This window comes from Benincasa hispida, chromosome 1 (assembly GCF_027475165.1).
Source record: "Benincasa hispida cultivar pf3 chromosome 1, pf3_genome.v1.1, whole genome shotgun sequence".
NCBI lineage: Eukaryota > Viridiplantae > Streptophyta > Magnoliopsida > Cucurbitales > Cucurbitaceae > Benincasa > Benincasa hispida.
In genome coordinates, this window is record NC_143478.1 from 94,695,503 (window position 1) to 94,767,591 (window position 72,089).

A 72,089-nucleotide genomic window follows, 5' to 3' on the forward strand; every position below is an offset into this window, starting at 1 on the left:
GGTAAAATTGGCCAAGTACAAAATAGACATGTGTGGGTGTTAAGTAACTTGAACGCATGGGGCTTTGTGTATGAGCGACCAAGACTTGCAAAGAATGTTCAAGGTTACATTGAACCCAAGGATAAGCTAGGCATTGAAGTGGAGGTTTGGACGCTTAGGATAAACCTCCATGATGTGTGGATGTGAGGCCAAGTCATGGATGTAAGTTGCCATGAGTAAGAATTTGAGTAGCTTTGAGTTGAAGCTTAACAGGTGGAAATCTGGCTAAATGTTGAAGCCTAGAACAACTATGCGTTGAGGCTTGTGAGGCATGGGCACATAGTGAAAGTTGGCTATGCATTGGTCTTGACATTGGAGGGTGTCATGTTGGCTTAGTGGTGGATGCATAAAGGACTATGCGTTCGTATAGGGTGTGCGGCCAAGACACCAAGCAATGAGTCAAACAATGATAAACGCATATTGGTTGAACGTTGGCGTGACAAGGACTGCTTATGCGTTGGGATGATAAAAAGCTGCATGAACAAACAACGAGGAAGGGCCATCGAGTGACGAGGATGGGCCAGGGACGAGCAAGATGCATTCGGTTGCGCGCAGGCGTGGATGTTAGGTGTTGGGGCATTGCGCGAGGACGATCGCAAGTGCTATGATACTGCACGATAGCGCCAGACGATAACACTAGACGATGAGCCTAGGAGCTATACGATGAGCGCAAGGCTATGTGATATATGCTAAGACTACATGATGAAGCTATGCAATGGCCGTTGAAGCTATGCGATAAGCACAGCAAGGCAGTGCAATACTCATGCGGTTGCAGGATTTAAAGGACCATGCGTTGAAGGTGCTTTGCGATAGTCTATGGGGTATGCGCCAATCGTAAGGTCGGGCATTGGAAGGAGAATGTGGTCATGTGGACTAAGCATTGGCCTTGGGGAAGCTAATTGAACGCATGTTCCTAAGGGGGGCATGAAAAACATGTTGTGCGTATGGAGTTGGCTAAAAGTTATGGTCGAGATCGGGTATATGCTGAAGGGCTTAATCATGCATTAATGAGGCTTGGCTATGCGATGGTGATATGCTATGTGCTAAGACTGAATTTTGCGCCAAGGACATTCGAGGGCATGTGGGCGTATATCACAAGTCTAGGGCGAGTAGCATGCGATAAAGATATGCTGTGACCTTGATTAACGCATGCGCCAAGGGTTGTGTGAAGAGACTGATAACTAGTAGAAATGCAAGTTATTATAAGCCTTTTATTTAGAATTATGAGGGCTAACAAGTAGATTATGCGGTGATTATACTAAGAATTCACGTGAAAAGTGAGCTTATGTCGACCAGCATTGAAAATCTCGGATAACATAATATTATGCGTTATTCTGCGTCCAAATGTCTATTTTTGTAGCTATCAAAGGAATCGATTGCATGTGGTGAATCCCACCATCGCGAAGGCGATCGCATACGTTCGTCGCATGGATGTTACGGCCATTAACCGCATGCGTCCATCACATAGAGGTTACGACTACAGAGTAATAACCATAATAGAGGGATGAATGCAAGGGTGGTGGAATGCGATGGTACTTCGAAAATCAAGCATGAACGCATACCTTGGGAGTATCAAACGATGATGTTGACATTTCATCTACCGTGCCGTTAGTAGCAGAGATTCAGAGCAGGTCCATCACGCCGTTAGTAGCAGAAATTCAAAGTAGGACCATTAATGCTATCGGTGATTGAGCTCAATAAATAGTAGAGCCTTAGAGCCCAACTTCAAATCATCTGAGCTTCTGCCTTAGGGCAGATCCTTGTGATCACAGACGAAAGCATGAAAAGACATTCTTTGAGAGTTCTTCATTCCTCCAACGATTACAAGTGATGACCGGAGCTTCGACAGAGATAGATCTCGAGAGAGACTACTCCACCGCCCATCCATGGCACCACCAGCAACCTTGACACACATCTGATGGAAGCAAGACATTGCCTACATCTGGCCTGCCATCTCTCTTCCATCTCTTTATTGTATTACATTTTGGCTTAAGATATTAATACATTTTGTGATCAATGCATCTCTTTATTTCCTTCAATTCCATCTTCATTTACCTCTTCTTTATCATCCTTTACTTTCATTGCAACGACTAAGTAAGATTGCTAGAGTATCGCATACTTAATCATGCGGCATAGACATATGAAGCATGTAGTAAACCACCAAGAGGTGTGCGTTGCGCGAGTATAGCGAGCAAATTCTCTTTTCTTAGTGTGAGGCTGTAGCATCGCTTGTCTATGAGCGGTCGCAATACTTGTTTATGTGCTTATCAACGGTGACTAACTGCCTGAGAGGGTAAGTAGTGGAACTCACTGAGCAAAGTAAGCAGTGTTCCTAGAGATAGGAATAATCTTATATCAACCATGTTTTATGTGATCATCTTGTCTTATGAGTGCATCATTCATCATTTGGACATACTTGAGAGAGTAGTCTAAAAACCAAATCTAGGCTTGAGAGAGTCAGATTGGATCGCATGAGCAAGAGTAGAGGCTTAGGAATAAGTTCTATTTGCTATTACACAACGCATGTGCCCTAAAACAAGGATGTAGTGGTATGCAGTCACCTTGTTTTATGTGAGTTAGCTCGCATAGGCAAGAATAGAAACTTAGACATAAGTCCTATTGACATTATCGCATATGCATCGCATGCGTTCTAGACAATTGTGTATAGCATGATCACATAACTTGTGCTGGCTGGGGTTACCCTTGCGATCAAGCTTATTGATGCGGTGAAGTCATCCCCTCCACCATTTTATCTATTTTTCCATGCATCTTATTACGCGTTAACAGTTGTCGTGTCTCTACCAACTCTCATAGTCATACTTCCATTGCTTAATCTTTCTAGTTAAGAGTAGGAGTAGCGCATAGTCCTTAAACTTCATTATTCTTTTATTCTTCATAAAAAAACACATCACTTCGCAACCTTTAGCTATAAGTCCTTGAGTTCGACCTCAGATCACCCCGAGAAACTTGTGATCTCGTTATACTTGGCGAGAGAGCAAGAAAACTTGTGGCAGGAACGCATAGTCATCGTATAGATTCTTAAACGCATATTGCATATCCCTTAGTCCAACGCATGACCAGTGACGCATGGAGAATGAACGCATATCATAAGATGAACGCATATTTATTTACTCCATTTTTCATGCATCAGAGACATGCGGCCATGAAGGGTATGCGATGATAAGAGAGCTATGGGCTGATAAACTTATCCGAACATGTGGCAATCAAAAGGATGTCTAGAGTCCATGCAATTTGAGGTGGGCAAAGGAGAAGGCATGCAAAATGAATGTGTTGTGTTGGATGAAGATGGAGCAGACACTTCAAGCTGGTGGTGGCAACGAATTGCGTTGGTAGCCTGAGTAGTGAACACCCAGGCATGCAGACAACAGGAGGTGTCGACACCATGAGGAGTTGAAGTGCCTATAAATAGAGCCGAGGACTTCACTTCAATTCAAAAAATAGTTTCCCTTCAATAATCACATAAAAAGAGAGGTTGAGAACAAATCAGAAAGAGCTTTGCATCGATCAGAAGGAAGGTTGTGTTGATCTTTGTGTTGATCAAGGCAAAGGACGTAAGCATTGTGTAGGCTGTACGGACAGACAGTAGTACGAAGTTCAAACGAGGAGTTCTCCCAAATTACTCGTGCAAATCAGGTAATTCTTGAACCAAAATCTTTTAAATTGAATGTAGTTTCTGTATGAGGGCTTCTATGAGAAAATTCTAGGTTAAGTGCTGTCAAAATTGAAGGAAATTAAGAGGTGTTCATAAAAAAAGGGACAGTCGGGCCAAGTGAAGAAAACTTGAGATTTCGAAGTCTCGAGTGGGCATTTCAAGGTAAAAAATTAAAGTAAGAAAATTAAGACATTTCTAAACATGTTTATAGAAGGAAGTGTCTTAAGATATGGTCTGGAATAATGAGAAATCTGAGCTTCAAAATGAATCTGAAATAGGGTTTGATAGGAGGCCAGGGGAAACCAGGTGAACTAGGAAGAAAGAGCAATCCCAACAGATCATTGGGAGTGGTTTCTTATTTTAGTATTTTAGAATATTTTGAATTATATGCTATTGTTATGAATGAATGCTCATTACCACGAGGAGAGTTCTCGTTACAACAAGGAGAGCATGTGGTTGGAATGGTCAAGGGGTCAACAGACCTAACTTTTGAGCCCGAGATTGAATCTTACGGGACGGTTAGGGGACTGAGAAATCTAGTTCCTGAGCTTGTGGGAGGAACCTTGCATGGGATGGTCAAAAGGCTGACGGGCCTAGCTTCTGAGCCCACAAGAGGGGGATCTATATGCACATAGGGTTATGAATGGGTATAAATGTGAAAATGTTGACTATCTACCGTGTGTGTAGGTAGGATTGTGAACAACTTTATTCAGGATAGAGGTTTGCATAATGACCTTGTATTGTGAGATGTTGAGATGTCTATGAGTCGAAAGAGACTTATAAAACTATGATACCACTCATTGGGCTTAAAAGATCACGCTTTACTTTCATCTCTTCCTTGCAGGTAACAGAAAAGTCCAGGTTGCAGCGAGAGGTCAAGGTCTGCCACGAGTTAGATCGTTACTAGATTAAAAATTATAGTTGGGTTAGAACTACTGTTGTAAAAATTATTTAAAATGTGTAAACTGGTTTCCAAAATGAGTTACATTTCTAGTTGTTTTCTTTAAGTTTTCCACTGCGAAATTTATTGTTTTAAAGAAAACTAGCAAGAGTGGGTAATGGATGTCAAAAGAGTGATATGTATTGTCTTCACACCTCCTTTTGGGTGAGAAATAAACTTGGGAGGGGGTTGACATGATGTTTGCATGAAGAAGGAGATCCACATAGAGAAGGAGATTCGTTCGTGTTATATGTTCGAGTGAGTTCTTAAAGAAAGGGTTCTTCCAAAGGTAAGGGTTTCTGAAACCCTAAGTATTCTTTTATTTAAAGCATGCTATAATTTAAGTAAATGCATATCGTGTTGTTGTTTTACTGTAAAACATTATATTCAATAAAAATGGAATTTGGGATGTTCTTTGCTTCCGCTCAAAGGATCTTTTTCGAAAATTTCCTTCAGTAAAGTCATAGCAAAAATAGTAGCTTATTAAAGAAACTACGATAAAACTTAAATCGATGAACACTTTGTGTGAATAACAAAAGTTATGGCCATTTTTTTACGAAGTGATATTTTTGTTTTCCAAATCGTTAAAGAATAGCAAAAACAGTATATAAAGGGTTATTTTCAAATATAGAAAAATAAACTAAAATATTTACAAAATATAGCAAAATTTTAGAACTATCAATGATAGATGCTGATAGACACTTATAGAAGTCAATCAGTGTCTATCAGACTCTATCATTAATAGTTCTAAAATTTTGCTCTATCTTGTAAATATTTTCAACAATTTTACCATTTAAAATAATTTTTCTATATAAAACTAATTTATTAAGAATATGAGAATGTACAACTAATTTATTAATAATGTATGTATAAAATTATGAAAACAATTAAATTATTTGAATAAAATTGAATACATAAAAAGTAATGAAAAATCATTAAAAGGTTTCAATAAAACATATGTATAAAATAAAATTTAATAATATATTGATATTTAAAATATAAATTTAGTTGAAAAATATGGATATTTAATTAAGGTGAGATTAATGCGAAAAGTGGTTAAACAAAATCTAAAATAATAATAAAATATGGAGATTATGTGAACAAAATAGGAGGGTCGTGGTTGTTAAGGAATATCAGTAATTACCCTTTATACATAACTGTTTTTTATTCTACAATTACTTGGTATTTGTAGTTTCATCAATTTGGGGGACTGATAAACCTGACATCAACCACAAAACATTTTTATCTTCAACAATATTTAACTCAGAGGAGCGAAATATAGTTTCATCAATAATTTGCGGAATCCGGTACATTGTCAAACGAAATATAGTTAACTCAGAGGAGCGAAAAAATTTACCTTGGATATATTCCACAAATTATTGGAACTATGAATTTGATGGAATATGCGCCTCAAAATTTTCAAAATCATGATAGTGAGAATTCTTTTCCCATCGACCATAAAAGAGGAGTTTAATCCATTGTAAAGCCATAACATAAAGAGTAGCTAAATCAATGAACACTTTGTATGAGTAACAAAAGTTATGACCAATTTTTTACGAAGTGATATTTCTTTTTTCTAATTCGTTAAAATAATAGCAAAAATAGTATATAAAACCAATTTATTAAGAATATGAGAAATATATAGCTAATTTATTAAGGATGTATATAAAAAATTATGAAAAACAATTCAAAGATTTTGAATAAAATTGAATACGTATAAAGTAATGAAAAAACAATCAAAGATTTGAATAAAATATATGAATAAAATAAAAGTTAATAATATATGGATATTTAAAATATAATTTGATAGAAAATTCTGGTTATTTAATTAAGGTGTGATTAATTCGAAAAGTGGTTAAACATAATCTAAAATATGGAGATTATGTTAACTACATTAGCAAAATTATGAGGGCAATGCAATTACTCTGTATATATAACTTACCTGATTTTTATTCTATAATTACCTAGTTTTTGTAGTTTCATCAACAACAACTACTACGAATCAGACAAGGGTAAATCTGAGATTTAGGAATATGTGGCCATGTGTATATCACGTGAGTTTCCATAAATCTTATTTTCGAGCGGTTTTTCCATTTTCTGTAACGAAACCTTTAATTTTGTCATATGCTCAAATTTTTCTTAGAATTGGGCTTCTAAACCAACTGGCGTCGAGAGGAACCAATCACGAGCCGAATGGTTAGGCTCGGCCTCGTGAGGTTGGACTTTTGGAATGGGCCGGCCCATTCCAGCTTCATTTATCGGTCTTTCACTAGGCTTTGAATGTTGAGTCCTGATCTCCTTCTTTTAGCCTTAGATGAGCTTCTTATTGAATAAATGCGGAATTTCATCTAATAGTTAATTAGCTTTGAGAGGAGTAAAGTCTCAATTTTTTCATGTTTTGTTGGAAAAAGTTTACAAATTAGAAGTCTTGCAATTATGTTTTTGAATCGAAGGATATAAAATGAAAAAAAATAAGTATTGTAAAAGAGGTGTGATAGTTATCACACGTACTCCGATACTTAAGTTAGAAGAAAATCCAAAGTTTAGAACTTCAATAATTCAATAATCGGTGAGGACTTTCTTGTTTCTCCCAAAGTCCTTGAAGCCTTTTTATAGAGTTTGGTCTCCTTATCCATTGATTTTCCTATCTGCTTCGAAGTTCCATTAGAATCTTTTTATCCGTGTGGATCGTCCAGGTCGAGTCGTGCACTATTTGGCTATGATCGGCCTCAATCCAAATCGATGTTGAGAGGCTTCATATGGGCTTTGGGTCATTCTCCTCTCGTCTTTTGGGCTTAGATCTTTTGGTGATTTGTGTGGTATTTGAGCCTAATGTCCTATTAAAGATATTTTTGCCTTTTTAGTTTAAAATTATCTATAATAGACATCAATAATGATTAATAGATTTAAAATTTTAAAGTTTATAACTAAAAATAAAATTAAAATTGATGAACAATATTAAAAAGATATTATATATTTGATCTTAATTCAATGTATGAATGTGAGGCAGATAAATATAAATCAATTTGGATTATTATCCATTTCTATTTCATGAGCATATTATTTCTTCCTTTTGACTTTGGCTCTCGAGAATCTTTGCTTCAATGTCAAACGCTTACAACTTCATAATAATTGCTATTGAATTCCGCCTGCATTATTTTTCATATGTTTAATATAAATATAAGTTTATTAAGGGTAAATAAATATAAAATTACCTAACTGGTAAAACAACTAAAAATATTTTTAAATATATCAAAATATCACTATTTATCATGGATAAACAGTGAAAGACATTGATAGATGCATAAACATTGAATGTCTATCAATGTCTATCAGCATCTATCACTGATATTTTGCTATATTTGTAAATAAGTTGACTCATTTTCCTATATTTGAAACCAGCTCTATAAAATGATAATAGACATTCAATATTGTAATTTTTTTTAGCTAGTTTCAAATTTCAACCTTAAAATGCAAACATATAATATTATAATTATTTATCCATTTTCAAATTTTAATTTGTTTTTTTGTTAACTAGATGGACAGTAACATTTTGCTATATTTGTACATAAGTTGGCTCATTTTTCTATATTTGAAAGCAGTCGTATTAACACATCATCACAATACTCTAATTACAACAACATTATTAAGGATATAGCTTATTACATGCCAAACTCTGACTCTAACTCTACAGAGACTAACTAATTTCCGACCACTTCCAGACTAACACCTGACTAACATTCTTTGTCAAGCAATCCACAATCTTAGAATCCTGAAACTCATCTGCTAACTAGGAAAAAAACAAAAATATTGAAAAGTGTGAGCTGGAGAGCCCAACGTGGGATTTATTTTCAACTATTTTCAATATAAATTATACGTAATAATAACAAACCTTATAATATATTGTAATATTTTTCTAGCTAGTTTCAAATTATAAAATATCAAGCAATAATCTTCATCTTCTCCATGTTATCCCTTTAAAACCAAGCCACCACAAACTGCCAGCACATGGTCTTGGGGACTTGGGACATGATCATGAATTTTGGCAGCATCTTCTTGTTCTCAAGCCATAGAGACCATTTCTTTTAATCCCTTTTAGCCTTTATCCATTCCTGTGGATTCTTCACAATGAATTCATTAGTAGAAAACACAATAGACCAATTATCATCAACTGTGAGTTTGCTAACAGATAATAAATTCTTCTTAATTTGAGGTACCACTAATACATCATTAACTTTTTTGGTAATATTTTTTGTTTCTTGTTTCTTCTAATTTTTTCTTAACATTTTTTCTTATTTTATAATATAAATACACTTTAACTATGTAAAATAAAATATATATAGCATGCATTAGTATGCAAAAAAACAGTTATAAAGTATTTACATTATTAAATACTCATAAGTTCGGATGTAACACCCAAAATTTTTATTCTTAATGTAATTTCAGTATTTTCTATTATTTTAGGACATTTTTGAAATTTTGAAAATTCAATATGTAATTATTGTTATTTAATTAATAAAAAAATGGTATTTCAATTTAATTGTTTGATTAGAGAAAAATTGTGAAAATTTGACCTCTGATAGAAAATTGGACATTTATGTCGCATGAATGTAATTTGGGATTATTGTCAAGAATTAATTGAATTGGACGGGGAATAGTTGAATTTTGTTGAAAATGAAATTGTTGGAGAAAAATAATTTAGTTGTTATTATATTTTATATGTCCTTTTTTCCCTCCCATCCCTCGCATGCCATCCCCCCCCCCCCTCCTCCGTCTTCATCTTCTTCTTAATGCCCTAGCCTCGTCCAACCACCTCTTCTCCAGTCGGCCATCACGCGCGTCCGATCAAGTTGCCACTAATTTGTCGTGTCGTTGCCTCCTCCCAGCCCCCTTCGCGCTACCGCTCGTCAGCCCTCGCCCCCATTCGCATGCTTCAGCCAGCAGCTCGTTCGCAGTGTGAACCCATGAAGCCAGTTGCCTACCTCGCGCCAAATCGCCGTCGAATGGGGTGGTCCAGTCGCGCACCGTCGCTCGGGTCTCAGACTCTATGAGGCCATTCGACGCCCTAGCTAGCCGTCCACATTAAGTCGTCGAAGTTCAGCTGTCGCCGCTCCACTAGCGTCGTTCGAGCCTTCCTCCGACTATTTCCACCGCAGGCTGGTCGTCCGCTAGTCCCACACGCTGTTGTCGTTGGGTCAGTGTCGTCGCCGTCGATTTCGGTATGATTTTTGTAAGGTTGTGGGTTCCATTTCACACTTAACCATTATGTTTGGATGTTCATATTCAAGTTTTGGGGAGAACCTTGAGGTTTCCTGGTGTTTTCGTTGTGAGTGATTTAAGTTTGATCTCATGGGTTTTCGGTAAGTTGTTGAGAAGCTTTTGGGTTAGGATGCATGGTTTTGGAAACTGTGCTTAGCGATTAAAATCTCATATTTGCTTGTTTGTTACTTTGGTTTGATTCAAGGTTTTGTTGGTCAAGGAAGAGGCTAAGCTTGCTAGTTTCTAGGGTATGTGATTCGAGGTAAGTAACCGTACTATTGGAGCTGCCTCGTGCCAGGCAATATTAAGTATGTTGTATTGAGGTTGTTTATTACATTGATTATTACGTATGATTTCTCTAAGTTAGTTGTATGAACTAGATACACATGAAAGAGGATTGAATGCTAGCATGATTTATGTACATGTTACTCTTGAAGATTTTGTTGAATATGAGGTGATGAAATTTATAGGTATGTTATGGAACTATGATGATAAGGTGTATATCTATGTTATGGAACTATGATGACGAGATGTATATATATGTTATGGAACTATGATGACGAGATGTATATGTATGTTATAGGGCTATGATAATGAGATGTATATGTATGTTATGGAACTATTATGATGAGATATATATGTATGTTATAAAACCATATTATGATGTTTGTGATGTTGAGATCATGAAAGTGTCCTCACTGTTAGTTATATGCCCACTAGAGGTTGTGTGTCCTTCGGGATTCACTAAAGGTGGTGTTTTCCTTCGAGATTCACCAGAGGTTGTGTTTCCTTCGAGATTCACTAGAGGATTCACCAGAGGTTGTATGTCCTTCGAGATTCACTATAGGTGGTGTGTTCCTTCGGGATCTACCAGAGGTTGTGTTTCCTTTGGGATTCACTAGAGGTGGTGCTTTCCTTCGGGATTCATCAGAGGTTGTGTTTCTTCGGGATTCACTGGAGGTGGTGTCTCCTTCGAGGTTCACCAGAGGTTGTGGGTCCTACGAGACTAATGAGAGGTAGTGGGTATATTTAACTACAGAAGGATGAAATTCAGTTATTCATGTATGTATGTGTCCCATGAGGACTAGAAGCATGCTTACGTTCCACCCTAGCAGTGGGGTTACTTACTGAGTATTTTATATTAGAGGACATAGATGCTTAGCCTGACCCCAGTAGTGGGTCTACTTACTGAGTATTTTATACTCTCCATTTCTCATGTTTATATTTCAAGTAAGGACAGGGATGCACCGGCGAATGACAAGAGGAATCCATGAACGAGCCACTGGGGACCAGTTTTATACTTCCGCTCATGATATTTAGATTTCTTTCCATGTTCTTCAATTTTTAGTTTTGATTTTTGAAAAATACTGTTAAAATTTGTTTTCAGACATATTTATTATCATTTATGATTTATGGGTACTCTATCAGTTGATTTTAATATTTGAATTTAATGGAGGTCTTTTAATTTATCTTATTTATTTAGCATATATTTCACTATAAAAGGGTGTCGTTTTAAGTTTCATGCATGCATGTATTTAGTAACGGCCTAGCTTGAGTCCTAGGGGGTTGGGTCATTACACCCGATATATAATGAATAACTATAATATAATTGTTTCCATCATTCATATGTTGCTAAAATTTGATTCGTCACTCAAGTCATTTGTCTTAAATAATGTTGACTCAAATCCAGATTAATTATATTATTATGTAAATGTAGTGGTTGTAAAATATTAAAGTGAACTTAAATGAATATCTTAATAAACAACATTTATATATTGTAAAATTCTAATCGATTTTGAATGTACGAAAAATAATAGATTTAAATTTAAAATAATAAATGAACATGCATATTTCAAAATTTAATTCAAAATTCATAAAATATATAAATATATCTATTGAAAATTTAAAATTCAAAACTAAATTAACTTAGAGATATAAAACAATTAAAAAAATAAACAAATAAAAAAAAAGAAATATAGAAAAATTAATATACAAAATATTATAAATATGTTAAATTAGGTGTAATGTAAATGTTCATTATTAGTGTCAATTGACTATGTATCACTTATCTATTATCCATGTATTGTCTATGTGTCTCAAAATTCCACACTATATTTAGTGTTCATGTAATTCACTACCTAGTTGCCAAATTGTCGTAGTATTTGGTGGGTTTTGAAAGGTACATATTGGTGATGAATCCAAACAGATTGGAGAAAGTAGAAAAATCTATTTTTTGTTACTTTATTTATTTTTTGTTTTATATATTATATTATTTTTATTTTAATATTTATTTATTAATATTATATATTATTATTATATTGTATTTTCTCCATATATGTGTTGTCATTGTCTACTGTTATCTTTCTCACATTCAATACAAAAAAGAAAAAAAAATTAGAAATAAAATACTTCTTCACTTGGGCATTGAATGGAGAATGTAGGGCCCAAGGATGGCAAGAGGAATGATTACAAACTAATGAGCCAAACCCAATTTTTATTCCTAATGGAAATGAATTAAAATAAAATAGAAATAAAAGAGGGAGAAACTACCTTTTATAATTTCTTAAATTTAACCTCAGTTTTAGGAATATTTTTTAAATTTTAAAAGCAAAAAATGAAAACGATTATCAAATAAGTTAATTTCTTAAAAATTAGAACAAAAAATAGAAAAATAAGAAACGAGAACGTTATCAAACAAATCCTAATTTAATATTTCTTTTTTCATGTTCAAGAATCCAAGTCAAATACAAAATTTAAAATATAAGTCCCATTTGGTAATCATTTTTGTTTTTTCAAATTAAAAGTCTTTAGACAATGCTTCCACTTCCAAATTTCTTCATTTGTTATTTATTTTTTACAAATAGTTTAAAAAACCAAGTCAAATTTTGATAATTAAAAAAAAGTAGTTTTCAAAAAATTATTTTTGTTTTTGTAATTTGATTGAAAATTTAACTTTTGTACGTAATAAAGACACAAATCATTATAAGAAATGTGGATAAAATAAATTTAATTTTAAAAAAAAATCAAATGATTACCTAACGAGACTTTAACGTCAATGTTAATACGCTTATAAGATATTTATAAACTCTTTGTTTCTTTCTTTATTTATCTTCTTTTTTTTCCCTTTTTCTTGGAATCTTATTGTTCATCCTGATAGGGCCCATTTGGATTTTCGCTAAAAACAAATTGATACGATATCATTTTTATTATTTGAACAAAATGGAGTCAATATTTCGCATCACAAAATGCTGCGTTATGGCAAATAAACATTGCAATTTAAATAGCATATCATCACCGTCATCATATTAAGTATGATTTGATCAAATAGTTGGAAACCCATATAAATAATCGAGAGATATATGGTTTAAATTTTCTTATATTAAAAAAATAACATTAAAAAAATTACAATGAGTACTAAAAAGTCCATTTGAATATTTACAAATCTAACAATAACTTTTTAAGCTTTAAAAATTTCGTCAAATTCTTAAATTTGATTATTTTTTCTAGTTATACCAAATTTATCTGGATTGATGCATCAACAATATATCTAATATACTTTATATTTTGTATATCAATTCTTTATATTTCATATATCAATATTATATTTAATATATTCTATATTTCGCGTCATTTATCTTTGTTAAAATTCAATCCTTTTAATAAATCCTAAAATAGTGTTTACTATAAATTTCTTATTAATTTTTTCAAAAAGAAAAAAATATTAAACTTCCTTTCAAATTTTGGAAATATATTCACATGTATTTTATTCATAAAACTATTATATTATTGAACCAATTTTAATTTAAAAAATAATTTTAAATTACAAATTTTAAGATTTATTTAAATTATAAAGATAAAACTTAGATATTTCTACCTAGACGAAAACGGAATAAACCTGAATTACAGTGATGAAGAAGATATTTTACTTTGCAAATTGTATTTTTTACTCCTCGAAACAAGGTTTTAAATTATTTTTCTACAAGAGAATGATTAGTTGGTTAAACTTATATATAATATTAACGCCAACTAGCATTCTGCCATAACCATTATATATGAAATGGATTATCTAATCTGTTGACTAACTAATCAATTTGTTTACTTCTTAACGAGGAAAACGATTGTTTTCTATATACATGTATATAACAATATGACAATTTTATATAACTTTTCTAAATAGTTAGGGGTATAGAATATATTTTAAGTGTTTAATTTTAAAAAAAAAATCATTTTAGAAGAAATTAGAGTGTTCGGTAACCACACAAAATAGTTTTTCAAGTATATTTTAATAAATTTTTATCAATAAAAATGAATATTTTAAAAAAAATATATATTTTTTCAAGTCAATCTAAACGAGTCCTAGAAGTATTTATTTAAGAATAATACTTGAACGTGGTTGAAGTTACATTCATTTTTTTAGAAAAAGGAATATTTAAAAATATTTTTAAAAAAGATTGTCATGTGAAGATTTGTGACTAGATATTTTGATGGACGGCACAAAAATGGAGACAGCACTAAAGTATTTCTCTTTATTTTAGTTATCCAATGATAGAGGGAAAATTATTATTACATTGGGAGTAATAAAACAGTATAAATATACAGGCTAGAACGAACAGGTGAGTAGTTGGCTTGAGCTAGAGCAAGGCCTTGCTGATGGACACATCAAAAGAAAAATCAAAGGAAATGGGGAAGGTTCAAATGCCATTTTGTAGGAGAAAATGGACCAAGAGAGACAAATATATGGCAGCTCTCTTTTTATCTTTCCACATCCTTTGTATTTTTGCACCCTTCCATTTCAATTGGAATGCATTTTGGGTGGCCTGTGTATTATATGTTATCACAGGTCTTTTTGGAATAAGTATTTCTTATCATAGAAATCTTTCACATAGAAGTTTCACACTTCCAAAATGGCTCGAATACACATTTGCATATTGTGGAGCTCATGCACTTCAGGTTTGAATTCGTTGTACTTGAGCTCATTTTGCTATATTAGAAATAGTTAATTTTTTTTTTTTTTAAAAAAATTAGGAATGTTTATATTTAACATTGAGATTTATGTAAAAAGATAACAGTTAATTCTAGAGCATATTTAAAACATCAATTATATATAGGTTTAAATATTACTTTAGTTTCAGTATTATTTGTTTTGGTTTAGTTTCATTTTTGTAATTTCATAATTTTCATTTTCGTCCTTATATATATACTTTTAATTTTAGTTCATTTTAGTCTTTATATTTTTTAAATGTTCATTTTGATATTGTACTTTCAAAATTTTTGTTTATTTTGATCCTTGAAGTACTTTTAGAAAATGGTCATTTAATACCATAAAAAAGAAATAACGATGAAATTAAAAGGAATAAAATGGGTCCCTTTTTAAAAGTAGGAAGACCAACAAATGAACATTTTCAAAATACAAGAACCAAAATGAACTAAAGCTAAAGTACAAGGATCAAAGTAGTATTTAATTATATATATATATATATATATATATATATATATATATATATATATATATATATATATATATATATATGCTTGTATTCAATGGTATCAATACATTCCTACTTTCTCTAGTGGGTCATTTTCTTGAATCTCGTACTCCCATAATTACGATATATATTCTAAAAAAACAAAGATAATGTCTAGGGTTTTTCGATTTTCTACTTATATATATATTTTTAATTTTAGGGTGATCCAATCGATTGGGTGAGCACACATAGATGTCATCATCAATATGCTGATACCGAAAGAGATCCACACAGTCCTATTCAAGGATTTTGGTTTAGTTACATCGTTTGGGTTTTAGATTCCAATACTTTAACCAAGAAAGTTTGTCCAGAGTACTTTATTGATTATAAAGATAATGAAAGAAGTGTGTTTACAATGGTTATGAAGTATGGAAGGCCAAATAATGTTGGTGATATGGATAAACAAACATTTTATAGATTTATTCATGATACCTACTTTCTTCATCCAATTGCTCTTGGACTTCTTCTCTACATCGTTGGAGGAACACCTTTTTTTATATGGGGAATGGTAAATAAAATCACTCTCTCCAACTTCTTTCCTTTCTATTATCACTCTATAAATCATGCATAATTTTTTCAAAATTAATTTATAAATACATATGTTAGATAAGGTATGACATGTATTGATTTGTATTCATTCTGTAGTGTGTGAGGACTTCATTGTTCATACATGTAACCTTTATGGTTAATTCAATTTGTCATTCATGGGGAAGACAACAATGGAACACTAGAGATTCCACTAGAAATAATTGGTAAGTGCTTTATTGTGAATTCTTGTCATTTATCTACCTCATTGTCAAGTGAAGGATGATTAAAATAGTTTGAATCTTTATTTCAATTAGCAATATTCTATAGACTGAAGATAACTTTTTATCTATTAACTTTGAAAAGTTACATTTTATTAGTTTCCTGTTTTTTTTTTTTTTTTTAAATTGTAATTTAGTACTCCATGAATTTTAATATAATCTATACTTTGTAATGATTTAGTCTTTATATCCTAAAAAATAGTATTATAATTAAATGAAATTTCTTACCTAGCGTGTTGAGTTATAAATTAGTTGGAGATGAAATTTACTTATTAACTATAAAAATTAAGTGATGTGAATTAGTGTTTATAAGATTTTTGTTTTAATAAAAGTACGAGAGGTAGGAGGGATCAGTAAACGTACCAAAACATCTTAGCTAGGTTACCACATCCTTAACGCCCTCATCATATTCTCAGAAACCTTTAGAACTGTATTAATAAAGAAGAAATATAAAGAGTATAACAGAGTTGGAGAAGAACTCGAAAGTTCGAAAATGCAAGCAAGGAAAGGCTAGAGAAAAGTATTTCAATTTAGCGATGGTAGCCATGTCATAATTAAAAAAAAAAAAAAAGGATTTAGTACACTATTGGGCTGTTAAGTATAAAATTTTCTCCCACAACTGTAAAGTCGACTTGGCACCAGTATATATTAAACGTTCGGTCATTGCGCTCGAGCCATATACACCAAAGCGATGCACCGATAATATTGGTAAGAGTAATGGTTCTTGATTTGATTTTAATCTAGATAAGAGTGGTAGTAGCTCCTCCAGAGTAGATGGAAAAATATCCCAAGCCTGCTGCAAATGTAACCATATATCATGAGAATACCTACAATTCCAAAAAAGGATGTCTACACTTTCACCACTGCTTTTACACAAAACGCACCATTGTGCATTGAGGTTTAAAGAAGGGAAGCGAAGTTGGCATTTATCATTGGTATTAAGACCATTGTGAAGCATTGACTAACTAAAATACTTGCATTTTTTAAGCTCCATCAGTTGCCAACCTCCAAAATAGAAGATGAATCAGAGATGAGAAATAACATCTTTTAATGACCTGACAGAAAAGGAGCCATTTGAAGTAAGAGACTATTAATTTTTAAAAACCAAATGATTACAAAATGAAACTGAAACGATTACCAAACTAGGCTAAGTAATTAAATTAAGTATCTCTATTTCAAAAAACTCAGATTAACATTTGAACTCGTACCTTCACAAATCGTGAAACGTTATAAAAAAAATATATATATTTACTTTATAATCATTATAGTAGGGATCAAACCTCTAACTTTTTATAGTATTCTGTCTTGTAACTTAGAAAAAGGAATTGCATATATATTGCCATTTATTAAGTTTATCTTCTGTTGCATTCTCAGGTGGATTAGTTTGTTTTCATTTGGAGAAAGTTGGCACAATAATCATCATGCCTTTGAGTATTCAGCAAGGATGGGGCTTGAATGGTGGCAAGTTGACATTGGTTGGTATGTTATATTGTTTCTTCAAGCCATTGGATTGGCCACTGATGTCAAACAACCCTCTCAAGCTCACAAGCAAAGGCTAGCTATGGATAAACCAAATGAAGCCCTTCCAGAATATTGATGTTTTACATACAAATAAATTTTCTTCTATGAACTTTTTAGAATGGAATATAATTGGAGACCATTTGGTTCGACTTTCTAATGTCCCGCTTCGTAATCGTTCTTAAATAATTATGCATGTTTTCTTTTCATTTTTATCATAATTTTCATATTTTACGAATGACAAAGTTAAATTCTTAACTAAGTTTAATTAAAAAAACAAAAACAGATTTTGAATATTTTTTTTTAATTTTCAAAGCTTGGCTTTGATTTTTAAAAACATTAGTAGAAAGTAATAAAAAATCAAAGAAATCTAGATATGGATTGAGTGCGTAATTTTTTTTAAAAAAAATCAAATGATTACTGAACGGAACCTAAGTGTTTAAAATTTTTGTTTTTTAAACTTACAAATATTTTTCGATCATTTAGAAAGTATTCAAATGGATACTAAATGGAACTTAAGTATCAACCAATTGTTTATTTTAAATATTTGCTTTGAAGGTGTAATTCAAAGAATTAGTTGCAAGCATGTAAAATAAGTTATAAAAATTAGGCTCATATCCACATAATATAAAATTTGCAAAAACAATAATAGGTGAGCACAACCCAATTTAAATGAGGCATTGAAACTAAAAAGTCAAAAACGCCCTCATTAACCTTATAAATGTGATTGCTATCTGATTACTATATAATTGTCGATGATACAGATTGATATTTGATTACTTTTTTATTACTATATGATACCAATTATCGAATATATCAATTATTATTTGATTTTTATTTCACTTTCAACTACTTGAGGCTTAGTTCTTCTTCTCTTTTATTTTTACACATTTCACCCTTTCTATTACCTTCTATTTTTTTTGTCAATTTGTTAGTAGTCTCTGATATTACCCTTCAATTTCCTTTCGATTGTCATCTTATTACATTCTATTTTTTTAATTTCACATTTAGTAGTTTTTAATATTGTCATTTGATTGACATCTGATTACTTCTATTCTTTGTCACATAATAAGTAGTTTTTGATCATAGTTTCTAATATTGTCATCTCGTTACCTTTTGGTAGTAATCTAATTTCTATATGAACTTCTACTATATCATTATATCAAAAGGTTCAACAAATTACTTAGTTTCAATTATATTCATTTGGGTAGTAATCAAAATTTCATAATCTTTTGTAATGAACTAAAATTAAAGAGCCGGACGGATGGAAAGAACGAAAAAACTTAACAAAAAAACCTACATTGGAAAATAGTAATAAAACCCATACGAACTCTATCTCAAAACTTAATACTATTCTTTGTTCAGATCCAACAAAAGCAACACCATTTCTTCTTCCACAATCTACAATTTATGAAAATACTTCATGATTTCAATTTAAAATTTAATTACGAAATTACCAACGTAAAAACGATTCATACAAAAAAAAAAAAAAAAAAGAAGAAGAAGAAGAAGAAGAAGAAGAAGGGAGAAGAAACCAAGAACTGCGAATCCATATTTAATGAATCAAACTAAACAAATCGAACTCCAAAACCAGAACCGCATGCTAGAAAATGCCTTTGAAACAAAACCCAACCGGGAGACAAAATCCCTCAAAATGGAAAACCCAGCGGTTGAAAACACTCTGCAAAGTAGAGATCACCCATGCTGAAAATGCCTCTCAACCGACACCACCGGCGCTGAATAATCACTGTCATTCAAAGCCCCTCAGTCCCAGTCAGACAACATCAACTTCGATCTCTCTCTCTGATTTCTTCTCTCTTTTATGTTTCATGATGGGTGCCCTAAAGTTGAAGAAGATCCACATATTTACAAAATTTTCATCCAACTTAATTACTTAAATGCCCTCAAGTTCAAACCCACTTAAATATTTTCTTATTTTCTACATCAATAGTTTTTATATTTGCAAATTTTGAAAAATTCATGATATGGTTGCTAAATCCAATATTTAATTTACTATTCAAATGCAACTTCCCTATTTCAAATAATATACATTATGTGATTAACGTAATTCAAATGATTTACGTTATGTGGTATTAATGTAATATTATTTATTTCAATAACGGACATTTAATTATTATCAAAAGTTCAATTCTCTATCTTATATTTCACCTTAGGGAGGCATTTGAATAGCAAAAAATGAAATGAGAATAAGAGTGGAAATAGACCAGGAATACACATCATCTTATTTGACACACGTTTTGAAGCTTAAGACATGAGAATAAGTTATTCCAATTTTATACCCATTAATGATACCTATAAAAAAAAGTTATGCCCACCCTCTCTCATCATTTTATACCTGAAGTTATTTTATTTTATATATTATTAAAATTAACTAATTTAATCTTCTTTAAAAAAATAATTAATTTAATTAATTAATATACAAATATTAAATTTATAATTCAGAATATTACATTAAAATTTAAATTATAATAGTTGAATTTAACTATTCCTGTTTCGTAAATTAATTCACTATTTTTTTAAATATAATTTTTTTTACAAGAGAATATATATATATATATATATATCATTCTTAATTTATTTTAATAAATTAGTTTTTTATGCCTATACACACCTTTTTTTTTTAATAAAACGTAAATAATTGATGCATTAAAACTATTAATTCATTAATAAATTATATAAGTAGCTAATTAATTATCATTATGGCTAAATATTAGATTTTTTTTTTAAATGACAAAACTACTGAAAATATTTAGAAATAATAGCAAAATATCACAGTCTATTTGCGACTGCACGATGGACTACTTGATATCACGGATAATAGTCTATCACGGTCTATCGCATATATACTATAATATTTTGCTATTATTTGTAAATATTTTGGTTTATTTTCATAAATTTGAAAACAACCCTTAATATTTTATGAGATTATTTTTTATAATTATAATTAGATTATTGATTATTATAATTCATTAATTTTTAATCACAAAATGTTATATTTATTTTCTCAAACTAATTTTGATTGTTATATTAATTAATAAATCAAAATTAAATAAATTCATCAAATCGTTTCATCAAATTATGTAATCATGTAACTTCATTTTACAAATACTTGTAATTAATAATTTAATTAATATTATTATTTGATTATTAAATAATTAATTTTGCTCAAAACTTTGAATTGAATTTATTGTTTAACAAGTAATCTATTAAAATTTTATAGAGGTGTCATGATTAATTTTATAAATCATTACAAAGATAATTTGTTTCTATAAAAATTTTGATAACATCCCCATGCACAACCAAACACGGTCATCCTTGATTTCCAATCTTATTCCCATATTTTTTATTCCCAAACATTATTAATTATTGGACATCTATAAAACCTTAAACCAAATGATCTCTATATGTATAATTTTTTTGGATTTCTAAATTAGATAAACTATCTACAACATTTCTAACAAAGCAATATTTGGGTGTATTCCAAAATGCACCTATTCATGTGTATCTGAAACTCATTATATACATAAAGATAATAACTAAATATTTAAATAAAAAAACAGGATAATATGTTATATAGGTCAAACTATGATTAGAAAATTTACGAGATGCACCAAACCCGAGATGCACCAAACTCGAGATGCACTCAAGTACTTTTCTAACAAATATGGCCAAATCTGACAGCCCATGTTATTAAAGTCTGAGACTTTTTATGGTGTATTTCTAAAGCTGTAATGGATACAATTATGAAGTATGAAGATACAACTTATATACGATGCTATAAAAACATTTTTTTTATTAAAGTTATAATATGTTTATACAGCTAAAATAATGTGTTATCTTTAACATATAATAGCCTTTTTCCAAAGCTATAGTATAGTTGTATGCTATAGTAATGTTATATAATCCTTTCCAATTATTATAATTATTATAATAACTTTTTAATAGCATTTTGTTTTTGCTATATAAATCTTTCTATAGCTTTAACTCATGGCTTTAAAAGAATTAACTTTTTTTTCAAAAATAATTTTTAATTAATTAGATTTTGATAAATTTTAGCTCAAGTACTCAATTTTAGTTAAAATATACGCACATAATATACTTCATAACATAATAAATACTGATAACTTCCCTTCATAATCTATTAATATTATAAAAGAAAAGATTTTTTTTAAAATAATGTTATTTTAATATATATTAACAAAAATAAGGAAGGGCTGAAAAAATTGACAAAAATAGGTTTTTTAATCGTGTACCGCGTACACTAGTGCCTGTGATCTGGCATGCGCAGATTGTCAATGTGGCAGTCATGTAGCGTTGACTGAGGTAATCGTGTACTTGGTCGTGTACCGGATACACGATTTCCTTCTCCATTAAACCACGATGCTTCTTTTTCTTCCTCCATCTGATCATTCGTCCTCCATCTGAATCATTCTTTCTCCATCCAAACATCATCTGAAAGCCATCTAAAAACCTCCGTGGCGCCGTTTTTTCTCTTATTGTTGCCACCGTGAGTCGATCTACCAAAGGGTTTTCTTCATCCGAAGTATTTTCTTTGACTGAGGTAAAGTTTTTTCTTTAATTTTTCCCAATATAAGTATTTTTTTTTATAAAAATGAGGATCAAGTTCGAAAATGTATAGTCTATGGATCCATGATTTAAATATATAATCTTCATATATATATATCATTCTGTTTACATTTGGGCTGAACTAAATGTGTAGTTTATGAATCCATGATTTATTTTTGGATATATGTTGAACTTAGAAATTAGATTTTTTTGGCTATTTTTTTTGAATAATTATGTTGGTCTATTTGCTGGGTTAATTTAAGAAAATATATGTATATGTTATAAAAATGAAGATTGCTTCATATATATATATTATTTTGTTTGCATTTTGGCTGAATTAAATGTATGATTCATGGATATACTATTTTGTTTTTATTTTGGCTAATTTAAATGTATAGTTTATGAATCCATGATTTATTTTTGGATATATGTTGAACTTAGAAATTAGATTTTTTTGGCTATTTTTTTGGATAATTATGTTGGTCTATTTGTTGGATTTTGTTGGGTTGATATATTAACATATTTTTTTGTCAACTATAATAGTTGAAAAACTAATAATAAATATGTGGATGCATCCGAAAGATTTAGTTATTCTTGAACCTGAAAATTATGGAGACAGTGATATTGATGTTGAAGTTGGTGAATTATTTGGAAACGATATTAGTGGGGAACATGATCTTGAGTTGGTTCCGTCGGATTCCAAATCAAACAACTCAAGGATGGTATTTTCATAAGTGAAGAAAAATACACAAGGGATTTGCTCAAAAGGTTCAAATTCAATGAAGGTAAAATTGCAAAAACTCCTATGAGCACATCCATTAAGCTTGACGAGGATGAAAAAGGTAAGTGTGTGGATATAAAAACTTATAGAGGTATGATTGGATCTTTACTTTATTTAACCGCTAGTAGACCCGATATTATGTTTAGTGTATGTCTTTGTGCTAGATTTCAATCTTGTCCTAAGGAATCACATTTACATGCCGTTAAAAGAATTTTTAAATATTTGCTTGGTACTATTGATTTAGGTTTATGGTATCCTAGAAATGTTGAATTTAATTTGGTAGGATATTCCGATGCGGATTTTGCGGGTAGTTTACTTAATCGTAAGAGTACTAGTGGGACTTGTCAATTTCTATGTAGTTCCTTAGTTTTTTGGTTTAGTAAAAAGCAAAATTCGGTTGCCTTATCCATTACCGAAGTAGAATATATTGCAGTTGCTAATTGTTGTGCTCAAATTCTTTGGATGAAACAAACTCTTTGTGATTTTGGATTAAAGTTTGATAATGTGCCTATATTTTGTGATAATACTAGTGCTATTAATTTGACTAAAAATCCTATACATTATTCTAGGACTAAGCATATTGATATTAGACATCACTTTATTAGAGAGCATGTGCAAAATGATAATATTACTCTTGAATTTGTAGGCTCTAATAATCAATTAGCGGATATTTTTACCAAGCCTTTGAATTAAGAAAACTTTTGCAAAAATAGGCTTGGGCTCGGTATTATTAGTTGTGATGCCTCTTGATTTTATAATTTTACTTGTTAAATCTTTTAGAAGGCATTTTGATAGGGGGAGATATGGAAACATGTGTTAATATTCTTAGGGGGAGTTGTGCTAAATTTATGTTCATGTTTTTAAGGGAACCATTTATGTAGTTCTAAATTTTTCTTAATTTTTCTTTTTGATGATTCCAAATGGGGAGAAGTTTAAGAAAAATATGTTATAAATTTGTTTTGATTGTATTAATTAGGGGGAGAATTTATTATTATTTTTTTAGTGAATTTCAAGAATGATCTTTATGATGATATGTCGAATTTTATTATGTGCTACATATGGTTTACATGTATTTCAAGCTATTTTTCTTGAATGGTTTGTCATCATCAAAAAGGGGGAGATTGTTGGCTTTTTGGCCCTTAATCTCAAATTAATTAATTAATCAATGTTTTGATGATAACAAACTCAATTTTTAATTACTGAAAATCTTAGTGTTTTAATATGTTCATAGCGTAGAGCTCGGAACAATAATTCCACCACCTCTTGAATCACTCAAATCGGAGTTAAAACGAAGACGATATGACCGAAACAAGTCTATAGAGAAAATACTGTGGTGGATGACGTGACATAACCAGACCATTTGCATGTAGACATGTGGCAGCATATTGGTTGAATGGTGGATCATTAAGAGATTAACATATGATGGACTTTTGATTTTTGGATTGATTTAAAATAAAAAAATTGAAATTTAAAAGAAATTTAAAAGGAAAATAAATTTAATATTATTTTATGTTTGTGTCTAACGACTAGTTTTTTACATATGGTATGTTTTTTATTTTTGGATTGACTTTAAAGAGAATGAATTTTAAAATAAAATGAATTAGAAGGAAAATGAATTTAATATTAGTTTATGTTTGTGTCTAACGGCTAGTTTTTAACACATGATATTTTTTTTTTTTTGGATTAATTTTAAAAAGAAAATGAATTTCAAAAGAAAAGGAATTCAATATTATATTTTGTTTGTATCTAACGACTAGTTTAGTTTAAAATCTCTACCATTGATTTTTCTTTTCCAAAATCCAATGGTCCAAATTAATTGTGGTTTCTAAAAATTTTTCCATCTCTATATAAACCATCTTCCCCTCCAAATTTTAAACCAACAAATTTTACATTTCATGATCCTCCAAAACTAAAAAATTTCGTTGTTGCTCTCTCTAAGTTCCCAATTTTTTTTTCTATCTTATTCTTGAGAGAGTGTTATTGTATTGTGAGGATAAACTTATTGAGTGCTTAAACTTGTAAATCCACTCTAGTGAGAGTTGTATTGTGTTCTTCAAAATTCCAACATTTGTTTAGGTTTGATCCTAAACCGTGGAAAGGATTGAGTTTGCTCTTGAACTCGTAAAGGGAGTGGTGGTGTAACGGTTGGGCTCTAATCTGTGGAAAGAGTCGGAAATATTTTATTCAAATTTGCAAGAGGCACTTGGGGAGTAGAGTAGGTCGAGTTTGACCGAACCACTATAAAAATTACGGTGTCTTCTTCTCTAACTCTTTCCTTTTTATTTTTGCAATTAATTTAAGCAATTTATTGTATGTTTTAGTTTGTTCTTATTTATTTGCTAAAATTTGGTAGAATTAAATTATCACTTTTTTTTATCATCTTATTTGTTGCATAATTTGAATTTTTCTTATTATTTATAAAAAGTGTATTAATTAGTTTAATTGGGTTAATTTAGAAAAAATTAGACCCTATTCACCCCTTTTAGGGTTGCCATATCGATCCAACAAATCTTGCCGCAATTAATAATGACGAAATTGGTTGGAGTGAACCTAGAGCGTACCATTGATGTTGTTTTCGCCATGTTGCCAGTAATTTCAATACAAAACATAAATCAAAGCAACTAAAAGATTTGGTGTTTAAGACAGGAAATTAACACCTAAGGCATAAGTTCATTCGGTGCATGAAAGAATTGAAACAATTGAACCCTGAATTCCTTGAATATTTTTTAGATATTGACTTAGAAAAATGAACTCAATCATATGATGGTGGGTACCGCTATGAGTGGATGATAACCAATGCAGCTATAATGGTGTTTTCGAAGGTGCTAGAATGTTACCAATTACTTCTTTGGTTAGGCTAAAATTTTATCACACTATACTGCATTTTGAACGTCAAAGACAAGAAATCAGTGAAACACTCGTTCATAGGGACATGTATACAGAATATGCCCTGAGAAAACTTAAGAGGTGGGAAAAACGAGTATCTACGCATACGGTGACATCTATTGACAAAGAAAGTCAAACTTTTGAAGTCCAAATTGGCATAAATATGATTTCTCCCTATAAAAGAAAACACACACAAGTTTTGAGCTTGAAAGAAGGAACATGTTCTTGTAATAAGTGGCAGCCATTCAATATTCCATGCTCTCATGTAATTGCAGTTCGTAATTACATGCGTTTGACATACATACCACTTATTGATATGCTACAAATTTTCCAATTTCAAGTGATGTTATGAAGGTCGCTTCCATCCAATAGAACACCCAGGTTATTGGCCAGAGTTATCATTTACAGAAGTTCATCCGAATGCGGACTTACTAAGAGAACAGGGTCAGAAAAAAAGTACGCGCATTCATAATGAAATGGATTGAAGAGAGGCAAGCCAAAAAGTTCGATGTACAATTTGCAAGAGAGAAAGAAAATAACAGACATACTTGTCCACAACGTACATTAGGTGCTTCGTCTTCGGGTCATCAAGTGTATCTTTTATGTACTTATATTTTTTATGTAATTGTATATTTTATGTACTTATATTTTTCATGTAATTGTATCTTTTATGTACTTATAATTTTTATGTAATAGTTTCATTTTATGTAATTGTACTTTTTATGTAATAAATTTATTTTTCATGTAAATGTATCTTTTTATGTATCTTTTATGTGATGGATTTTATTATGTAATGTAATTTGAACTTCTTTGGTAATGGAGTCTGGTCCTTCTAATCCTGTACAACTATATCAACAAAATACCCATTGTTCACAATTAATATGGGATAGTTCTTCTACCGTAGTTTTGAATTGTTAGAGAAGGGTGGCATCTGCACAACATACTATCCCATTGGATCAACATATTATACCCTACGTTGAACATGCAGGTTTTTTGGGGGTTGCACAAATCGGATATATCCAACTTGATTGGCACCTCGTTACTGCTCTAGTTGAGCGTTGGAGACCAGAAGCCCACACATTTCACTTGCCTTGTGGGGAATGTACAATTACACTGTAGGATGTTGCCATACAGTTTGAGTTACGAGTGGACGAGCAATCAATGACAGGTTCACTACAATATGATTGGAAGAATGTTTGTGAAGAGCTCTTAGGCATTCTATGAGATGATATGAAAGGATCAAGATTGAGTATCCTCTGGTTGACGTCCCAGTTTCTAGAATTACCTCTCGATGCCGACGACATCAACGTAACTAGGTATGCATGAGCATACATTATGCAGCTTATTGGAGGATTTTTGTTCGCTAACAAGTCAAATACTCTAGTGCATCTCATGTTTCTCCCACTACTGTCTGATTTCGAGCATGCTGGTACGTACTCGTGGGGTAGTGCATGTCTTGCATGGTTGTATAGAGAACTTTGTCGGGCTATCAATGCACAAACGTTGGAAATAGTAGGGCGATTGATACTACTATAGGTATAGACTTATGATATATTTCCAATTATAGCATCACAAGTCCAGTTAGTCCCAAAATCATCGTCCACTTAGTGCCAAGTATTATTTCATTTATATATTTATTTCGTTATCATTTTATGTAAGAATATAAATTAGTTGTATTTTTTATAATTTTAGATAGAGTGGTGTATTAGCTGCCTTTGAACAATCAGCAAATATGTTACTTGTATACCGAAAAATATTTGACAGACTGATGCACAATCAGGTAAAAAATATATATATAAATGAATATTTAAAACATTTTGGATGTATACTTATCTGTTTTTTTTTTTTGTCAAATTAATTGGATGCCATACACAGAAGAGAATTGGTCATCACTATCGTATTACTGTCGTGATGGTGAAGACATCTGGTTGACCGTTAGCCCTCTTATATGCTTCCATATAGTAGAGTGACATCATTTAGATCGTGTGTTGAGACAGTTCGGTCTGCGACAAACGATACCTCCGTTGTCCTATATACTCCCAGCACTACACCAGATTGATTTGAGAGGTAAGCATGACCAAGACTGGCGTCGAATCCACATGAAATATATATCCTACTAGCATGGACGACATGATCGTTGTGCACAGGAGAAATAACAAATGGGTCAGATGTATCAAATGACTACTTTTCCTGGTACGATTCAATCACGTGTGGTGTGGCTTCTTAGAAAGTACACATTTCCTTTCCCTTTCCCTTTACTTATTTTTCTTTTTCTATTAATAATTTTTATTATTTCAACAATTTCCTTTAATTCCATTTAGTTTCCAATTTTTCCTCCATTAACACTTGTCAAAATAAAATCCAAAGTTCGTTTTTTTTCAAATGTGGGTGGAGTGGATTTGATCGACCAAATCCGTACTAAATAATTTATCCGTATCCACCACAAAAAACTATTAATCTTAGTGGCAAGACTTAGTCGAATACAGGGAGCAGTAGAAGTTCTTTATCAAAGTGTTTTCAACCCACGGTAACCGTGTGGGCTTTGAAAATTATTTTGGTTGCGAAAAATTAAAATGAACAAAATAAGATAAAATGAGAAAATTCAGTTTGAGAAGGCCTAGCTTGGATTTTGACGAAGTTCACCTATTAAATATATTCGATAAGAGAATTCTCATTGCTAGAGATATGCAATTATGTTTACCTAATGAAATTAATTGGAACAACCAATTAATCTAACCTAATAAACTAATTAGACCAATTTAAATTGATGAACAACATGCAAATTCATATTGACCTAATTGCATTAAGATCTAGGGCAAAGTTAGGTTGAATGTTCAACAAAGAACAACCTCAATTCAATGTTTCTTTGATTCAATCCTAGGTTAGTTAGAACAATGCTCATCTAGGTTATTTGCAAGCTACTCTAACATATTGCTTCTAATCGATCAACAAAAGATTACTTGTCAAATATCCAATGCCAATCAAAAGCGTTAGTTAAAACATTCCTTGAGCGTCCAATGAAATAATCATAAACATAAGATAAATAGAATCGAAATTGAAAATTATAAGTCTCTAGTTCGAAATCTCACGAATAGAACAAATGGGCAAAAAATCATAACAAACCCAAGCTAGAACGAGTACCTTAGCCCATAATAGTCATGGAAAATGCCAAGGTAATGTCTTATTACATTCTTAAACTAAAATAGAAGAAAAAGTAGAGAGAAATTGAAGTAGGAGACGACTGGAATCATAAAAAATCGGGACATTTTGACCTAGGCAACAAAAACAACAATTTATAGTTGTAGTCGCAGTGTTACAACGCTGGACACAATGTTGCAAGCCTTTCATCGAAGTGTCGCACGTCTGAAATTCATAGCGTCACAACGTTAACGTTGCCCTGCATTTTCAGTTATTGTCGTTGGGTGTAAGGCAAGCATTGCGACGTTGCTCTGCATCTGCATGTTGTGCCTTTTAGCATAGCGATAGAGTTGCGACACTGTGACACAAGCGCATTTTGATCATGTTTCCTTATTTGAAGCTCAAATGCTCAAGTTACCTCCAAGATGCTTTAAATTAATCCTGTTTAACTCCAAATGCTCAATTCTATCTATTGAGTGCTTGATACGTATAAAATAGCAAAATAAACATATAAAATCCTAGGACAATCTCGAATTAAACGGATTCAGATAGCACATTTTTAGTGTTATCAAAATGCTCAAAGATATTTAGTGGTTCTTACAATAGAGGTACAATGTCAAATGAAAAATCGACATAAAAGAACGTGTTATTAAAGATGTTCAATGTAGAATATCTTTAATGTTAGTAAACACCTCTGATGTAACACGTTCTCGATGTCAGTTACCTTCGATAATGTTGGCCTTTGATATAAAATTTCTAAATAGTATATTACCATCTTATTACATATATGTTAATTTCATTAGGACAATTGCAGTAAAAAAATATTAAAGTATTTGTTAATCATTTTTTAGTTGTGTAATGTAGTAATTTTTATAAAGTTTTGCTACAGTAATTATACCAATCTTGCTTATATTAGATTTTTTTTTTTTAAAATAATGTTATTTTAATATATATTAACAAAAATAGGGTAGGGTTGAAAAGATTGACAAAAATAAGTTTTTTAATCATGTTCCTGATACACGATTACGCCTGAATCATGTACCCGGTACACGATTAGCTCTAAATCGTGCACTAGTACACGAGTGCCTATTGATCTAACATACGTAGACTGCCAATGTGGCAGTCATGTAGCATTGACTGAGGTAATTGTGTACCTCGATACACGATTACCTCAAGTCGTTTACCCTTCTCCATTAAATCGCCATACAACCCTTCTTCCTCATCCAAAACCTTCTTCGTCGATCTTCCTCCGCCTTCCCCTATCCAAACATTGTCCAAAAATCTCCCAATATATTCAAAAATTTAACCGTCCGTTCAAACATCGTCCAAACATTGTCTGAAAACTTCGATCTTCTTTCGTCTTCCTCCTTCTCTATTAAACCGTTCGTCTTCCTCCTTCTCTATTAAACCATCTGTCTTTCTCCTTCTCCATCAAACTATCTGTCTTCCTTCAATTTTCTTTGACTGAGATAAAATTCTTTCTTTAATTTTTTCCAATATATAATCTTTATATATATATATATATCATCTTGTTTGCATTTGAGCTGAACTTAATGTGTAGTTTATGGATCCATGATTTATTTTTTGATATATGTTGAACTTAGAAATTAGATTTTGTTTGACTGATTTTGTTGGGCTAATTTTCTGGATGATTATGTTTGCCTACTTGTTGGGCTATTTTTTTTATGATTAATTTATTGGATGATTATGTATTTATTGGGTTAAACCTAGAAATATATGTATATGTTTATAAAAATGAAGATTGGTTCATATATATATATTATTTTGTTTGCATTTGGGCTAAACTAAATATATGATTCATGGATATATTATTTTATTTTTATTTGGGTTGGTTTAAATATATAGTTTATGGATTTTAGATTTGGGCTGATTTAAACGTATAGTTTATGAATCTTCGATTTGGGCTGATTTAAATGTAAAGTTTATGGATTTTAGATTTGGGTTGATTTAAATGTATAATATTTAGATCTTATATGTTGAACTTAGAAATTGGATTTTGTTGGGTTGACATATTAACATATTTTTTTGTCAACTATAATCGTTAAAAAAAAAAATCATAAGAAATATGTCGATGCGTCCTGAATATTTAGTTATTCTTAAACCTGAAAATGATAGAGACAGTGATATTGATGTTGAAGTTATGAATTATTTGGAAACGATAGTAGTGGGGAACATGATCTTGAGTTAGTACCATCGGATATGTTCACTCAAATAGATTGGGAAATTACAAATTCAACATCTGAACTAGGGTCTACTTTGGAGGAAAGGAGTATACATGTAGATAATTGTAGTTTATTACAGAAAGGAATATTGTTTAATACTAAAGAAGATTTACAACTTGCTATAAAAAAATATTGTGGGACAGAACACTACGAGATTATTGTAGTGGAATCAAATCAAGATCATTGATATGTCAGATATAAATCATAAAGCGCTGGTTGCGATAGGAGGCTACGGGCATGTCGGTGTAAAACTCATGGGATGTTTGAAACCACCAAACTTCAAGGGGAACACTCATGTTTGTTTTCAAAATTGACACAGGATCATTCACAGTTTGATTCAAATTTTATGAGTATCGAAATCCAAAATTTTGTTAGAGCTGATCCTGGGGTACCTGTGGCCTTACTCCAAGATGCAATTAAAAAACAATATGGCTATAATGTTAATTATAGACGGGTGTGACAAGCCAAGAAAAAAGCGTTGATTGCTGTGTTTGGTGATTGACAAAAATCATATTCAGAGCTTTCTTATTGGTTGAGTGCTCTTGTTCATTACAATCCAGGAACACGAACAGATTCGTATTTCCTTCCGTCTGATGTGCCAGGTACGACTATTTTTTGTCCAGTTTTTTGGTCCTTCAGTCCTGCAATAGAAGAGTTCAAACATTGTAGGCCATTAATTCAGATCGATGGAACTCATCCCTATGGAATGTATAAAGGGAAATTATTTACCGCCTTATCTATTGATGCAAACGAACATATATTTTCCCTTACATTTGCTATTGTTGAAGGTTAAAATTCGTCTAGTTGGTCATGGTTTTTGTAGGCATTGTGTGAATATGTTACCCAAAGAGATGGTATTTGCTTGATTTCTAATAAACATAAGGGTATTCTTGTTGCAATTAATAATGAGAAATTGGTTGGAGTAAACCTAGAGCGTACTATCGATATTGTCTTCGTCATGTTGCCACTAATTTCAATACGAAATATAAATCAAAGCAACTAAAAGATTTGGTGTTTAAGGCAGGAAATCAACACCAACGGCACAAGTTCATACGGTGCATGAAAGAATTGAAACAATTGAATCCTGAATGCCTTGAATATTTTTTAGATATTGAATTTGAAAAATGGACCCAATCACATGACGGTGGGTACTACTATGGATGGATGACAAACAATGCAGCTGAATGCATTAATGGTGTTTTCAAAGGTGCTGGAATGTTACTAATTACTTCTCTGGTCAGGCTACATTTTATTTCACAATACTGTATCTTGAATGTCGAAGATAAGAAATCAGTGAAGCACTCGATCGTAGGAACATGTTTACAGAATATGCCTTAAGAAAACTTAAGAGGTGGGAAAAACGAGCATCTGCGTATACGGTGACATTTATTGACAGGGAAAGTTAAACTTTTGAAGTACAAACTGGCATAAGTATGATTTCTCCCTATAAAGGACAACACACACAAGTTTTGAGCTTGAAAGAAGGAACATGTTCTTGTAATAAGTGGTAGTCATTCAAGATTCTATGCTCTCATATAATTGCAGTTTGTAATTACATGTGTTTGACATATATACCACTTATTGATGAATGCTACAAATTATCCAATTTCCAGTGATGTTATGAAGATCGCTTCCATCTAATAGAACACCTAGATTATTGACCAGAGTTATCATTTACAAAAGTTTGTCCGTATGCAAACTTGCTAAGAGAACAACCAAAAAGTACGTGTATTCATAATGAAATGGATTGAAAAGAGGCAAGCCAAAAAGTTTGAGTTACAATTTGCAAGAGAGAAGAACATAACAGACGTACTTGTCCACAACGTACATTAGGTGCTTCGTCTTCGGGTCATTGGTGTATATTTTATGTACTTATATTTTTTATGTAATTGTATATTTTATGTACTTGTATTTTTCATGTAATTGTATGTTTTATGTACATATATTTTTTATGAATTGGTTTCATTTTATGTAATTGTATTTTTTATGTAATGATTTTATTTTTCATGTATTTGTATCTTTTTATATATTTTTATGTATGTTTTAGGTGATGAATTTTATTATATAATGTAATTTGAATTTCTTTGGTAATGGTGTTTGGTCCTTCTAATCCTGTACAACTATATCAACAAAATACGCACCGTTCACAATCAATATGAGATAGTTCTTCTACCGTAGTCTTGAGTTGTCGGAGAAGGGTAGCATCTGCACAACATATTATCCCATTTGATCAACATATTATTCCCTACGTTGAACAGGCAGGTTTTTTTGGGTTGCACAAATCGGATATATCCAACTTGATTGGCACTTCATTACTACTCTAGTTGAGCGTTGGAGACCAGAAACCCATGCATTTCACCTGCCTTGTGGGGAATGTACAATTACGCTGTAGGATGTTGCCATACAATTTGGGTTACGAGTGGACGGGCAACTATTGACAGGTTCAGTACAATATGATTGGAAGAATGTTTGTGAAGAGCTCTTAGGCGTTCTACGAGATGATATGAAAGGCTCAAGATTGAGTATCATCTGGTTGGCGTCTCAGTTTTCAGAATTACCTCATGATGTCGACAACATCAACGTACGTAGGTATGCACGAGCATACATTATGCAGCTTATTGGAGGATTTTTGTTCGTTGACAAGTCAAATACTCTAGTGCATCTCATGTTTCTCCCGTTACTGTCTGATTTCGAGCATGCTGGTACGTACTTGTGGGGTGGTGCATGTCTTGCATGGTTGTATAGAGAAATTTTTTGGGCTACCAATGCTCAAACATTGGAAATAGCGGGGCCACTAATCCTACTATAGGTATCGACTTATGTTATATTTCCAATTATAGTACCACAAGTCTAGTTACAGTCCCCAAATCATCGTCCACTTATTGCCAAGTATTATTTCATTTATATATTTATTTCGTTATCATTTTATGTAAGAATATAAATTAGTTATATTTTTTATAATTTTAGATAGAGTGGTGTATTAGCTGCCTCTGAACAATCAGCAAATATGTTGCCTGTATACCGAAAAATATTTGACAGATTGATGCAAAATCAGGTAACAAATATATATATATATATATATATATATGAATATTTAAAACATTTTGGATGTATACTTTTGTCAAATTAATTGGATGCCATACACACAGGAGAATTGGTCATCACTATCGTATTACTATCGTGATGGTAAAGACATCTAGTTGACCGTTAGCCCTCTTATATGCTTCCATATAGTAGAGTGGCATCTTCAGATAGTGTGTTGAGAGAGTTCGGTCTACGACAAACGATACTTCCGTTGTCCTATATACTCCCAGCACTACACCAGATTGATTTGAGAGGTAAGCATGACCAAGACTGGTGTCGAATCCACGCAGAATATATATCCTACTAGCATGGATGACATGATCGTTGTGCACAGAGAGAAATAACAAATGGGTCAGATGTATCAAATGACTACTTTTCCTGGTACGATTCAATCACGAGGTGATTTATCACACCTGACAGCGCTTACTATTACTGCATGATAAGAGATTTAAAATCAGACATTTTCCATATATATGATATGAATATTTTTTAATATTTATTTTTTTTATTGTACAAAATAATTTTATCGGAGATGTATAACAATATTCAGTGTAGCACAACTTACCAGAGTTGGGTTCAATGTGTCAGCAAACATTGGACAATATATAAAGTATTATTCAACAAAGAAGACGACTCAATGTTGTTGACATTGATCGAAGGCGTATTCGTCGTAGATGACAACGACAACGGGGTGAACCTAATTTAGAGGGACACGAAGACAACCCCATGAGGGGTAAGGGCCAGGGGAGTCGTTTTTAAGTTTCATGTAAACTTTTATTTTCAAATTAAAAAACTAATTGTAAATCTTCTTTAATATCATGACATCAATTTTTTTTTTAATGTGAGTGTAAAATAATTATGTTTTGATTGTAGATTAAATATATAATTAAGTTTAATAATGAAGGAATTTGCGGACCCGTTCCTAAAGTGTTAATATTGTTGTATATCTCCAATTAAAAAAAATAGTCAATCTATTTTTTAAAAAGAAAAAAAGAAAAACAAATCGTGGACTCAGTCCACAAGTCTCCATGTGACCGGTCAACCAAGTCAGCTAACGTGGTACTAACTGGATTAAACGTTAATCGTGTATCCTGTACACGATTTTGCCACATGGCAATTGTATACCCCGTATACGATTTCACTACCCTATTTTTGTCAAATAGTTTCAATACCACCTATTTTTAAAAATACTTTCTCATATACCCATTTTTGTCAATAGTTTGAAAAATACTATATTTTTGAACTTCATCCCTTTTATTGGTGCATCAACAATATATATTTGACACACTGTATACTTTGTATATTAGTCTCTTAATGTACTTTATACTTCATGTAACAATTTTTGCTACAAAAATGTATTTCATATAACAATCTAATCTATTTTATCCCTTTTCAAATGTAAGAATTTAGTATTTATCTTTTCAATAAAAATTTCAAATAATCTTTACTATAAGTGTATTGTTAATTTTTGAAAAAAAAAAACAAAAACTTATTTGCCTTCCAAATTTTAGAAACCTAATCACTGAAAAATATTATGTTGTTTAACGAATTTCAGTAATAAAAACAAAAAACTTTATATGACAAATTTTAAATTTATTTAAAGTATAGAGATGAAATTTTGATATATGTAAGCACATGGTAAAAAAGTGAAATGAATTTTTAAATACAATAATCAAAATGATATTTTAGTTTTGATTTTTTTTTTCACTCATGAAATCAAGTTTTTAATTAATTATTTATTTACAAGTTATTTATTTAACTATAATGCCCTTCAATTTTTTAATTAATTATTTGGATGATTGGTAGTTTAAACTTCATAGATAAGATTAAGCCAACTATTATTCTTTCACAATAATTAGATATGAAATATAATGGATGTTTTGTGCATATAAAGCCATCTCGCATTGATTATCGAAGAGAGATCAATGATATGGGGACAATTATTTTTATTGGTTTAAAACTTCTTTGATGATTCCAAACGTAAAATTGTGAGAATTCAGGTTTGAAACGAACAACATCATTCCATTATAAGGTGAACAATGTGATCATGAGATTGATATAAGAGTTGACTAGATGTGTACGTCTATCTCTTTACTTCTCAACGTGGAAAACGATGCTTTTCTGTAATATTTATTAAACGTGCATGATAAGTTCTTAGTTGGAAGAGGTCACAAGTTATTATTATAAATACAGTGGCTAGAAAAGGAGATTAATTAGCTTGGAAACTATAGCAAGGCTTGCTAATGGACACATCCAAAGAAAAATCAAGGGAAATTGGTAAGTCTCAAATGCCATTTTTGAGAAGAAAATGGACCAAGAGAGACATATATATGGCAGTTTTCCTTTCTTGTTCCCACACCCTTTGCATTTTTGCACCATTCCAATTCAATTGGAATGCATTCTGGGTCGCCGTTATATTATACATTATCACAGGTCTTGGACTCAGTATATCCTATCATAGAAATCTTTCACATAAGAGTTTCAAACTTCCCAAATGGCTCGAATACATATTTGCATACTGTGGAGCACATGCACTTCAGGTTGGACATCTTGATACTGATCTTGCCCCTTTGCTACGTTAGGAATGTTAAAATATCTTTTTTAAAAAATTAGTGTGTGGAATGCCTTGAATTTGTTAGCTGGTACTTCGAACAATCAAGTACAAAGGGTAAAGGTATTTTCTATTCATAATTCGTATTTAACATATTTAATTATTTATGATTATTTACGATTATGTCTACGGTTTAGAGAAATGCATTATATATACTCTTTAACCCTAATGACGATTTGTATTAAAAAAATATTCTCTCTAATGATATTGTTCTCCCTCTGCTCGTGGACGTAATTAACACACTGTTAGTGAACCATATAAATTTGTGTGTTGATTCTCTATTCTTTTATGTTCATTTGTATTCTTTAATTACTAATTTTGTAACCATTAAAAAGGTATATATTTAAAATTTTGAGATGCATAAAAAGATTAATACTTATTCTAAAGCATATTAAAACATCAATTACATATATTTTGTCAACTTGAGATAATCAAAGGTTATTATTTGTTTGAATCACACTCCCATAATTGTGATCTAATATTTAAAATATCTCTCTTTGACATTAGGGTGATCCAATCGATTGGGTGAGTACACATAGATGTCATCATCAATATGTTGATACCGAAAGAGATCCACATAGTCCTATTCAAGGATTTTGGTTTAGTTACATCAATTGGGTTTTCGATTCCAATACTTTGACCAAAAAAGTTTGTCCAGAGTACTTTATTGATTTTAAAGATACGAAAAGAAGTGTGTTCACAATGGTTTTGAAGTATGGAAGGCCAAATAATGTTGGTGATTTGGAGCAACAAACATTTTATAGATTTATTCGTGATACGTACTTTCTTCATCCAATTGCTCTTTCAGTCCTTCTCTACGTTGTTGGAGGAACACCTTTTTTTATATGGGGAATGGTAAAGTTATTATAAAATCACACTCTCTAACTTGTTTCCTTCCTAATATTATCAATATATGCATATGTTTGATAAGTATCATATATTAATCTCTATTCATCCTGCAGTGTGTGAGGGCCACAGTGTTCTTACATGTAATCTTTATGGTTAATACAATTTGTCATTTATGGGGAACAAAACAATGGAACACTAGAGATGCCACTAGAAATAATTGGTAAGTGTTTTATTGTGCATTCTTTTCATTTATCTCATTCAATTGAAAGATGATTAAAATATAGTTTTAATCTTTATTTCAATTTGCTAGTAATATTCTTTAGGTTTACAAGGGTAGAAATGCTTTATATTTGTGTTATTTACAATTTTCACCTTAGAATTTAGAGGAGTGTACTATATATAAACTCTATAATCTTAGAGGAGCTTTTATAATATGAATCATGTTCATTTCTTTTTAATAATAAAATTATCGATCTCTCTCCCTTTGCTTCTAGACGTAGCTAACACACTGTTAATGAATCATATAAATCTCTGCGTCGGTTTCTCCATTTTTTTTAAAAAAAGATATATGTAGTGCCGATTTTTCTATTATTTATGTTTTCTGTTTTCTTTCCTCCCTGATTTCATAACAAAAACTATTTTTTCTCTGTGATTATATTATTGGAATGTCATGTTTGTTAAGTAATGAAGTCACTTTTATCTCGTAACTTAATAAAGAATTGTATACATATCTTGCAATTTATTAAGATTGGTTTTCTGTTGCATTCTCAGGTGGATTAGTTTGTTTTCATTTGGAGAAAGTTGGCACAATAATCATCACGCCTTTGAGTATTCAGCAAGGATAGGGCTCGAATGGTGGCAAGTTGACATTGGTTGGTATGTTATATTGTTTCTTCAAGCCATTGGATTGGCCACTGATGTCAAACAACCCTCTCAAGCTCATAGCCAAAGGCTAGCTATGGACAAACCAAACGAAGGCTTTCCAGAATGATGGTTTGCACTCAATATATGTTATATGGTGTTAAATCACTTAGAAAGTCGTTTAATAATATTGCTTGCTTTAGTCTTGGTTTAAAAATGGTGTATCAAATAATATATGTTATATGGTATGTATTATATAACACATACATAATATACTATGTATGTGAGTTTGAGCATTATTGCCTTATAAATAACGTACTTATTGTGGATGGTTCATTTTTCATCTTAGCTTTCAACTTTATTAGATTTTAAACTTGCTCCTTCATAGTAAATTAAATGATCTATAATGCTTCGTTGTGTGCACACGATTTAGGCTGAAATGATTTCAAATGACACGATGCAATATTTTTCAGGTAGAAAGAGAGGAAGAAAGTTGCACAGCTTCAAGTTTACAAACAATAATTATTTCTTTTAATAGATAATGAGAAAGAAAAACCAATATGATAAGAAAGAAGAAAAGAAAGATTTAGAACCAGAGAAATGTCCCTGTTTTACACAATCACACACTCGAAGGAAAAGAATGAAGAGAAGAAGAAGGACAAAGAAGTTTAGAGTGGTTCAGTCCAAAATCAGACCTACATCCACTATGTCAAGTGCAACAAACTTTATTTAATGTTAAGAAAATGAAAATGATTACCTTTTTCTATGTATTAAAAATTTCAAGTAGGAGATTATTTATAGTGGTCTAATATTTACCACTGATTAGGTATAATTAATTTTATTTCTCTCTTATGAGCTCTAATTAAAAGCTCTTCACAGGATTTTAAATGCAAGAAATGATTTAAAATTATTCTTTGCATTTAGAACCAAATTAATTTGAAAACATAATTTAAATTTAAATTTCTTATTTGGACACCATAAGAAATGAAAAGAAAGTATGACATTTTACTTTTTTCGCCCTTATATGTTGCAAGAAACTATATTAATAATTATATCAATATTTAATCATGAAAGTTTTTTTTTCTTTCTTAGCACTCGCTCTAATCACTAGAATAGAACAACATAGGCGCCGACATAGGTTCCACTGTGGCAAGAATTCTCTATCTCCGGCTAGAGTTCTTCATTGAAAGCGGGTTAACCATCCAGCCTGATTTTAGCCGATTCAATCCCCATATGAGGATTGACTTGTTAGAGACGAAATCAAAGAAAAAGTCAAATGCGGAATCCAGGTTGAATATTTTACTCCTTCTCTTGTCCTCATCCCTATGGTATAGTTCATCCAGGGATTTGAAGCCATAGAAAGCACATTTCCTAGCCAGTTAAAGGCACCTTTGTATGAAACTTCTGCCTTCTTATTGGCCTCGTCCCTCTATCTTAGCTGGGTTATCCTGCATTACACTGAGGCTACATGATTCGAACCTATGGCCATCTTTCTGGGGCACTTGAGTCAGCCGCCGGCGCCCGACTGCGTCTTGACCCCTATCCAATTTTTGGGCCAATTCCCCCTTCGTACTACCAAAAAATGAGATTCTTGCCAAATCCGAGTTTGCTGCTCCAACCATTACCAAACTAATACCTATTCTGTTTGTACTTCAGGTGCTTCTGTTGCGTATAATGTAAATCCCGTAGGGGTTGGCTTGGATTACTTAGTGTTGCGCGCCTAGGAGGGCGCGCGCTTTGGGATGCGGAGGAGCTATTATCGCCCAACTCCCTAACCTAATGCGGCACTGGGTTCGGGCCGCAGGGAACCGTAGCATGGGGGGACGTCTAATCCTTTTGCCGCTGCAAGGTTGGTTAATCATACGCAGCAGGCTCGAAGACCCCTAGTTCTGGAAGGCACATGAGTCCGAACGCTATGTTGAATGTGCGACCAACACTACACTACGTAGGTACCTATGCAGGTGAGGCGTCGGTCGGTCCTAGAAATGGCGGCGCATCATACGGTATCTGAAGGGTTCTCTTGGCCGTGGCCTAACCATCACTCCGGGTGGGAAGAAAGTCATTGCTAGCTCTTTGACCGGTGCTATTGAATCTCTTTTCAGAAGGGCTAGTCTAAAGCTAAGGCTGCTAAGTCAAATAAATCCTAACTGCTAAAGTAGAATTGATAGTAGTAGTGCATCAACAAGTGCCTTAGAGTTACATTTAACCTGAGCAGGAATTCTATTGCCATTGATTCTTTCAATCTAGTACAGGTTCTACATCTCACTCTGTCTGTAATTCTATACCTCTCATCGATATCAGTGTACTCTGTCTCATCGCGAAAAAAAGCTATCAGTGACTTTCTAGAGCGGACTGTAACTAAAGTTGTTATAGAATAAAATCAATTCAATGTTCCGTTTAATCTGTCTGTACTCCGTAGTTAATTAAATAGTTTCTATTTCTTTTCAATTGTTTGTGACTCATTCCTTCGGTCGAGCGTTCTTTGGACGTCGATCAATCTATCATAGGCCGTTCTGTCACTGTCTGATTTTTTGTTGTCTGATCACACTCGAAATGATGTATATACTTATCGTATTTTTGCCCCTGCTCGGTAGTTTCGTAGCAGGTTTTTCGGACTTTTTCTAGGATTCGAAGGAATCGATAGAATAGCGACTGGTCGAAATCTCGTACTTTTTGGAATCCTTTTTTTGAGCCTGATTCTTCTTTTTCGTCAATATTCTTTGAATTGAAATAGAAGATATGGCTCTCGAGTTGTATGTTTGATGTATATCTCCCTTCTTTGTTTCACCTCCCTCTTTTACTACTATCTACGCATCTACTTTGTTTCTTTGTTTGGTCTTTCTTTTTTGCAAATTCTGATTTTTGGTGTATTGGAGGGGGTTCTTTATGAGAGCCCAGCGAACTTCTCATCGAAAGATTTCTTCGGGCTCCAGGTCCTGTTAGAGCCTTGGCCTGTTACTCCAAATCTAGCTTTGGAGTATTCCATGAGGAATAGAGTCTTAACATTGGAAAATGCTGACTCCATTTTTCTTCTGGGTAAGGAGAAAGGTGCATACTGGAGAGAAGTAAAAAACGACCTCTTATCTTGCTCCTCTCAAAGCGACTATTCTCGAATGAGATCATTCGAGAATAGGGATCTCTAGATCCGGGAGTTAAAACACTTATGTTACACTCTTTTTCAAAGAGTGCTTACTGAGCATCCCGCCTTGGCGGAAAAAGCCCCCTACAATCCTCAAGAATGCCTTCTCGACTTCTTTGACGAGAAAATGAACGAGCTGGACACCCACCCTATCCCCATGGAAAGAGACGGTAAGGAGCTCACTTTTTTAAGTGAACTTTTAAAAGATCTCCAAAGACATGGGCCAACCTCCGCCTATATAAGGGAAATACTTGGTAACGAGTAATGAAAAAATGGGGTAAAATCAAATAAGTCATAAGGTCGAACAGTTAAGGAGAGCTAGTCCCCGAAAATGCTCGTTTAGTGTGGGGTAAAGTGTGAACTTGGTAGCTCGTTCGTAACAAGGTAGCCATAGGGGAACCTGTGGCTGGATTGAATCTTGATAAGTCAAAATTGCGTTTTTTGGCCGGGTTGAGAGATACACGTAGTTTTGTATAGGATGGAACCGAATCCGCTTCGCGAGGGTGCACGACTAAAAATGGTGATCTCATTAGATCATTAGTGAAAGAAGGAAGGACCAACAACGATCCTATCCTAAAGAAGAAGGAGGAGTAAGAGAAGTCAGTCTTCTTTGAAGATCGAGGAATAAATCGGACAATTATGCCATTCGGAAGAAGTCTTCTACAGAGGGAAAGCCTATTACGAGTAAGTGGAGAGGAAAGATCTCTAGAGATTCTTATCTCATTCCATTCCAGTGGCTCGACCAATAACCAATGGCGAAAACTAAAAAATCCATGGTTTCCGGTAGAACCCCATTTCACCCAAGTTGTTGCGAAACCGGAAAAAAGAAGCGATTTTTCGCACAGATTGCTCATAATGCAGGTCCCACTTGTATATTGTATTTGGCTGACGAAGCATCGGACAGGTTGGAGTTCTTACCTTCTTGCGACTCTATGGACTAAGATCTGCTTTCATTATATGGGCAATACCGATCTTCTTTAGTAGATCATATGGATGTAGAAAAAGCTTCGAATTTGAATGAATTGGAAACTTCTCTTTTCCATTTCTATTTACCCAGTTTATATCTTTCTTTCGTGTGTTCCCGGGAGGAATTCGATCTCGGGATACCACCTAAATAACAGCGGCCAGAGGGTCAAATAGGTCGGGAAGAAAGAGTTTGAGGTCGGGTCGAACGACATATATCTTGGTTGGTTTCACCACCACTAGAGATTGGACATATATTCAATCTTTATTCGGTGGGACAAAAAAGAGATTACTATTTCATTTCAATAGCTGCAAGATCAAAACAGGGTGCAAAAAAGCGAAAGCCCTTCTTTTCATTTCCTTCCAGATACACGGCTTACATACTCGACTCAACATTCTTGGAAAACAATCGAATCGAGGGTCCGAAGGAAAATTAGCCATTCAATCTTGTAAACTAATCGAGACCGAAATTGGAAAAAGTGATACGAACAGGGAGGAATAACCAATCGATGAAGGAACATGAAACCATTCTGTTTCAATAGAGGTACGAGAAACGGTTGGGGGCAATGAAGTAAGTGAAGTGGTTGGATTTTGCGAGCTGTTCCAACCACAGCTGGATGTGATTCCAAGAGCGGAACGAGAATGAATACCACACAGAAGAGTCAAGACCAGGCTCCCTAATACAATGTTTAACCGATCCATTCCGGATCGACCGAATTGGTACGAAAGTTTTAACATAGGAAAACCACAGAAAACATAACTTATTTGAATAACCTGGTGACCTACCAATTGTAGAAGTAGGATCTTTGGCAAGCAATAAGCACTTAAATAATACAATTCGAGTGTACCATCTTCTTTCTCATTTCGAGGAAAAGGTGCGGGAGGAAAAGGAAACAACGGAGGGATCCGAATCGGACCTAAATGGGAATGACATGAAAAGTCTTTTTCAAAACCTAGCATTAAGGGCGTTACGACGATATACGAGAGGAATGGAGAAAAACTCGTGATTGGTGTGGAGAGGAAGATCCGTTTATGATATAATGAAAGAAAGAGTCGTCTCATTTCCTTACTTCTTCATTCTTTCAAATTCATTCACTTCAAGGCTGGTTCTGAACGCCGCGTAACATCGTCTTCAACCAACCTCCATCGCCTTGTCTTATTCCGCCCTTTCGGTACGTCCACTAAAGAATTGCTTATACACTAAATAGCTGCAAGTATACGCTTAATAGCTCCAACCACGTCTACAGAATGAAACTAAGAAAGAGAGATGTGCCTAAAGCGGTATGTAAGCAAATTGTGCACGCTAAGAGAAAAGGAGAGATGTTCGAAATTACTATCACAATCAAGCTGCCCCCTACCCTATCTCTAAAACTCTAAAAGGGCCCGTCACTTCGTTCGTACCTTCTTGGCTTAGGCTTCCAACTGAACTGACTTTATGGCCTTGCCTCCCTGCGTCTCCTCATTCTATGAGATCGTCACATTTTCCCTGGTGGATGACATAAGCCCCTCCAATTTACTCTTCATATTGGAGGATTTAATGATCTATGGAGTGCAATCCGGCTCTTACGCGGATTTCTTATCGACGTATTTAATGGAATGTATGTATTTTACATAGTTCGAGAGGAAAGGGAGGATGGGTTGGTTCGAGGACCCGTTGGTCAGAGAAATGAGTGAAACAAGGACTATGTGAAGTAAAATCGCCGACTGCTACTAAGAACCTAACAGCACCAATGCATAAAAGGACCTCTAGATAATGTAGTTATGCATTGAAGGTAGTATAGTGATGAGGCAGCTGTCTAAGTGATGAGACGGTGGTTTTGAGGTATTGTTGGTATCTTTTCTTTCAAAAGAATGTAAGTCATCGCCGAGAAAGCTTTTCTTTTCTTTAGGGTGGATCATGATCATCTTTGAACACATTCTTCATCAGTTCAGTCTTACTAGTAGCTACCTTCTCGTCAGTATTTGGTATTTTCTCGTCTGATTCTAATCTTGGGTTAGTTACCTCTTTGAGTTCTTCTTTATCTAATAGCGTTCTGTCAACACTCAGACTAGTATCGACATCAGAAGTGAGCTGACTTTTCTCAGTATTCTCCTCTCTTTTTTCAACTAAGAGAATTTCTCCATTAAACTTTGTTTGATTAAGAGTCAGTAAATTGAGATTTTGAATCTATTGTGATTTGATTATTCGTTTTCCAATGTAATCTATGCAAGACAAGTCAAAGATATCAATTGGATTAGTATCGACCCAGACATCTTGTTGATATACTGGTATCCTCTAGGTCTCCAGCTTAATCCCAAGCTTGACCAATGTCTCTTTCTTTTTGATGTTAAGTGTGTGCCAATCAATTCGGACGTTGGATTCCACAGGGACCTGTTGTGTACGAGATGGCTCCGTGTACTGTGACTCAAATCATTCAGGTTGGACCATGTTTTTCGCTGGTCCCTTGAACTTGAGTACATCGGTTCCATATTTTGTAGTGTAGTAATAGGATTTCGGTGCTAAAAAGTATCATTTCATGATTCTGTCCTCTAGCTTGAACTTCCCTAAGACTGAAGAAGAAATCACATCTTCCAGTAGTGGCTTACCAAGCACAACTGAGTCTGTGTCCGTGTAGTAACAGTCCTCTCTTGAAATATAAGGGTACATATAGATCCTAGCAGCAACCGTGACAGTAGCTGATAGTTGGACAGCTGAGTTCCTCGGTGGGTTCCAATAATCTTCGTTTGTCCCGGTATTGCTATGGTAGGCAACAATGTAGTAGTTATCGTAAAGCATATCAACGAATATCAACTCAGTATTTCTGATTAAATCTTTGTATCGACTTGAATCGCAGACCTCGGTTGTGGTGCTTTTAGAGTTAATGCCAAATCGACCATATAACGAATTCATAAGGATCTTGTACACATAGGACAAGGACTCATTACCAGATCTCCTTGCCTCTAACCTGCTTTCAAAAAGTGAGCTAACAAAGTTCTTGAATGGGTATTCCTTTCTCTCAAAGAGGTAGCCTGAGATTGGGAGAATAGTGTAGCCTAGATCTCTTGGATACTTTAACTCCTCGCTATAGTTGACTCCAACAAATTCCTCGGTTGGAAAGATGAGTGTTTCATTCTTGTCTCGATAGGGAAGAAAGGGCCTCTTCAGAGTCTTCGGACATACCACATATGCCTCAATAAAGCCAAAGATGCTATCTAAGTTCATGCCTTCCAGATTACCATGCCAGACAGGAACACCACCGAGAAATGGAAATTCCTTCATTACAAAGGGATAGAGAGAGTTCACATCGTAGTAATCAAGGTTCTCCTCATATGGAATGTATGTATCTGTATGACCACCATAGTATGCACGCCTTATAAAGTTGTCTTCATTTTTGGTTGGGATATAGATTGGCCAATTAGATACATCGTAGTATTTCATACGATAGATGCTTAGAGCAAGGGAAGAAAGGGTTATCTTGCTTTCTATGTCAATAGTGTACAACTTCCTTCTAATATATCTCTTGTGCTTTTTGCATTACACCTCTAAGCAGTAGGATATCTCGCTTCATATAGTCTAACAAGTCTTTTTTCATTCTTGACAGATTTTCAGGTGTAACCTTATCATATTGAATAGACCCTTTCGAACCAAGAGCTGGGCATAAATTTGTAGCTGAGCTCAGTTTGCCAGGGAGGAGATGAAAGGAGTCTCTAAAGCGGAATAGCATCTTCTTATTGTTATTATAGACTGCTAACTCGTAAAGCATATTGTTCCTCATCAGTGGTTTTAGCTTGTAGTTCTTGTGATGACATATTAGGTGCTTAAGCAATAAAATTCCATCGAATCGCGAGAAGTTGTGGAAGTAAATTATGAGAATCTCTTTCTCTTTTCTAACTATCGCTGATATCCTCAATACCAAGTCACGAAGAACCTTAGTACTCCTTTCTTCAAAGGAATCCAGGACGATTGTGTAGTCCTCACTGAAGTAGGTATCCATCATCTGATCATTGATAGGTTTACTGGGACGAACCATCAAGAGACCAGCAGCATAAGGCATATGAGCGTTATCAACCAGCAGAGTTTCGGTATCAGCAACAATGAATGGTTTCAGCTTAGTGCCAGATACTTTCAGCGCAGTGATATAGGTAGGATTGTTACGATGCTTTCTATTACCAATCTTTCTTGCTCTTATTGCATTGATCTCGCACAATTTGCCTTGAATGATTTCTGAAAGAGTCCTTTCTTTCTCCTTTTCTGATAAGGCTTTCCTTTCTTTCTTTTTACCCTCCATATAGACTCGAATCATCAGTCTTTTTATAAAATTCCTATCGTAATGTTCAGCATATTTCAGTATATATCATGATATATTTGCATAGATCTCTTTCATAGGAATTAACTGACTATCTTGAGTAGTTAAGGGGATAGCCTCACCAAGAGTAAATGAAAACTCCTCCCCGTAAGATCGCTTCATTGTAAATAGATTTGTGAACTTACCGTAACCTTCTAAGGATGGGTAAGCAAATTGGATTAAGAGATCCATTGTTGTTAGACAAAGAAGGTCAATATCGTTAACAAGAGGGTAAGGTTCGCGGAAGTTATGGGATGCTATGACTAGCCCTGAACGGGGGTCCTGATGTGAAGTTTGTTCAATCTTTTGATACAAGCGATTCAATAACAGTTCTGTTTTCTTGCTGTCATTGTCCTTGCATTTGTTTGCATCCTTCTTTCTCATCATTTTCATAATGTACACAATAATTGAATCCAGACCCATCAGATTTTTGCTTAATCTGGCGCTGGAAGTTATCCCACTGCTGAACATGAGCTTCCCAAGAAGGATTAGAATCACTGCATATATCACGAGTATAGTTCTCGTAAGAGGTCAGGATACCATTGATTTTCTCATTCCAAGTATCCTTCATACTATTGCTTTTCATTACCGATGGTATTTCTTTTTTCATTTAAGCATTTCTCAAGTATTTCTAATGGGATTACATTACTGATTGAGTACTCTCTGAGGTTTTCACCTACATTCTTTTGGATGAACTCGTTCAGAATTTTCAGTGGAGGACCCATTCCTCTAAAGACTTCGCTATAAAATTGAGGAAGAAAATCGTTATATGCAGTTGTTGTTATAAAGTTGTCGTATACAGTGTATATGGGTGCTCCATGATCAAGCATTAAGTTAATGACTTTCATTGCAATATAGGCATCCCTCTGATGGATGAAGTTTACGAAGGTAGAGATTGCTATCTTCCTACGATCTCTCTTATCAGAAGATACTCTGAGAGTCACCCGATGCCTCTTCTTATGGAGTTTATCATAAACCCATATATTTATGGGTTCCATTTCCGTATAATCCTGTACCGTTGTAAAATAAGGGATACCATAAAAAACAGAGGACTATCAGAAGCAGATGCAATTCATCCTATATTTTTTATCAACTGCATCAAGCATTCCAAGCTATCATATTTCGTTTTCCAGAACTGAAAGCAGATTTTCGCAATAATGAAGCTTTCTGCTGGTGTGATGTAAAGAGCGAGATATGATCTTAGATCACTGGCTACGCTAATTAATGTTTTCCCATAGATCTTAGGCATAAAGATACCTTTGACGAGATCACGATCAAAGTGTGTACAAACAATATATATTTGAGAGATTATCATCATTCTTCAGTTCTTCTTTCATGTACTCCATGAGCTCTTCAAAAAGATGAAAGAATAAACATCTTGGGATTTTCCATCCGAAGAACGAATGAGATTCGTTCTCTTAGCCAGAGTTTCATCCAACAAAAAGTAACTTATGATCTGATATGCACTCGCAGAGGCGTCTTGGGTAATTGGTATATACAAATATGAAGACTTCCCATAAGAAGAATTTAACACTCCGGATAAGAACTGAAAGGGGTGTTTTGCTTCCCGAGAAAACTCGAGTCAATCTTTCTGACTTTTGCCAAATACATTGGCATTTAACCAATGATCAATATCTTGAGGGGTTTCGAAAGACTTGTAATGGAACGCTATAGCACAATTAGCATTTTTGCGGAAATCCTTCTCATTACAGATTGTTTTGTGGCTTTCATCTGCTCCCCAAAGACTATCAAGCTTCTTGCTAGATCACGATCATGGAAATGCAAGATACCACTGCGGTAGATTCTACCACGGAAATCCAGAAAGGCTGGCAAATCAAACTGATACCCATCGTAGTCTTTTGCTAGATTGAGCATCAATTTCTCAGTGTTAGCACGCTGTATGAACTTATATAAAGTTTGTACCAACTTGGTATAACTACATATAGTTTGAATACGATTATCAATCAAGTAGAATTTTAGATATGTTCTTTAAAATTTTATTGATGTTTGCTTTCTTTTTCTTTTTTATATAACAAACCTACTGTTTTACTTTCAAAATTGAATCTCAAAAAAATAAAATCCTATAACATTTTTTTTTTTTTTTTACCAACAATCATCTTTAATCTTTAACCCCTAACCCATCTTTAACAAGCTTTTGATTTATTTTGTTTCTCAAAGAAAATTAAAAGAAACAAATTTTTGTTTGAGTTAATTTACATTAGATAAATGAAACAAATTAAATCTACATAGAACCAAAAAAGAAAATATTATTCTTATGAATAGAAAGAGACCAAAAAAAAAAAAATATAGTACTTATATCATCAATCATATCAATAAATAGAAAGTAAACATATTTAAGATGAACAAAGAAAAAAAATCTACCTTCGTTTGCTTGGTCATAAAAAATGTTAAAATAAAGAATTTGCATTAAAAATATTGAAATTATTGTTATGAAGAGAAAAAATCTGAAGGGAACAGTAGAAATCTAAATAGGAAAAAAAAAAAACAAAATAAAACTAACTTGGTGGAATAATATATAGAGGCAATGGAAGAAGTTTACCGAAAAGAAAAATAATATAATATAGAAAGGTTGCGAGGGTTTTCATTAGTTAGCGTAATATAAAAAACATCTTGTAGGTTTTAGTTACCATTAATATAAGAAAAAGAACTTGTAGGGTAAAATCAGAAACATATATTTTTTTTAGTTTAAAATGCACTAAAATTTGATGGTTTTGAACCGAAGTTTTTATTTAAAAAAAAAAAAGATTTGAAATCTTAATTGAATTCAATTCCTTTGCTATTTTCAAGTTATCCAAACACAAGAGGTGATTGAAATCATCCCAAATCAATGTATTCCAAACAACGGATAAGTACAAATACGGTCAAATCTATTGTACTATGACAACCTTCTAAGACTTTTGTATAGGATCATTGCTAGACAAGCGTGGTATTAAAAATCCAAGAATACTTTTGAGTTTATTTCGAAGAGTAAAACAATGTTAAGAAACATTATTTAAATTAATTATATGAACAAAAATTTTAATTTGGAATCCCAAAAAACTTTCCACAACATAAAAAATCTTGCTGGTAAGAAAAAAAAAAGAAGAGCAAAATGCATTTTTGGTCCTTGAAGATTAATGTTAATGTCCACTTGGTCCTTTGATCAGCTGGAGTTTTTCGCCAATTCCAAATGAAATAAATTTTGTTTCTACCTAAAAATACAGTAGTGGTAGCATGGGTTGAACATAGGAACCATTGAGTTTCTTTAGTAAATTGCTTACAACTCGAAGTAACTGGGGGAGGGGAGGGGAGGGGAGGGTTGAGATTGGTTGATTCGCAAGGAAAATAAATTGTATAAAAAGTAAAAAGGAGATAAATTCGAATGATATCTAGCCTAGGCTTTCGAGTTATTCCCCAATTTGTAACTTGATGATAGATCCATCAAATTAATTCTTACATTGTCTAGCTTAGCTAACTCACTTAGAAAAGCTAGGTGAGAGTCCAAGTCATCAAATTAGTCAGTAATTAGATGAGATGCATCCTAATTAATTTGAACTATCTGCATTAAGATTTTGGTATTATGCTAATGTGATATCTAATAGGAAAAACCTAATTCAATATTCAACATGATTTTTTCTAAGTTGATGAAACAATGATTTTTATTATAGATAATAAATCATTATCCTAAGTAACTTTTTGCTACCTTTAGATCAAATTACAATTATATGTCACGTACTATAATTTAATCCCTAGCTATCAATTATATAATCTCAACACATTTGTCAAACATTCATGAGAAGGCGTAATCGTAAACATTCAATGTCGGTTGGAAAAAGTAAAAACGAATATATAATAATGGGTTTTTTTTTTTTTTAAAAAAAGTGGATTATTAATGTTGGTTTTAAACCGATATTAAAGATAGGCTACAATGTCGATTTAAAACCGACATTGTAGATACCGATTTATTTTTCCCTTTAGTAAAATAATATCCTCTCTTCCATTTTACTATTTTTCTTCTCTCTCCTTTCTCATTTCTCTCCTCCAAACCCTCTTACCCTAGATTGATCATCACCATTCATCGTTGTCCATTCGTCGTGGAGGTCCAACATTGAAAGATCCAATAAAGGGTCCTTGAGAGAAAGCGGAGCGTCCCAATTTTTCTAATTTTCACAAAATGTAAAATTTTATAGAGATAGAACAAAATTATACATTTAATAAATAAAATACAACATGCTTGAAAAATAAAGAAGAGAGAGAAGAAGGGTTTAGAATCCTAACCTTTTGCAAAAACCAATACTTCGTGTGAAACACCCTCGAACAAATACCACCACGAATGACTACCTCGGTATTCTCTAGATAAGAATCAAGGAGGAGTGGGGTTCTAACCATTTTGGTGAGGGAAGGGCTTTTAGAGATATCAAAGAGCAGATCAAAAACCAACCACAACTCACATAACTCTTCTGTATTTTTAGAGGAAGGAAGAAGGAAGAAGAAGACCTCTGAAAAAATAAACAACAGCCCTACTTACATGATGGAAAGAAAGATGGGGGAGGGACTTACAACTCTCTCCCAAAAAATAATTTTCAAAAAACAAAATTAATTAATTAATTAATTAAATTTATTTATTTAATAAATAATTTAATATATATTCATATGATAACTACCTTATCATATAATATATATTAAACTATATGTTATATCAAATATAACATATAACCTATAGTTTTAATATGTATAAAATACAATATAACCTATAGTTTCCTTTCTCTCATCAACAACTTTTAATACAAAATCACATTTATATTAAATTTAACTATATTAAATTTAGCAAAAAGATACAAAAGGACAATTAAACAAAAATTACAAAATAATTTAACCCAACACCCCAAGGTTCTACTGTGCTGGCGTATCATCTCTGTGATCTTCTTCGAGGTTCTCATCCATGAAGCGCAAGAGATTTCTGAGATGGGCTGGTAACGGAGGCAAGGCAAACATACCCATTAAGACCTGATTGATATACTGCGTTGTGTAGACAAATTGATCTTGAATGCGTCTTGTCTGTTTCCTCAAGTAATTCCTTCATACCAGGTTTTGTTGTTGAAGATCTTCAATTGATGCGGCCAACGGTCGGAGTTCATCACTGATGAATGTTTTCAACTCTTCCAAGTCTATGCTGCGTTGGGGTACTGGTTCTTCTAATCCAACTGGGTCTTTAAATGCTACTGCGTTACTGGACCCTAACCCAGTTGGCTCAAAGATCACTGAAGGTGGCACAAAATTTTGGATTGGACTTTGTTGGGACGAAGGAATAGAGTGAGGGAGGTCCTGATCTATGAATATGGGTTCTTGATGCGTCTGCTCAGGACTCCCTTCTAGCTGGGCTATTGGTGAGTCATGGAAAAGTTCAAGTGTAGGTTGCGCTTCTTCAGCCAAAGCTTCTGGCTTAGCTTCACATTCTTCATTCTCTGAAGCTTCATCGCTGTGTTCAACTACCATGACGCGTCTTTTCTTAGGGGTACGTTTTGTTGGTCGAGGTTTACGTGCCACTTCTTTGGCAGGTAAGGCTGGTTGATGCTGTGATCCTCGAAGGAGACGCCTCACTGCCTTTATGTCTATCAGACCATCGACTTCTTCAAAATCATCCTCCAGAGGGATGTCCCCAAGTTCGCAAAATGCGCAGATCAGCCACGGAAAATATAGTTACCCTCGAGGCTTGTTCTTGATGGCCTTGATCTGGTCCCGTATAATCCTCCCAATATCCAACGGGATGCATTGCATTATGCAGTAAATGGCCAGGACACGTTCTCTGGATAACGTTTCATCATGCGTTGTAGGCATGATGTTGCGTTTGATTAAATAATACCACATGTTAGCGTCTGGGTTCAGATTACTGGAAGCAAGCATCTTTGATCCATTCCTTGATGTCTGCCACTTACTTCCAGGTTTGGCCACTGTCTTCAAGTATCTTCCAATTGACCAGGCGTTGGTTGTTCTAAGATGCGGTTTCCTTATGCGTCGGGATTACTATTCAAGTTGAACACTTCATTTATCTTGTTTGCTGAGAAGTGCACTAACACCCCTTCCACGAAGGCGGTGTTCTTTTCCATATCGAATTCGCTGTTGTAGAACGCGTGAACAAGGTTGGGCCAGATGCGATTGTGCCCAACGCAGAATTGATTCCACCTTAGTGCATTGATTGTTTCTGTGATATAGACTGGCAATGGGTGGCATTTAGGGAAGAAGCTTTTCTCTACTAATATGTCACTAACCTGACGCTTCCTTTCCGTGGTTCTCTTAGGTAACGCCTCCATTACCTCGCATTTCCCTGCCGCGTGTTCTCTTGCTTCTTTAGCCAACTCTCTTAACTCATTCTCCAACTTCTTTTGGAGATTGGTTTTCCTTCGCCCTTGCCTCGCGGGCGCATATTCTTCTAATTCATTTTCCAATGTGCTGTGCCTTTTTTCACACATTGCACCCTCAGGTCCGGGTGCAACTTCTTCTTCTTCTTCTTCTTCCTCCAGTATCAACCTTCTCTTCCTTGATACTGTCTTTGATTTTATAAGCCCTTCATCTGTGTCAGATGGGTGTGGCTGCGATGCGTCGGGGCCAACTCTTCTTTCTCTATTTTCTTCTTCTCTTCTTTCATTCTCTTCCCCTTCTTCATTTTCCATCTCTTCTTCTAGCATCTTTGCATATCTTTCTGTTTTGTCCAACTCGAGTGATGCGTTTGGTGGATCTGAACGCATCACTTAAGATGATTCTTGCTCTTGGTTGAGCGATGCTAGAATGGCTCCAAATACTTCCTCTTCATCACATCTTGCTGACTCTGCCAATTCTTCAAGGTTATGCTCTGACGCAGGACTGTCAGAGGCTGAGATAGGTGGAGTGAATGGCGGGGTGCCCATAGGGGTGTGAGGCATCCCCGGAGAGGATATTAGGATGGTGAAGGTGATGGCTGGTTAGACGTGTCTGATTCCACTGGGTAAATTGTGGCTAAGGGTTCAATGGATAGAGGGGGAGGTGGACGCACCGCTGGAGATGGTGCGATATGGGCATAGGTAGGAAGGGGTTCATGCGTTGCACCCACCAAGGTTATGTTCGGGATAAATGGTAGTGGGGTAGGCTTGGTATAAGGTTTGAACACGGCCATAGATGTCGGACGCGTCCTGGTCTTGGCTGGTGTTTTTACCCTTGGTTTAGGGGTAGACTTGGGTTTTTGTGGGGTTTTAACCCTAGGTAGAGAAGTTTTGGCCGGAGGGTTTACAGGTTTCTTGGAGCTCTTGGCCAAAGCTTTCATGGAGGTGGAAGGAGGTGTAAGGGCGGCCAGACGCTGAGCAGAGGTAGTGTCGCCGTAAGAGGCTTTCAATTGGGTAGGGACGGAGGTTGATTTCCTAGGGCTAGATGGTGGTGAACTCGAAAATGAAGAAGAGAAGAAGGAACTTACCGACGAATCGTTGCCTAGGCTGTAGCTTTGGTTTTGAGAATCTAAGCTGGGCGACATTGTTCACCGGAGATGCTGAGCGAGAGAGGAAAATGGAGGTTTGCTAGATCTGAGGTTCTAGGGTTTCTAAAGAAATGGAGGTTCGTAGGTGCAGTGAAGGAGAAGAAGAAGTGGTTTGGTTCAAGTGAGGTTTTTATAGGGGGAGAGGATGATCACGGCTGACGTCAGGCGGCGCCTGACTTCTGCAATTAATGCAAAGTGGAAGGGTCGCCTCATTTAGCCAAAACACTTGAGTGTTTTGTGTTTTCGAGACGCGTCCCTTCAACTACCCCTTGCGTTAGACTTGTGTCTAACGCGTCCAATATTTCCGTTTTAATTATACACAACTTTTCTAAAAGAAAAACAATCAACTTAAAACCCTCAAATAACTAAACTAAAAAATTCAAGCATAACTTAAAATACAGAATGCAAAAGAATAAGGTTGAGAGAGGCATCCTTGGAAGATGTGACGTTACAACCACAGAGAGGCCTCGATGCGAGCTTCAACTTGTCTCGCATAGCGCAAGAGATGACTTTTGGCATTCCAATTCGTCTTCAAAGTACGGCTTAACCCTTTGGACGTTTACTTTAAACGCATCAGTTCCATCTTCTTGATTAATTCCACAGTACCATAGGGAAAGATCGTTTTAATTATGAAGGGCCCGAACTATCTAGATTTCAATTTCCCTGAAAAGACGCAAGCGTGAGGTTAACAATAAAACTTTATGACCAACAACAAGTACCTTCTTGCTGATGCGTTGGTCGTGCCAACGCTTTGTCTTTTCCTTGTAGATCTTGTTGTTTTCATTTGTGTTTATTCGCCATTCTTCGAGCTTGTTGAGCTGAAGCTTGCGTTGAACACCCGCCGCATCCGGATTCATGTTCAACTTCTTTACTGCCCAAAATGCCTTATGATCTAACTCTACAAGGAGATGACATGCTTTACCAAATACAAATGAGTAAGAAGACATACCTATAGGCATTTTGTATGCAGTCCTGTAGGCCCAGAGTACTTCATCCAGCTTCTGCGCCCAATCTTTCCGCGTTGTGCTGACGACTTTTTCCAGAATTGATTTGATTTCTCGATTTGAAATTTATGCCTGACCGTTTGTTTGAAGGTGGTAGGCGGTAGCAATCTTATGCCTGACATTATATTTTGCAAGTAATTTTGAGACGATGCGATTGATAAAATGTGTACCTTCATCGCTTATCAGAGCTCTCGGCATTCCATAGCGTGTGATGCTTTAGGAGTTTATAAAGTAAAAAAGATTGGAAGAATAAAGTCTAAGTGCTACGTTCTACCTTGATGCGTTTAAATGAATGCAACGCGCTGGGGCGTTAGTATTATGCACATAAGACACAACTTCTTATAATAACGTTCAAGTTTTCCTAGATAAAACCCAAGTATAAATCTAATCTAGGTTCCTGGCAAGTCCAGGGTCAATCACAGGGATTCAGTTTCACTAACACAGATTATGCGTTGTACTTGCAGTAGGAGATTTTTCCTAAATAAATGTGAAAGATGTATTATTTATACTAACATGCTATGCCTGTGCAAGACAATACAAAAGAGTTTAGTGGAAAATGATGGATCATGTGAAAATAGAATTTAAGTAGGTAGATGTGCCAGTTAAAGATAATTGCACACAACTGATGTAATGTCGATGAAATGGGATGGGTTTCTTATCTTTTTGTTCATGCGTTAGACATCATTCAACACTTCTCAATGCGAATAGCATACAAGCGTATCTCTAGGGTGCATGCATCTACTTAGAATGCAAGAAACACCAGTAAGTCTATCTCTAGCTGTACTAGGCGTTCTACTTAATACGTCTTAGCTATTCTTTCGAACAACTAAGTAAAGAAGCTTTCACCAAGTTATCAAGTTGGTTTAGGTGTTGGAACCGAATTATGCATGAAGTACTAATGCTTTCAACATAGACAAAAGATAAACAATAGAAAAAGTGATGATCAAATATATGAATTTTATAAAGAATCAATGAGTCTTTACAAAGAACTATATTCAATCAAAATGAAATGGAAATGATATTAAGAGAGAAACTGAGTCAAGCCAAAGAATACAATCTCTTGTAGTTCTTTGGCTAAATCTTGTTGTGTACAATCACTTTAAAGAGCCGAGGACAGAGTATCTTTCTCAAGAATAACTTTCTCCACTTCCTGGCCGGCGGTGGTGGTGGTTCTCAGCTCATTTGATCGTCTTACACCTCGGCACAACTTGTACAAACTAAGACTAGTCTACAAATTTACAGAGAGTATGGAGCTTTTAATTGTCTGACTCTTGATTCTGGAGGGTCTTCAAGTATTTATAGGCGTTGGTCTCGTCCACTTGGAGGATGGGCTGCATTTAAGTCCATGCCCTTGTCAGCATTAAACTTCATATCCTGGTTGGCCGTCTGACCTCTGGAAGCTTTTTCAAATGCCACCTGATGCTGGAAGCTTTTTCAGACGTTGCCTGTTGCAGGTACCCATGCTTGTAAGTGGTGATGTGACACAATCAGCCCGTAGCAATGAATCTTCTATGCGTTGAATTCCCTTCGACGCATGGCTCATTCGTTAGTGCGTTTCCTGCGGCACTTGTCTAATGCGTTATTGTTAGTTCTTGCGTTGTAATCCTGCAAAGTACTGCGTTAGCGCCGTGATTTTTAGTGATAAACTTTTTCTACATGAAATTGCTATCGTTTAAGTAAATCCATGCGCTTCTATTAAAAAAAGAGGAGAGTTTATCATTAAAAATCCTAATTGTTCTAACTTAAGTGCAAAGATAATTTGTATATTTACAAGTTATCAGGTATGCTCTTTCTTTCTTTGATCATCATCATGCTCTGTTTCTGTTTGATAAAATGCCTGAAAGTGATGATTGTTTTTCTTTTGTGGGATGAATCGTTTTTCTTTGAGCTTTGGAAATTAATGGGGTGTCATAGATGGATATGGGTTTCTTATGTAATTGGCATTTTTGGAAGTTCAATTGGGGTCTTTGAGAATTCCGTGGGGGAAATAAAGAATGAATGTTAGTTTTTCTTTTGCATGTTTTAAGTATTTAAATTCCATTAGAAGATATTGGGGTTGGTATGGGTCTTTGTAAGGATCATTTTGATTAAGATATGTTGTTTGTTGAACTATCTAAGTCAATTGGCTACTTCAATACCTTTTAAGTTAGCTTTGGTTGGATGCATCTAGGTTTTCTTTCTTTTAATTATATCGAGATTTGAGATGTGTTATTCTCGATATCAAGGTGCATTGAATCAGCAGGATCGGAGTCTTGCCCGTCCAGTATTCATAAATGTTCACGTCATTAGTATAGCCATCAATATTGTCGGCGAGGTTCAACCAGTCAAGCAAAATGTTTACATCATTACTATCTATACAATAGAAGTATATTATAGTATTTTAGGTAACTTTGTATTTAGTTTTGTTCTATGGAAGTGTGTTATTGTATTTTAGGTAACTTTCTATTTAGTTTTGTGGTAGAGTGTATTGTTGTGTTTATTGTCATATTTTAGGTTTGAGATATGTACATTTATAGGTGAAAGAGAAATATTGTGAACTTGTCACGTAGAACAGTAAACATGCATATAATATAACAGGCACGCATTACAACAAACAAATTTTTTTTATATATTTTCTAATAAAATACGATGTCGGACATTTCCTGACCTAAAACGAGATATTTAATGTCATTTTTAACTCTTTAACCGACATTAAAAATGGATTGAATATTTTAAAAAATGAGGCATTAAAAAAAATATGGGACAATTATTGAAAAAATTTGGTAAAACATAAAAGATCGTGTACAATGTTGATTTTCAACCAACATTTAATATAATTGCCATCGAATTTTTGGTCAGCTATAATGTCAGTTCAAAACCGACATTAAAGACAACCTACATTAAAGACCTTTTATAACATGATCTTCAATGTTGGTTTTCAACTGACATTGGTTCTAAACTAACATTAAAATCGAGTTTTATAGTAGTGAAGAATCCAAAGACAATATTCAAAATTATAATTAAACGACCTAAATCTCACAAGTCTACAAAAAGGGGAAAAACCACACTATGCCTTAGCTAGAATTACCTCCTTAGCCTATAATTGATCTGAAGATTTATGAGGAATTGTTTGATACCCTCCCCCTCCCCACAAAATATATATATATATATATAGAGAGAGAGAGAGAGAAGTAGAGAGTAAAGCAGTGGAAAATTGGCTGGATTGGACTGGAAAAACACTAGGCGACTGTACTATTTATAAAATCTAAACTGGCGACATGACGCTGTGCATGATCCAAGCCTCGGGTGAGTGCGTCTTGCCCACAGTGCTGTGGTAGCACTACGACGCCAATGCGCGTTCGCATGCATTCGACTTCGGAGCACCCTGGCGCTCTAGGGGAAAACTGTGGTGCCAAATGCAATTTCAGTAAAAGAATGCTCTCACGAAAATGCGTCAAGCATGGCACTTAGCAGCACGGCTGCGCCATGAATTAAGGGGAAAATCTGTAATTCAAACTCTCTCTTTCTTGATTGATGCATTTGAGCTCCATTTCGGCCTGTTTTAGCTCAATTTGGCTACTAACATTCTAATCTACCTCTTAGATGCTCTATACCTAAAAAATCATGAAATAAATACATAAAATGCCTAAAAACAATCGTGAATTCAGTTGAGCATGATAGAACATTTTCGATGCTATCATCCTTGAAGTTTCAAAAGAAACACTTTAGTTCCTAAAGTTAGAAAAAAGTTTTTAAATTGTCACTAAGTTAATTTGAATGTTAGTTAACTAAGAAAAAGATATGTAACATGTTGGGTCATTAAATTTAAATGAAGTGACAATTTTTACTAATGCACTATTTGTTTGGATGATGTGGATTTTTCATTTTTCTTTTCTTTTTCCTTCTCTTTTTGTTAGAATGCATTGAATATGTAATTTAGTGCTTCAAACAACTACGTATTTTTCATCTTTACATTATTTATGATTTAGATTCTAGGTTTTAGAGAAGTATCCTATATAAACTCTCTAACCTTAGAGATGCCACTATTTGCTATTTTCAATAATTATCTCTAATAACATTGTTTTCTGTTGGGTGAAAATTTAACTTTCAAAACAAGAGGGAACCAACTTTTTTGGTTGGAGAATCCCACATTTGAAAATTTGGTGTTGGAAGTCTCCTTTATGTACTCCAATCTTGTGTTTTGGGTTTGGGCCTCAAGGGGTACTCATGTTTTGGAGAGAGTAAGGAGATAGACCAATGTGGGTTCGGTGGACGTCCCACACGCGCGCCGCCGTCGCCATCTGTCCGATCGGGGGACGACATAGCATTTTTAATACTTTTGCAGGTTTTGCTCTTCACTTGACCGCCGTGCCTTGACGGTTCACTATTTGTCGTTCTGAGCGTCCTACCATTTCCAACAAGTTTAAGACGTTACGGCACATCATCAATGGCCCTCACTAGCAACAATGACGTTATGATATCTAACCCCAACCGCCCATTCTGGTTGGAAGGAGCGAACTTCAGGCAGTGGAAGCAAAAGATGCTGTTCTTTCTCACCGTAAAGAAAGTTGCCGAAACCTGTACTAGAGCTAAGCTGATTGTCTCTTTAGAAGAACCAACTGAACAATAGATAAAAGAAGCTGCTGACTGGGAGGAGAAAAACATTCTCGATAAGAATTTCATTTTAAATGGTTTGACTGATGATCTGTATGACTACTACAATACAATGAAGACAGTGAATGAGGTCTGGGATGCCCTACAAAAGAAGTATGACACCGAGGAGGTCGGGTCGAAGAAATATGTTGTTAGCCATTATCTCAAGTTCCAAATGACGAATAACAAATCCGTGAAGGCCAAATCCCATGAACTCCAGAAGATAGCTCACAAGATAATTATTGAAGGTATACCTCTAGACGAACAATTGCAAGTTGCTGTTATTATTGATAAACTGCCCCCTTGTTGGGTTTTATGTCCTAAAAACTTGTAGTTTGTAAAATGATAAACATTTTCTATAATCAATATACTTGTTATTGATTTCATAAATTGTACGAAAGTCTAAATCCAATAAACTAAGACCCATGACTATTTTATGAGTACTTGAACTTTATGTGGAGACATAAGAGTGGATCGGGTTCGAGTAAATAGTCAAAATGATCTATGGTACCTGAATAAGGTTGGGTACCTTATTCTGGTAACACCATTGAATGCGGCCTACTTTGTAGTTGTTACAAAGAGTTGTAAAGTGCTACATACGATGTGATCCTAATTCGTACATGTTATAACGTTGTTTACTGTTTAAGACTGACTATTTCACCTATATAACCTAGGTTAACTCGATCATAATCCTGAGCTAGTTATGAACTTCTGTTTGTTCGAGATTATCCTTTGATCTGCAAACGATGAGAGTAGTCCAACAGCACTGCTCAATAAGCTTACCATTTTGGGGATAAGACCGGATGAATAGCTGGGAACATAGCCTTGCAAGATTGAGTTCACGTCTACCTGATTTAGGAACTAGGAGAAAGGTTGTTCTCTCAAGTACTGAATCTAGGTCTTGAACAAGGGGCCCCACTCTCTCACTAGGCTGAGAGAGTTTAGTTTGGTGTTGGATCACAAACCAGTTGTTCATTGGAGGATCAGTAAGACCTTGAGGAATAAGATGTAATCTCGGTAAAATGGATATTTGACCCAGCCGTTATTACGAACAGCCTGTGAAGGGGCGACTTGCTGATTATGGTTAAATTATGTGGACATAATATATCTACAGTGAGGGGAGTGCAACGATGGGCTTTAGTGGAGTGACCCATTAGTTAACAAATAGAGATTAATTTTGGTCTAATGAGTTTAGCCAATTAATCTCGGATTGTTGGAGCCCATGATCTGTACGTTCGTGAGGTCCCCCTACTAGCTCATAACGGACCAGTTCTAGAATAGCGTGATAAGTTAATTTGAAACGTTCAAATTAGAATTAAGGGAATTTGTAATTATATGAGATATAATTATTTTTAATTTTAGAATTAAACGAAATAGGAGAATTTATATATTTAAATATGATTTAAATATATAAAGATGGATATGTGTTAAAATTAATTTAATATTTGATATTAAATTAATTAAGTTTTATTAAATAATTAATTTATGAAATTAATTAATTTTTCTTTTTTTTAAAATCAAATAAATTTTTTAAATCAAGATTTGATTTTTAGATAAAATTGAAAAAATGGATTTTTCCATTATCCATCACCAAGTAGCTCACACATATTGCATTGTCTTGGCCTTGTCTTCTCCAAGCATGAGCTGCAACTCATGTAGCTCTTCTCTTTGCATGTTGATCTGCAATATAATGAGAATATTGGAGTGAAAATCGGGCATGCAATCTACAGAATTTTGATAGAAAATTCGGTTTGAAGAATGGTTCTTCAACAAGGTTGTTGCAGTGAGCTTTTCTTCTTCATCCCTTTATTCAAGCTTGTTTTGAGTCCCACAACTCAAGCTAGAGCACCAAGAAAATAGTGGGGAAGATCTTGGGGTGGTCTACAACAAGATTTGGAGAAGATTGCTGCTGGAGAAGGAGCTTTGATGAACTTCTACAAGAGGTATGTCTTGAAACCCATTTTTGCTGCAGAAGCATGCTTTATATTATACCAAAATTAGTGAATTTGAGTGCTTAAATGATCATTGTGTTTCCGCTGCCGTTGATACAATCCTACACCCCTTTGTGGAAGGACTTTAAGAACACCTTGAGGTATAAGACCAAGGAGTTCTCATTGGAGAGTCTTATAACCCGACTAAGGATCGAGGAGGAAACTCAAAAGCAAGATCGGAGGGAGAAGGTGAACGCAGTACCTGGGAAACACACCTCTGTAGTGGTAAAACCTGACCCAAGATCTAAGGGGACAAAGAGGAAAGGTCAGAACCGTGGCTCTAACAACCAGAACAAAAAAAAAAAAAAAAAAAACCCCATTCAGGAGAAACGGTACAGTTCCTCTACTTTAATTGTAATAAACCTAGGCACATGGCTAGAAACTGTAGAAACAAGTGTCATCCTGCTGGTCAAGCGAACCTGACAGAAGAATAGTTAGTCGCAATGATCACAAAAGTAAATGTAATCGGTGGTTGTGAAGGGTGGTGGATAGACACTGGCGCGACACGTCATGTCTGTCATGACCTTAGTCTATTTAAAACTTATACTGAAACTAAGGATAAGAATATTCTGCTGGGAGATCACCAATCCACGAAAGTTGTTAGAACCGGCGAGGTGGAACTAAAGTTTACCTCTGGGAAAACCCTCACGTTGAAGGACGTTTTGCACACTCCGGAGATAAAAAATAATTTGGTTTTGGGCTATCTCCTAAAAAAAGCCAGGTTTACTCAAACTATAAGAGCAGACCTATATACCCTTACCAAAAATAATGTATTTGTAGGGAAAGGATATGCAACTAAGAGAATGTTCAAATTAAATTTAGACCTTAATAAAATGAAATCTTCTGTGTATATGTTGTGTTCTATTAATATTTTGCATACTAGACTGTGTCATGTGAATAAGAATTTAATTAGTATCATGATTAGACTGGAAATGATATCTAAGTTATCCACGAATGATTTTGATAAATGCGAGTATTGTAGTCAGGCTAAAATTACTAAAACTCCGCCTAAATTTGTACTTAGGAATTCTGAGCCTCTAGATCTGATTCATTCTGATGTTTGTGAATTTGATGGTATCTTGATTAGGAACAGTAAAAGATATTTCATTACTTTTATTAATGATTGCTCTAATTTTACTTTTGTATACTTGCTAAAAAATAAAAAACTTTTTGTTTGTGAAATAGAGAATTAGTTTAATAGAAAGGTTAAAAGACTTCGTAGTGATAAGGAAACCGAGTACGACTCGGATAGTTTTTTTAACTCACATGGAATAATACACGAAAAGACCGCACCTTATTCTCCTGAAATGAACGGAAAAGATGAAAGGAAAAATAGAACTTTAGCTAAGCTAGTAGTTGCTATTTTACTTAGTTCAGGAGTCGCGTCTTATTGGTGGGGTGAAATCATCCTTACCATGTGTTATGTCCTAAATAGAATCCCAAAATCTAAAAACAAAACTTCACCTTACTTGTCCTACTTTAGAACTTGGGGTTGTCTTGCCTTTGTAAGGATTCCTGACCCAAAAAAGGAGAAAGTTAGCTAGTAGAGCTTACGAGTGTATCTTTATAGGTTATGCCTTAAATAGTAAAGCCTACAGGTTCTATGATCTAGGGAACCAAATGATCATTGAGTCAAATAATACCGACTTCTTTGAAGATAGATTTCCCTTTAAATCAAGGAATAATGGGGGCTCTAGATCAAGTAATATAACCCTAGATAGAAATCCTAACTATAGAGAGGAAACTGACCCACAACCTAGAAGAAGCAAAAGAGCTAGAACCGCCAAAGATTTCGGAAATGACTTCCTGACCTATAATGTAGAAGAAGACCCAAAAGATCTGAGAGCGATCCTGTTCTCAGTAGATGCCAACCTATGGCAAGAAGCCATAAATGATGAGATGGACTCACTTGAGTCAAATAGAACTTGGCACTTAGTAGATCTACCCCCAAGATGTAAGGCAATAGGGTACAAATGGATCTTGAGGAAGAAACTTAGACTTGATGTGAGTGTCGATAAATTTAAAGCCAGGTTAGTAGCAAAGGGCTTTAGAGAAAAAGAAAACGTAGATTTCTTTGACACCTTCTCCCCTGTCACTAGAATTACCTCTATCCGTGTCCTATTCTCTCTCGCCGCCCTTTATAACCTCGTAGTAAATCAGATGGATGTAAAAATCGCTCTCCACAATGGTGAACTTGAAGAAGAGATTTACATGGAACAACTTGAGGGCTTGGTTGTCCATGTTCAAGAAAATGAGGTGTGTAAATTAGCCAAATCTTTCTATGGACTAAAACAAGCTCCTAAGCAATGGCATGAGAAATTTGACAACCTTATCCTATCTAAAGGTTTCAAGGTCAATGAAAGTGACAAATGCATCTACTATAAGTTTGATAATAACCTCTGCACTATCTTGTGTTTATGTGTAGATGATTTATTGATCTTTGGTTCAAACTTGCACGTCATAAATGATGTAATAGCAATATTGAGTGCGAGCTTCGACATGAAAGACTTAGGAGAAGCTAGTGTAATCTTAGGCATAAAAGTAAATAGGTCTGAAAAGAGAATTTCTTTGGATCAATCTCACTATATAGAAAAGATTCTAAAGAAATATAATTACTTTGAGTGTAAACCAGCCTGTACTCCTTATGACCCTAGTGTCAAGTTGTTCAAGAATACTGGTGACAGTGTTAATCAATCTGAGTATGCGAGTATCATAGGCAATTTTAGATAAGCTGTTGACTGCACTAGGCCTAACATAGCATATGCTATAGGATTACTTTGCAGGTTTACAAGCAGACCTAGTAAAGAGCATTGGATTGCCATAGAAAGGGTAATGAGATACTTGAAGAAAACCCAAAACCTAGGATTACATTATCAAAAGTTTCCCGCTATCCTGGAAGGGTTCAGCTATGTTGATTGGAACTCTCTTTCGGATGATTCAAAGGCTACAAGTGGCTATATCTTTAACATAGCTGGCAGAGCTTTCTCTTGGAAGTCAAAGAAACAGACTATTTTAGCCCAATCTACGATGGAGTCAGAAATGATAGCACTGACAACAGCTAGTGAAGAAGCAGGTTGGCTTAGAAGTCCGCTACAAAAGATTCCTTTATGGGAAAAGTTGATACCAACCATATTGATTCATTGCGATAGTATTGCAGCAATTGCAAAAGTTCACAACCGTTACTACAACGGAAAGAGACGTCAAATACGTCATAAGCACAGTACCATTAGAGAGTTTCTCACTATTGGTGCAGTTAGAGTGGATCACATACGAACTGATGAAAATTTGGCAGATCCTTTGATGAAAAGATTGGCTAGAGAAAAGGTTTTCAGAACCTCAGAAAGGATGGGACTCATGCCTATAGAAAGATGAATCACAGTGAGGAAAATCCAACCTGTAGACTTGAGATCCCAAGAAACAGGTTCAACAGGTAATAGTTGATCACGAGTGATATATAGTGAATCATGCTAAACTAAACACAGAGTTTCATTCCTATGACTTAAAGTCTGAGCATGATATCCTAAAGCGTAAGAAAGGTTGAACTCAGTTCTTAATGAGATCTATACTTGATGACAAGTGGGGTACCTAGCTATAGGAGTACTCTTGATAGACTTACATGTGTGAATATGGAAGTGAGGGCCGCTTCTTATGGATTTTTTAGGCAAACTTTCTAGAGCATTCACTAAACCGGGATTCACTTACTAGGCCTTAAAGCACGGACTTTCGTACTACACCCTAATAACCTCTGTGTAAGATGCTTTAGAGATAGAGTTCAAAATCAAGTGTTACTCTAGTATATTCTGAATCAACTACACTATGTAAAGGTTCAAGTCGTAAGACACCTTTGCTTATACATAGTGTTGTATAGACTGAAACTACTCGATGGAAATCTTTTCTCTCTTTTTATTTTTTGTTAAATTTTCAAGTGGAGGATTGTTGGGTGAAATTTTAACTTTCAAAACAAGAGGGAACTAACTTTTTTTGTTGGAGAATTCCACATTGGAAAATTTGGTGTTGGAAGTCTCCTTTATGTACTCCAATCTTGGGTTTTGGGTTTCGACCCAAAGGGTACCCATGTTTTCGAGGGAGTGAGAAGATAGACCAATGTGGGTTCGGTGGACGTCCCACACGCGCGACACCACTGCCGTGCGTCTGGTCGTCCGCTCGTTCCGTTTCGCCCAATTTTGTTATTTTTTTAACCGAAAAAAGGAGGAAATGAAACGATTTGTTCGTCCGCCCATCCTGTTCCATTTTGTCCGTCCATCCTGTTCCGTCCATGCATGTTCTGAGGCAGAGAGCTTTTCTCGCTCCCTACGGTTTGACGTTGAAGGCCTATAAAAGGCGTGGCCTTCAGTAGTTTGATGTACAAAATTCATTCTTCATTTCCCACTTCATTTTTCCTCTCATCCTCTATCTTAGCTTTATGAGCAGTGAGTTTAGAAAGTGTATGTTTCGGTCGATAACGGTGCATTTTCGATCGGGTTTCATTTGGCTGTTTTATCCTGGGGACGACGTGGCATGTTTAAGACCTACTTGCACACTTGGGCAGGACCGCAAAACGTCTTAAAGAGAGCGAGCTCCGTGACTCAACTTATAACGAGTTTTTGTTTTGCAGGTTTTTCTCTTCCACAAATTAATTCATTGATTAATCATGCAAATGTTCATGAGTCATCTACTTATGAATCCTAATCGATTAACTGAAAGTTTTGGCAAACTCCCTAGGAAAAAACAATGCAGATGTCGATTCTTATATTAACTAAGTATTGCCACACAAGTCTATTTCCATTCTTTATTTGTCAATTAAATCTACTAGAATGTTCATCTTAGATGCTCAAACAAGGAAAGGAAAACAAGAACAGACAAAAAATCCCAAGATATTCATCAAAATTCATAAAATCAATACAAAATGCCCAACAAGCCTCAAAATTGAGGTCATTTGTTCGATGGAGGATTTTGAAGTATGCAATCAAAGTCCAATATTGGCTAGTTAAGGGATGATCATGAGTTTATATAGGAGGACAACTATCTCTAATAATATAGGACCTTTTGAATGAAACCAAAAGCAAAGTCATGAGGGTTTATGTATAAAGTGAACAATATCATACCATGGTGAAGAGATATCTGAAGTTCTATTGTCCCTTCCACTTCCATGCTCATGTCCAAAGGCCCATCATTATAGTTTCATAGGAGATAACTTAAACTTGTGACTTATTCTCCATTATAGAGTTATCAATAATTAATATTCCAAAGAAATTTAAAAAAGTCCAATGAAAATAGTAAGAAAGATTGAGTATTCAGTAAGTAATCTCACTACTAGATTCAGGATATGTAAACACATGTAACATGAGTCGTTCTATTTTAACTACTGAAACTTAAAACATTCCAGGGTGGCCATATGTGCACAATTACCCTATCTTATTATAATTATCTCAACTTCTCGATACACTAGACTACTCTTAAGATGTTACCCCATATGATAGTTAGTTGGCATCCTATCAGTAGAGAGCTTAGTCTCAACTTAGTAGATACCAGAATTTAATTCATTTAATTATTGATGTGCATCAAATTCTCTTATAGGAAGATTATTGTCATAACTTTATCATTTTAGGAAGCATACAACACGTGAGGTACCACAATTAAAACACCGTCATTATAATGGTAAAACATGAACTTTCGAATAAATAGAAATTAAACTTTCAACTTTCAACAAACATCACATTCGTAAATATCATTATTTAGTTCTCTTAGGGGTCTTTTGATATCCAATTAGTTTTTGGTTTTTGATTTTTACTTTTTGGATTTAAGAAAATAGGTACGGTTTGATTTACAATTCAATTTTCTGTTTTTTGGATTTTAAAAATGTTTTCAAAATTGTAAACAAAATTTCAAATGGAAAAAAAAAAAAAAACTGTTTTTAAAATGCCAAATTGTAATAGATAGCAAAATCAAGAAAAACTCTAAAAATATAGCACCTCATTAAAATATTTGTAATATGGTAAATGTTGACTAGTCAAATTTTGAATATTTTTAAAATTTTCAAATTTACCCTTATCTGTACAGCGCACACGTTAACATCTTCTTCTTTCTTTCTTTTTCTTCTTTTTTTTTTTTTTTTTGTAATATTATAATAAAAGTAGAATTATGTAGAGGGAAGCATTACTAGAATTGTTCTTTTCCACAACGAAAAATCCCTCTTCTCCTTTGCCCACTCTCCTTGCAGTTTTTCACTTGGTCTTGTCAATCATGTTGAGATTACTATCTTAAATCTTTGTTCTTGCACTTTGTAAATTTGTATATATTGAATTTTATGTCCTAAAACTCGTAGTTTGTAAATTGATAAACATATTTTGTTTTATTTTTCGATAAAATTGTTACTGAAATTGTAATCTTGAATCCAATAAACTAAGGTCTTGAGGCTATTTAATGTAAACTTGAACTTTATGTGATGACATAAAACATGGATCAAGTTCGAGTATATAGCCTAAAATGGTCTATAGTATAGGGATAGGGTTGGACGTCTTGTTCTAGGGACACTATGGATGCGACCTACTTTGTAGTTAGTACAAACGATGTGATCCTGAATCGTTCATATAGAGATATGTGAGTAGGGGCATCCTATACAATGAATTTGTATAAGACTGGAAAACGACTTAGTCACTTTTGCTTTATAAGACCGTTTACTATATAAAATTGACTAATTCAAATTTGATGACCTAGGTAACTCGATCTCAATTCTGAGCTAACTATGAACTCTTATTTATTCGGGATTATCCTTAGATCTGCATGGGTGAGAGCAGCTCAACAGGCTGGCTCAATAAGTCTCCCATTTCAAGTGTAAGACCGAGTAAATAGTTGGGGACATAGGGTGCAAGACGGACTTCACTCCTACCCGTCTCTAAAGATAGTAGATAGGTTGTTCCCCTTAAGTGCTGACTTTGGAATAAGAACAAGGGGCCCCACCCTCTCACTAGGCTGAGAGGGACTGGATTTGTTGGTTGGACCACAAATCAATTATTCTTTAGAGTTTCAGTGGCACTGAAGGAACAAGAAGTGTTCTCTCGGTAAAATAGTATTTTGACCCAGCCAAGACAATAAACAACCTGTAAAAGATTGACTTACTGATTATGGTTATATCAGATGGATAGAAATATATCTACAGTGAGAGGAGTACAACTACAGGACTTTAGTGGAATGACCCGTTAGTTAACAAATGTTAATTAATTAGGTTAAAGAGTTTTACCGGTTAATCTCGTATTGGTGGAGCCCATGATCTGTAGGTCCATTAGGTTCCCCTGCTAGCTCATATGGATTCAACTTAGAACAGTATGTTGGATTAATTTGAATTGTTCGAATTAGGAAAAGGGATTAAAACCGATAAGTATATGCGATATCGTTATCAGTTTTTTGTATGACACTCTATATTCAATGTGATTCGAATTTTGAAAATATGAATGCGGATTCATGTTCGGGAGGTCAAAATTAGTCAAGAGGGTCAAAATTGTAAAAAGTCAAAGGGTTGACTTTTTCACTAAGGAAAGTCAAAGTTTGACTTTGACTAAATGGAAAAGGACCTTTTTGCCCTTGACTAGAGTTAGTGGAATTATCCAACAGTTTTGCTGGATAATCCCACTAACTTAAGTGGACTATGTGTAAACATTATAGAATAACACATAGCCCACTTTGGTTTATGCTTTGTGAGGTGTTGATTTTTGGTGAGTTTTTACATGCATTAGATACATGTAATTGTTTTATAAAACAAATTTTTTCTTCTTTTCTCCTTTAAGCATGCTGAATTTTTATAATTTTGGTTTCCAAAATTCTCACCAAAATTTCTCCTTTCTTTCACACATTAACCTTGAACCACCCTTTCTTCCATTTTTCATTCCTTCATTCACCAGGTCCCACAACCCAGTTCTGAGTCCAGAGAATAGCGGGTAAACTCTAGTAGTGGTCCGGAAGAGTTCGGGTCGAGATTCAGCGAGATAAAGCGTTTTTCGGGAGCTACAAAGGTTGTATTCTATCCCTTTTAGTTTACTGTTTTTTATACATTTGCATGCTAATTTTCTTTTAATTAAAAGCAATTAGAGTGTAATTAGATCTTTATTCCGCTGCATATGTCTCGTATTCCATTAGTATAAACAAATTATTATTAATAAAGTAAAAGTTATTTTATTTTGTGCATTAATACAAACTAAAAAACAATGATCCAAGGTTGTTTTAATGTAACTAAAAAATGCATATGATTGACATACAGATAGATCATGTTTAAGTAATAACCTAAATGGTCTGCTAGTATATAGATAAGGTTGGGTGTCTTATTTTGGTGACACTACGGATACAACCCACTTTTTAATTGTTACAATTGTTGTAAAGTGTTACAAACGATTTGATCTTAATTGTCGATTTGGAGATATGTGAATGACGGTATCCTTACAAAGAGTTTGTATAAGACTGGAACGCAAAATGATTAGTCTCTTTTTCTAACACCGTTATTTGAAGAGATTAATATTTCAATATGATGACCACAAGTAACTTAACCTTAATCCTGAGTGTGTTGTGGACTCTTGTCTATGAAGGCAATCTTTTGATGTATGGGTGAGAGTAGCCAGATTCATTGACTCAATATGATTATCATATTGGGGATTTGTCTGAATAGGAAGCTGGGAACATAACTCCATAAGATAGAATTCACTCTTTCCTAGTTCTAGGGTAAGTAGATGAATTTCTTCCTTAAGAGCTGATTCTGAATCTTCAACAACGAGAGCCCTCACCCTCCCACTGGCTAAAGAGGGTGCTATTTTATAGTTAGACTATAACTCTTTGTTCATTAAAAGGATTAGTGGTATTTAAGAAGTTAGATATAACTATGGAGGTATAATAGTAATTTGACCCAGATGTAGTTATGAGCAATTTATGAAAGGTCGACTTACTGTTGATTTGTTATATTTGTGGATATAGGAATATATCTACAATGCGAAGAGTGCAATTATGAATCTTTAGTGGAGTGACTAACAGTTAATTGATGTTGATTAATTAATTAAAGAGTTTGATTAATTAATCTCGTATCATTTGAGCTTCTAATTTGTAGGTCCATTAAATCCTCTTGCTAGCTCATTTAGGGTAAATTAAGGAATAAATGGTTTTGTTATAATTTTGAATGTTCAAATTATTTTAGAGAAATTTTATATTAATATGATTAATATAAAATATAATGTATATTGATACATTATAGTTAATTATGAATATGATTCATAATTAATAAGAGAGATAAATATTTGAATAAGATTTAAATTAATATAATGTATATTGATATATTATAATCTATACTTAATTATTAATATGATTTATAATGCTAATAATATATGAGAGTGATATATTTGAATGTGAATGTGATTCATATAAATACTATAGGTTAAAATTAATATGAATAAGATTCATATAAAAACTATAGGTTATGTGAGAAGATTTCATTTGAATCAATTCAAATGAAATTAAATATATGATATTTAATTGTTAATTAATTAATATTATTAATTTATTTGTATATATACGTTAAATGGGATTTCGTGTATATATATTAAATTAATAAAAATAATATTAATAAAAACTCTCGTTTGGAGTTATTAGGCATTGGGAAGAAAGGGTTAGAACGCCCTTTCTTCATATCTCTCAAGTTGATATAAAAAGACTGGTAGGAATAGGATCATTTGTTCTGTAAGAGTTACCGAGAA

The 72,089-nt window shown here is 34.0% G+C and overlaps 2 protein-coding genes across 2 annotated transcripts; both read left to right on the forward strand.

Annotated features, from left to right (window-relative positions):
- Positions 1–14,553: 14,553 nt before the first annotated feature.
- Positions 14,554–17,920, forward strand: LOC120080054 (palmitoyl-monogalactosyldiacylglycerol delta-7 desaturase, chloroplastic-like). The gene is made up of 4 exons (XM_039034607.2): positions 14,554–14,861; positions 15,597–15,944; positions 16,082–16,188; positions 17,617–17,920. Exons 1-4 carry the CDS (start codon positions 14,562–14,564, stop codon positions 17,837–17,839), a joined length of 978 nt encoding a protein of 325 aa, XP_038890535.1. The 5' UTR covers positions 14,554–14,561; the 3' UTR covers positions 17,840–17,920.
- An 18,792-nt stretch (positions 17,921–36,712) lies between these two features.
- LOC120067640 (palmitoyl-monogalactosyldiacylglycerol delta-7 desaturase, chloroplastic-like) lies at positions 36,713–39,098 on the forward strand. Its single transcript, XM_039019184.2, has 4 exons — positions 36,713–37,019; positions 37,598–37,945; positions 38,053–38,159; positions 38,711–39,098. The coding sequence occupies exons 1-4, from the start codon at positions 36,723–36,725 to the stop codon at positions 38,928–38,930; spliced, it is 972 nt and encodes a 323-aa protein (XP_038875112.1). The 5' UTR covers positions 36,713–36,722; the 3' UTR covers positions 38,931–39,098.
- The last annotated feature ends 32,991 nt before the right edge of the window (positions 39,099–72,089 follow it).

Excerpts from the sequence above, each read along its gene's own strand:
- LOC120080054 (XM_039034607.2), top strand. The coding sequence starts at position 14,562 with ATGGACACATCAAAAGAAAAATCAAAGGAAATGGGGAAGGTTCAAATG. Across the intron at positions 15,945-16,081 it reads CTTTTTTTATATGGGGAATG|TGTGTGAGGACTTCATTGTT; the intron begins GTAAATAAAATC and ends TTCATTCTGTAG. Across the intron at positions 16,189-17,616 it reads GATTCCACTAGAAATAATTG|GTGGATTAGTTTGTTTTCAT; the intron begins GTAAGTGCTTTA and ends TTGCATTCTCAG.
- LOC120067640 (XM_039019184.2), top strand. The coding sequence starts at position 36,723 with ATGGACACATCCAAAGAAAAATCAAGGGAAATTGGTAAGTCTCAAATG. Across the intron at positions 37,946-38,052 it reads CTTTTTTTATATGGGGAATG|TGTGTGAGGGCCACAGTGTT; the intron begins GTAAAGTTATTA and ends TTCATCCTGCAG. Across the intron at positions 38,160-38,710 it reads GATGCCACTAGAAATAATTG|GTGGATTAGTTTGTTTTCAT; the intron begins GTAAGTGTTTTA and ends TTGCATTCTCAG.